Here is a 72,089-nt window from a genome sequence, read left to right on the forward strand (position 1 = left end):
GAGGTCGGGATGTCGCCCAAGGAGCTGGCAGGTCCGTACTTCGCCATCCTGTCTGGTGGTACCGTTGTAGAGTTTGTGTGTGTGGCCGCACACGTGGGTTCGAAACGTGCCCGCTTAGTTGGCACCTCTTCGTGACCTGAGAAGGTCGAGGTTTCCACGGGTAGTCTCGCCTACACTCTACGCGTGCGCGGGTTACGGAGGCAGCGCCTTCGGCCCCGGCACGGATTATTCCCTACAGAGGGGGTGGCAGATCTGACTGCCGTGCGGCACCGTTGTGGTGGGGGACACGACAGTTTTGCCGTCACTCTCGCTGTGTTAAAAGCCGGAGTGAAACAACAACAATTTGCTTTCACCCCTGCTGTGTTAGCAGCAGAAGTGGAACAACGACAAATATGCTTTTTTTATGTCCCGGAATCCAGGACAGATTGGGGATCGGGGTGATGTCGCTGCTCTTTTGGTGAGACGTGGCCGTCCTCTCGCGATGGTCGCCGGTTGGCAACTGCTGCCGCAGAGCTGCTGCGCCGCTCGACGTGAAGGGGGGGGGAAGCTGGACGCCCCTCCCCGCTACGGGCCGTTCGCTGCTGCTGCCCGCCCGTCTCCGCTGCTGCGCTGCCATTTGACCCTTCCGCTACGGCGTCCCATCTCGAGGTTTTTTTCTTTTTTTTCTCCATTCCTGCTCCTGATGGGAGGAGACGGGCACATGGAGAACCTAATGTTCTTTGGTGCCTTAGCTTATCTTATGTACTGCTGTTGGGCCACAATTTATTATTTCAGTTGGGATTTTTCCTGTATGATCTTATATTTTCTTGGCTAGTGAGAGGATGTTAAGACCCTGGCATTCGCCCAAGTGCAGGAGGGAAACCTCTCGAAAACCTCCGCAAGGGTCATTGTGTTGATGTTGTTTGATGTGCTTCTGCCTTTGTTGATTAGTTGTGGCTTTCGTCTTCTGTCAAGTGCTTTAGTATTTCAGTTGCGATGTTTTGAGTGGATCCGCTTTCTATTGCCATGCACTCTTTGATCATTTTCGGTGGGGTTGGGTGTTTATACTGTGGGTAATTGAATTCTGTGGGCGCGTAGTTTAAGAGAGCTGTTGTTAGAGTTTTGTTCGTTGTCCTGTTGTTGCCAATTCTTGCTGTCAGCGTGATCCATCTGCGTTTTATGGGGATAACTTTGGTGGTTTGGTATACAGTTTCGTTTCTTGTTCGTATGTTGAGCCGTCCTGCTATTCTTAGAATTTTCCTCTCTAGCGCTATTAGCCTCTGGGTGTTATTTTTGCTAGCTAACCAGACTGGGGAGCGTATTCTAGAACTGGTCTTACAAAAGCTTTGTACGTGTGAAGTAGGGTCTCGTTGCTTGCCCCGTTTGCCCCGCCTCTTATTAGTTTAATTAGGTTGCATCTGTTGTTCGCTTTGTTTATTGTTTTTTGTATATGGGGTGTCCATGTCAGGGTTTTGTCTATTATTGTTCCTAGGTAGGTGGCTGTATTTTTTGGTTTTATTGTTTCTCCCCATAGTCGTATATTCGTTTGTGGTAGTGCTCGATTTGTTGTATATGAGAAGTGCATATGGTTGCAGATGATCAGCTGGGTTTTCTGCGCATTTGGTTTGATTCTCCATTTTCGCAGCCACAGCTCCAGTTTGTAGATGTAGGTGTTTGTCTTCCTGTTTATTTCATTGATATCGTGCGCGTGACACCAATAGGCCGTGTCGTCGGCGTATAGGGCTAACCCTTCATTCCAGCCTGTAGGGTGCGGGATGTCGGAAGTGTATAGGCTATAGAGGAGGGGCGAGAGAATCGCTCCCTGCGGTACGCCTGCCTCTGGGTGGAAGGGTTCTGAGTGGCTTCCGTTGACATAGACTCTGGATGGTCTGTTATCGAGTATGTTTGACAGAAGTGTTGTCAGTTGGGTCGGTATACCTAGCTCATGTAGTTTATAGTACAGTCCTTTGTGCCACACTCTGTCAAACGCCCCTTCTATATCGAGGAAGAGGCCTGCAGCGTGGTTGGTCAAGTTTACTCCTTCTGTTAGTCCGCTGCAGACCCTTAGAATGGGGTCGATCGTGGCATGGTGTTTGCGGAAACCAGCCTGAGTTTTGGGTATTAATTGTTTCGTTTCGGCGAAGGTTAAGATTCTTTTCTTTATGATCGATTCGAAAGTCTTCCCGACTACGGAGAGTAGTGTTATTGGTCGGTAGGATTTCGGATTGTTTGGGGCTTTCCCCGGCCTTAGGATCATTATGATTTTTGCCTCTTTCCATTTGTTTGGCACGGCTTGTAATCTGAGAGCGGCGTTGTAGAGGGTGCTGAGGCAGTCGATTAGTTGTTTTCTTGGGGCTAGTCGCAGTTACCGTCGTGTTATGCTGTCTAGTCCTGGTGCATTGTTGGGACCTTTTTGTAATGATTCTTCTATTTCTTCTGGCGTGATGATATTTATGAGTTTGGCCTCTTCTTCTGTTGGGACGTTTGGTGTCATGAGTGTTGCGGCTATGTTTTTGTTTACTTGTTCCTCGTGGTCTACGTCGAAGTATGCGTTCGTTGGGTGCTGGTATGTCTCTTCTAGGACTGATTTGAAGATATCTGCCTTTTCCTTGTCATTTGTTGTGATGGTGTCTTTGTAAAGTAGAGGGGGCTCGGCCGTGTGTGTAAGACCGCCAATCCTTTTGAAGGGTTGCCAGAATTTAGTGACTTGTGTGTGGTTGAGGTGTCGGCAGGCTAGTGTCCACCTTTCTGATCTATATTCTTGGAGCTGACGTTTTACTAGGGCGCTCAATTGATTCCATTCTTGTTTGTAATGGATACAGCCTGTTCTCTTGAACAGTTTGTACATCTGCCTCTTGTCTTTAATGGTGTTTAGTATTCTTTGTGGGATTCTTTCGGTGTGTGGCTTGATGATCTTCGTTGGGGCGTTATCTGTGACTGCTTTTCTTATGGCGTGAGTTATGGTGTCGTTATATGTGTGTAGATTTTCAATATTCGTGATGTCTTCTGGTGTGGGTAATGATGTTCTCAGCTGATTTTCATACTCTTTTATCTTTAGTTTGCTGGTGTCAATTATTATCTGCCCCTGGTTTTGTGCTAGTGGGGCAGAGAGGAGCGCTGTTTGAAATATAAGGGGAAGGTGGTAGCTCCCCACACTGTCTCCAACCCAGGGGAGATTTATTTGGCCGATTAATGAGTCGCTGCATAGGACATGATCGGGTGATGAGGAGCCCCTGTGGTTGATGAAGGTTGGTGCTGCGTTGGCGAGTCTTGTAAGTTTTGTGTCCTCATCCTCTAAGTATGATTGTAGTTCTCGTCCGTTTCGGTTCGTGGTCGTGTCGCCGAAGGATTCAGCTCTTGCGTTGAGGTCGCCCATGATTAGGCATTGTCCTAGATTGCACAGATAGTTGAAAAAGTCTGTCGGGATCGGTTCTCTTGGTGGCGTGTAGATTGTGACTACGTAGAAGTGGAGCTTTGGGGGTTTTGATTTGGAGGGCTATGGCTTGTATGTTCTCGTAGTCGTTTGGGATGTCGATTTTAATGGCTGGGATGTTTTTATTATGGAAAACTGCTACCCCTCCTGTTGGTCTGGTTTCGTTTGGGTTGGGTTGTCTTTCCTGTAGCAGATATAGTCTTATTTTTAGTGGAAGGCTGATGGCTTTCGTTTCTAGGACGCCAAAAATGTCTATTTGTTCTTTTTGTACAAGGTGTTCTAGTAGGGGTTGTTTGGGGGCGGAAGCCGTTGGCATTCACAAAACCGATCGTGGCTGGCTTGGCTGTTTCACCCGCCATCTTGAGGTCGGGATGTGTGTAAGACCATTTGGTTCTTAGGAGTCGGACGGTTTTGTTTTGTTGGTGGGTTTGTCCTTTTTTGACGTGGTTTTCGTCTTGCAACTGTTCCTGTGGCTTACGGAAAGCTGGGGAGAGGACCGGTGGTTTGTCCTGGGCAGCGGATGGTGGCTGTTTGTTGATAGTCTGTAGATGGAGGTGTATGTTGTTGTTGATGGGCACAGGGTTAATTTTGACAGAGAAGAATTTCTTTGACACTTCATTGATGGTGTCTGTAATTTTCGTCTTCCTTTCCGGTAGGATGTTGATGAGTGCCGTTGTCATTACTCGTAGAAAATCCTCAACCTTTACGAATTTTTCGTCTGCCGGTTTGTCTGGGCTGGCGGCTGCTGGAGGGTCTACGCACCTGATTGGTGCCGTTTCCTCCGGGGATTTCGCCTCGGATGGTCTTTTAGGGCATCTCATGTCCATTGCGTGGTGTTCTCCATCGCAGTTTGCGCATTTATGCGAGGTGTTTTCGTCTGTGCAGGCGTGTGTTGCGTGTGGTTCGGCGCATCTTCCGCATTTGGGGCCCTGATTACATTGGTCCCTCATGTGGTCGAAGCTGTGACATCTCGTGCATTGGATGGGCTGTGGTGGCGGCATGTGTGGTGGCTCTACTTGGTATGAACGTAGGTAGAGCTTGAAATGCTCTGACAGCAGTCTGTCTACCGTGGCTTGGTCTCTGGTTATGACGCGAATCATGGGGGGCCTCCCTTTGCGTCTTTCGTGATCGTACCCTGACTGCCCTGAGGAATGTGTAATTCTGGTTGCGAAGCTCCTCTTCGACTTCTTGGGGGGTGATATCAAAGTCAATATCTTTGATTACTACGAACATCGTGGGCCCTAGCCGCTTTGGTGGTGTTTCGGTGTTCACGCATACATCTTTGTCGTCAATCCGTCCTTCGGGTCGATGTTGTGTGAGGAACTTCTGTACCCTTGTTCGGATGTCCTCGTGTGTACTCCTGAGTACCGCCGACCTGTCTCTGCGGAGTGTAGCGTCGATTAGGTATGGTTCGACGTTGAAAATTTTTAGGGCAGAATGGAGAGACTTTTGTGTCTCTTTGGAATCTAGGTTCCGGATAACTATTGTTTGAATGCCCTTCTTGGTTTCGCTACTCTCGTTTTTGGCCGGTGAGCGAATCGGGATTGATGACTTTCCCGCTGGTGTATTAGTCGCCATCTGGGATTCCAGGATGTAGTTGTTCCCGCCAGGCGATCTCGACAGCTTGAGTGAGGCCATTGGTGTTTCGGTTGGCTGATCGTCGGTTGGTGCCGAGTTTGTTTTTGGGTTCTCGGCTCTGGAATTGGCCTTGTTTCTCCGCCCTGTGGAGCTCATGATGGCGCGCGATGCGTGTGTCACGGCTTTGTGTCGGGTCTCGTGACGTCACCGCTCGGAGTAAGGTGAGCGGGAACAAAGGCAGATGCGGCCGCGTGGTTTTGCCACGTGCGGCTGCGGATGTGTTGCTGGAGTGTTTCCTGGCCGCGGATGTTCTATTCTTGCCCTTATATGCAGCCTTAGCCTCTGTGAGCGCGGGTTTGTCCGACGTGAACGGGGCCCTGGTTCACAAAAATCCCTATCTATCAGCCCTAAATTCCAGCTGCCTGGAATATCTCACCTAAGAGAATCTATGCGTCCTACGTGGACATGACAATTTGCTTTTTGGAATGGCAAGCCGAGCTTGTCCTTGGTAGATTTAGCAACAACTTGCTAGTAGCAGGAGCGTAACATATACGTGCGTCTCGCTCGTCTGCCTCGCTAGGAGTGGAGACGTCGAAAATAAAAAATAAAAAATTAGAGATGGGGCCTCTCCACGCCCGCACCAACGTGGTGACCAAACCATAAGTTCTACTGTCACCTCCGTAAACATGTTAGTTGTCTAGTAAGTGGATCACAGGATGCTGGGCTGTGATGTTGTCCGTGCGTCTGGGTAAGACTACGCATTAACACGGTCCATCAGGTGATAGATAGTGGACGAAACGCGAGTGAGGGTAGCGATTTGAAGAGCAGAGGGGAAAAAAAGTGCCATGGCTCGTGCCGTGGGAAAAAACCTCTGCGACAGTGGGATGGGTAGTAAGAGCAGTAGTGGCTTACTAGCTGCGAGAGCTCATGCAAAGTTGGATTTGTTAGTATAGGTATCATGCATCATTACCATGGCAAGCGATGGCGATGTGTCCCGGCTGCTGCTGCTGCATTCCTGGAACAATCAAGATCGTTATACAGTAGTGGGAGATCGGCCATAGATCATCTCACTGTGTGGGGGATGTGTGGAGCTTGTTTGCATGTACTGTACGGCTTCCCTGTGGGGTGCCAGTTATTCGGCAGTGTATTCCAGCTGGATATCCAGTAATGGCGTCTGATTAACAGGGGCTCGCCTGTGCCGTTATGTTTGCGTATGCTTGGCCATAGATGTTATGTCCTTACAAGTATGTCTTTTCGTCTTTTATGTTTCCATCTATGGTTGTGGTCGTAGTTCCCCAGATTCAGAATAAACGGGTTCTGCGAATGTCTGGAGTTTCTGTATAGTCTTGTGGTGAGTTTGTGTATTACCTCCGTGAGAGTCTCAAGTCGGTATTGCCGGTGAAGGTCCGCGATGCGTGTGTATCGTGGAGCATTGCTTATGATTTTGAGTACTTTGTTTTGTATGATCTGCAGACGGCGCAGGCGTGTAGGCGCAGCGTATCCGCAGACTGGAGCTGCGTACGTAATCAGGGGTCGGATAAGTGTCATGTGCATGGACCTCGACACCCTTCTGTTCAGTGTGCTACGCCTGTTGAGCATAGGATAGAGCTGTTTGAGCCTCGCGCTAGCTCGGTTGGTCATGTGTTGTATGTGGTCCCCTCAGAGTAATTTCCGGTCCAACCAGACACCGAGGTATTTGACTTTCTCGCGGAAACGTATTGGACGTGCATGTAGAGTTGTTGGTCTGCAGTAGCGGTGTTTGCACAGTTGCTTCGGTCTTTTAGTGAACAGAACGGCTTCGCACTTGTCGACGTTTACTCTAACACGCAATTTCTCCAACCAAGGCTCTGCCACTCTGAGTGCAGTCTGTAGGCGTGACGTAATGTTTGATGGTTTCCAATCTTGCGCAAGGATGGCTGTATCATCCGAACTCGCCGGGCGACTGGCTGCGGAGCGCTGGTAGCGGCCGGCTGGTGGGGGTAGTGGGCGAGCTACGGCTGCTGGCGGTCGGCGGCTGCGCTGCGAGGTCCTGTCCGCTCGGTGTCCACGCGACGACTCGCGGTTGTTTTTTTTTTTTCCCCATTCCTTCCCCGGATGGGAGAAGGCGGGCACATGGAGAGCCTAGTGCTCTTTGGTGCCTTAGCTTATCTTATGTTCTGTTCTGTTGGGGCTCCATTTATTTCTTCAGAAGGGAAATTTCAGTTTGTTTTCTGCGTATTCTTTTGTTTGTGTGGCGAGAGGAAGTGAGGACCCTGGCATTTGCCCAAGTGCTAAGGGAAACCTCTCAAAAACCTTAGCAAGGGTCCTTGTGTTGAAAGTTGTCGTCTTCTGCCTTTGTTCTTCTGCAATTCTTGTGTTATTCTTCTATTAGGTGATTGATGTAGTTGGTGTGGTTTGTCCTGTTCTAGTTGTCATTGCTATCGTCGGTGTAGGCAATGCATTCTTTTATGGTTCTAGGTGGGAACGCGTATTTATATTGTGGGAAGTTGAATTCCGTTGGTTTGTAATTGAGTAGGTCAGTCGTTAGTGTTTTGTTGGTTTGTCGGTTTCTTCCTATTTTTGCTGTAAGTTGGATCCACCTCTCTTTTATTGGGTTGACCTTTGTGCTTCGGTAGACTGTGTTGTTGTCTGTTCTTCTGTCGAGTCGACCTGCAATGGGGAGGATTTTCCTCTCGAGGGCTTGTAGTTTTAGCGTGTTGTTCTTGTTCGTTATCCACACTGGGGCAGCATATTCGAGGATCGGTCTTACGAACGTCTTGTATGTATGAATAAGTGTCTCGTTGTTTGCACCATTTGCTCTGCCTCTTATTAGTTTGATGAGGTTCCATCTGTCGTTTGCTTTTTGTGTCATTTTTTGGGTATGCGGGATCCAGGACATTGTGTAATCTAAGGTAGTTCCTAAGTATACCGCTGTGTCTTGCGGTTGGATGGGCTCACCCCACAAACTTATTTCGAGTTTTCCTAGCTGTTGTTTTCTCTGTTGCGAAAAGTGTTTGTGGTTGAATAGTACCAGTTGCGTCTTTTGGGCGTTTGGTTTTATTCACCATGTTTTTAGCCATGTTTCCAGTTTGATGAAGTTATTGTTTTTCCTGTTGATTTCGTCTATTGAGTTTGCTTGGCACCAGTAGGCTGTGTCATCAGCATAGAGGGCCAGCCCTTCATTCCAGCTTTCTGGGTGCGGTACATCTGACGTGTACATCTGATGTGTACAGGTTGTATAGGAGAGGTGATAGGATTGCTCCTTGTGGCACACCTGCTTCTGGGAAAAATGCCTCTGACTGGGTTTCGTTGACATGTACTCTCGATGGCCTGTTATCTAGGATGTTCGTCAGTTGTGTGGTCAGCTGTGTTGGCACACCCATCTGGTGGAGTTTGTAGTATAGCCCCTTGTGCCACACTTTGTCAAAAGCTCTTTCTATGTCCAGAAAGAGAGCCGAGGCATGGTTCGACAGATTCAGTCCTTCAGTAAGACCGCTGCAGATACGTAATATGGGGTCTATGGTTGTGTGGTGCTTCCTGAAACCTGCCAATTATATTGTTTTTCTCAGCAAATTTTGAAAGCCTGTTGCTGATGATTTTTTCAAAGCCTTTGCCTATTACAGATAGTAGCGTTATGGTCCTGTAGGATTTCGGGTTGTTTGGCGGCTTCCCTGGTTTCGGGATCATTATTGTTTTGGCTTCCTTCCATAGTGTTGGTATGGTTTGTAGTTGTAGAGCTGCATTGTAGATTGCATTGAGGCAGTCTGTCATTTGTTTACGTGGCGGTAGCCGAAGTTGTTGTCGTGTTATTTTGTCAAGTCCTGGTGCGCTGTTTTTCCCTCTTAGCAGAGACTCTTCGATTTCTGCTTCTGTGATTGCTGCTATGAGTTTAGTTTCTTCTTCGTTGGGGACGTTTTGTGAGTGAAGTAGAGACTCAAGACTTTTGTTGATGTGTTCTTCGTGCTCATTGTCGAAGTTCGTGTCAGTCGGGTGTTGGTGAGTCTCTGCCAGCACTGTTTTGAAGATCTCTGCTTTTTCCCAGTCATTAGCGGTTATGCTACCTTCGTAGAGGAGTGGTGGTTCAGTTACGCGGGTTAGGCCGCCGATCTTTTTGAAGGTGCTCCAGAATCTAGTGCCTTGTCTATGGTCTAGGTGTTGGCATGCATTGGCCCATCTTTCCGATCTGAATTCTTTTAGCTGTTGTTTCACTAGAGAGTTTAGCTGATTCCACTCTTGATTGTAGTGTTCGCAGCCTGTGCTTTTGAAAAGTTTGTATAGTCTCCTTTTGTCTTTGATTGTGTTGAGGATTCTTTGGGGAATTCTTTCGGTATGGGGTTTAACAATCTTTGTTGGAGCGTTGTCTTGTGTTGCGGCGTGGATGGCTTCAATTATGGATTTATTGTAGGAGTTTAGTTTGTCTATATTTTTTTATGGTTTGCGGTTGTGGTAGTGTTTCTTTCAGTTGCTTCTCATAGTTTTTGATATTTAGTTTGCTGACGTCTAATATTGTTTTTCGTTGGCTATTTGTATTTGGCGGCGTGAGAAGTGTGGTCTGGAAGATTAGTGGAAGGTGGTCGCTGCCTACACTATCGCCAACCCATGGTGGGTTGATGTCTCTGAGGATTGCACAGCTGCATAGTATGTGGTCTGGTGTTGAGGATCCGGTGTGGCTAATGAAGGTTGGGGCGCTATTCGGGAGCCTTACTATTTTTGTTTCCTCATCTTCAAGGGGTTGCAGGAGGTCGTGTCCGTTTCTGTTAGTGTGGGAGTCGCCAAACGATTCCGCCCTTGCATTGATATCGCCCATGATGATGCAGTGGCCCAGGCTATTTAGATATTGGAAGAAGTCAGTCGGTAGCGGTTCGCGAGGGGGAGTGTAAATTGTTGCTATGTAGAGTGGAGCTTTTGGGGTTTTGACTTTCAGAATTATGGTTTGGAGGTCCTCATAGTTTCTGGGCAGGTCTATTCTGATAGCAGGGGGAGGCGTCGAGAAGCGCCGCCCCCCTATATAGACTCTGGCCCGCCCTTCCCCCACCACGCGCACCGATGGCATATAAGCGCACCACGGGGCGCGCGGTCCCGTTGTCAAGGCAGCACCGGACGCCGTCGCGCACGCACCGCACCTCCACGCCACTCTCCGCTACCGCTATGGCCCGCACAAAGCAAACCTCCCGCAAGTCCACGGGCGGAAAGGCGCCGCGCAAACAGCCCGCCGCCAAGGCGGCGAGGAAGAACGCGCCCGCCACCGGCGGCGTCAAGAAGCCCCACCGCTACAGGCCGGGCACCGTCGCCCTGCGAGAAATCAGGCGCTACCAGAAGAGCACAGAGCTGCTCATCCGCAAGCTGCCATTCCAGCGCCTAATGCGCGAGGTCGCCCAGGACTTCAAGACCGACCTGCGCTTCCAGAGCTCCGCCGTCATGGCCCTGCAGTAGCCGCCTGATCTGGTGGTGCAGTTTAGACAAAATTTGTCATTCCTGCGGTTCCTGTAAATGAGAGAAAGATATATTACCACTCTCAGCACTTGGGCGTTCATGCTGAGAGTGAACAGGGCTGTATCATCGGCGTACACCGCCAGTTCGACTCCTGCCACTTTCGGAGCGTCGGCAGTGTACAGGGACTACAGCAAGGGGGCCGAGAACCCACCCCTGGACGTATCTGCCGGACTGTGGACGTACCGTCGTCAGCCATCACGTGGAAGGTTCGTTCAGACAGGTACGACAACAGCAGCGTCACGTGGGACGTCGGTATCCCTTGTTCAAAAAGTTTGAACTCGAGACCTTCGTGCCCCACAGAGTCAAACGCTCGGGAGACGTCGAGGAACACTGCGCCAAAGAATTTCCTTGTTTCCAGTGCCCTCATCGCCGGTTCTACCACCCACAAGAGCTGGTGGGAAGTGGCATTTTCTTCTCGGAACCCGAACTGCTCGTCTGGGATGATGCCCTCCTGGGTGATGCGTCGCATCAGTCTTCTCGCGTACAGCCTCTCGAAAACTTTCGAGAGGGATGGCAGCAGGCTGATGAGTCGGTAACTCGATGCCTGGCGTGGGTCCTTGCCGGATGCCCCCCCAGGGGGTCCACAACTCTTTTGTGGATACGTGCGTGGCGAGCAAGGGGCCCCGAGCCATTGTAGCCTTCTTTCTCTCCAGGGCTGCATTTCCTTTCCCTTCCCCTCCTTTCCCCTCATTGCTCCTTTCCCCTCGCCCTCTCCTCTCCCTCTCTTGGTGTCCTTGCTTATGTTGGCCCCCGCTATCCTCCTGGTTCTGTTGGTTTTACAATTCGGCTTTGTTGCATAATCATCTCCTTTTGGCATTCCTTGGTCCCCCTCTGGGGAAGAGCACCTTACCTAGTGTCTCCGACGTGTGCCCTCCTAGTACATTCCACCTTCTCTTTCACGTCGTTGTCTGATACTAGGGTGCATAGCCAGCACGGTAGCCAGTCCATGTGGTGGGGTCGCTATGTACCCTTATGGTTGAGCCCCCTGAACACACAGGGGTCACACTTCTGATACCTGAGCTGTGACCACCTCATGCATGCATGCCCTGTCGCGAGGCGCTTCCGCCTCTACGGCGCCGCAGCCCACACCTGCGGCCTCAGCCAGCAGCCGCAGAGCGACTGCGCCGGGGCGAGAAGCCTTTCCCTCGCTTCCCCCACCACGCGCCCCCCCCATCACTAACGTACATGTCGAGAAGTCCCGCCGGAAAGGGCGCAGGGCACAATGCTACTCCTGTCAAGGATTAAACCACGTTGCAAGATACTGTACGATGCCCCCAACGTGTGTGAAATTCGCTGGGGAGAACCAAAGCAGAGACTGCCCCACACCAAATACGAACACACCCAACTGCTCCAACTGCGGGCTTGCCCACGTTGCGAGCTATGGGGGTGCGCGGTTTTTAAGAAGGCCGAAGCCAAACAGTTGAAGAATAACATACCGGCTAGGAATAACAACAAACCTGCTAGGAAAGTCGAGACTGGCGTGAGCTACTCTAGCATCACCAATCCGCGAAATGACGCACACTCAACCACAGGAGGCAAGCTCGCTGACGCGGGAAGCGTAAGTGAGGGGGCCACCGCATCAATGAGCGCAGCAAACATGAGCGAGAACGAAACGGTTACAGCCACGGAACACTCACATGCTGCGAACACCACCTCGGTAAACATCGCTGAAGAACTCCGCGAGATGCGCCTACTGATGACATCACTAGCTGAACTGGTGAAATCACTACCGCAGCTGCTAGTAACTCCACTTACGACGGCTAACAAGGCCCAACAACACCCAGGAACTAACAACAACCAATGAATAGCATCGTCAATGGTTTAACAGTTTGCGCCTGGAACGCAAACGGCATACACACCCAAGTTGGGGAATTCAGGCAGTTTCTTCGAGACAAGGCAATCGATATATGTCTAGCTTCGGAAACAAAACTTAAGCCTAACATATACGTACGCGCGGTAAATTACACATGCCACCGCACAGATAGGCTAATACATGAAGGAGGCACTGCTCTATACATTAAAAACTGCATTAAGCACCATGTCGCGTAGTCGAAGCCACAGCAGTCTGAGTAAAAACATCGTCAGGCGAAACCACATTCGTAGCGGCCTACCGACCACCAGGTAAACTTCTGGACCCAGCGGACTTTGTGGCATTGTTGTCCATCCGCGGTAAAATCTTTATTGCGGGTGACATTAATGCCAAGCATGCCGAGTGGAAATCCAGAGTTACCAACGCAACTGGGCGTCACCTGCTAACGGTAGGCCGTCGACACAACGCGGTCGCCCTGGGGCCGTATGTCCCCACCTCCTATCCTGCGAAAGGCGGCCGTCCCGACGTGCTTGACATCGCCCTGCTGAAGGGTGTGGGCAACCGCACAACGGCGACGAATTGCGCTCTCGTCGGATCACCTCCCGGCGATTTCCGACCTGGAGGTCAAAGGTGAGCTACTGCAGAGCCACCGTAGGCCACTAGGGAAAGCCAACTGGGAGCAGTTCAGAGAGAGCCCGCAAGGCACACTCGATGACATCCCAGACCCCACAGACATAGGTACTGATGCGGCCATCAGAAGATTTAATGCACCAACTATACAGGCTGTAGAAAATACATCTCCCAGAGGCCGACAAAGAATAAAAAAGGCGCGCTCGAGGACCAAGACATCGAAAGACTTTGCCAACGTTCGGCGGTAGCTCCGAGGATATATGGTCTCCCAAAAACGCATGAAGAAGGGATGCGATCCGTAGTCAGCAACATAGCATGCCCGCCAAGTGCTGCCCCAAAAGATACGTCGGTGCCCCTAAGACCTTATGTGGGGAAATGTGCGCACCATATCCGGAACTCGACGGACTTCATTGGTCGCATGAAGAATCCGACATCATGTTCAGCTTCGATGTCGCCTCGTTATTCACACGTGTCCCGCTGGAAGATTCTCTCCACTTAATCGGTGAGAAATTCGGGCCTGAACTGACAACTGTTCAGGCACGTGTAATTTACATACTTTGTCTTCAGACCGACGTAGTAGCCATGGGGAGCCCGCTCTCTCCACTGGTGGCCAGCCTGTTCATGAAGAGGAAGCACTGGAAGCCGCCGAACTGAAACCTGTATGCTTCTTTCGCTACGTGGACGACACGTTCGTCATCTAGCCACATAGACAGGAACAGCTATAGACACAGATTTTTCTACAGCACCTAAATTCGGTCCACAGTAACATTCTGTTCACCATGGAGGCTGACAAAGATGGAAAACTACCCTTTCTTGATGTCCTAGTGGAACGTGGGTCTGATGGCTCACTGGATCACAGTGTGTACCGCAAGCCTACACATACTGATCTGTACCTACATGCCTCCAGCCTCCAGCTGCCACCATCCGGCGCAGCTCAATGGAATGGTCAACACCTTGGTACATAGAGCACACTCAATCTCTGATGAACAGAACTTGCCAACGGAACTCAAACACCTGGACACCGTGTTCCGCAAGAATGGGTATGGCAACCGCCAAATCCGAAGGGCCTTCCGACAACAGAAGTGCAGCAAGAACCGAGATGATGAACAACCCGAAGAAGAGAAGCAAGCTCTGGCCCTTCTGCCGTTTGCTGGCAACGTGTCGTCAAAAACAGGGAGAGACTGCCAATCTTGTGTCGCCTTAATCTTCCGACCACCTAGGAACGGCCTTAAGAAAGCGGGCGTATACAAAATCCCGTGGGGCTGTGCCAAATCCTACATCGGCCAAACAGTTCGCACGGTCGAGGACCGATGCAAGGAAGACGAACGTCACACCCGCTTACGCCAACCCAGACATTCGGCCCTAGCAGAACACTGCATTGAAACCGGACACACAGCGAAATTCGAAGAGACAAAAATCCTGACGGCCACAAGTGCCTACTGGGACAGTATCTACAAGGAGGCCATAGAAATTCGCGTAACAAATAACCTCATCAACAGGGACACCGGGTTTCAACTTAGCAAGGCCTGGAAACCATTATTAAACACCATCAAAGAGCAACGGCGCGAAGGGCCGCGAGATCCTTCCGCCACGGCGGACGGAGATGAACTGTGCCTACCACCGGGCGTGGCTGCAGCTACCCCCACCCCTCCCACCACGCGGCGCTCCGCCGGCCGTCCGCGCCGGGGTACGACTGGGGCCCTCGCGGACATAAATACCACGGACACAGTTCAGACAGATCATTGCATCAGCACCATCTGATGATGGCGGAACGGTTATTCGCCGAAATATCGTGGAACTTCGACGATCGGATCCGGCTGGACACATGAGAACCTTGGATACAGCATATTCGCCGGGAAAGCTTCAGATCACATATAAGAATGAAAGACTTCTCACACAAGCTCTCCCCAGAACCATTAGACGCCATAGATAGAGTATTCCGTGAATGGCAGGTGAGTAGAAGTCCAGCCACCAAGCGCCTCCTCAACAGGCTCAGGAGAGAGCTGAAAGTGGCGGTGGAGGGACACCGAAATAGGGAATGGGAAAGGAAAATAGCTAGCCTGCAAATAAACGACGGGTCAGCATGGCAAATGACGAAGTACTTCTTAAGGAAAGGTCAAAGCATCCCTCCCCTACAATTCGGTGGTGAAGTGATCTGCGAGCCTGATGCCAAGGCCAGTGCCCTGGCTGATGTCTTTGCTGAAAGCTTCACACCTGTAGAGGACCCTATTGACGAGGAGCAAATACGTTTAGTGCAGCAACGGCTCCGAGTCTTTTTCGAGGGGGAAGCAGTAGCAGACATCGAAGAATTCACAGACGAGGCACAACTGAAGCAGCTAAACCCGAGGAAAGCCGGTGGGTGCGACCAGCTGGAAAACGCTATACTACTTCAGCTTCTTCAAACAGCCATTCGCCCCATCACCGCGATCTTCAATCAAACTATTCAGACCGGCAACTTCCCCTCTGCATGGAAACATGGCCTCCACAGAATTACAGGCCGATCAGCCTTTTACCGGCAATCTCTAAGATATTCGAGTGCTTGTACTCTGAAGGGCTAATGCTGCATGTAAACGCGGAGTAGCTGATCCCGCCGGAACAATTCGGCTTCCGACGCGGACACAACACCGAGCAACAGCTGCTACATCTACATCTACATCTACATCCATACTCCGCAAGCCACCTGACGGTGTGTGGCGGAGGGTACCTTCAGTACCTCTATCGGTTCTCCCTTCTATTCCAGTCTCGTATTGTTCGTGGAAAGAAGGATTGTCGGTATGCCTCTGTGTGGGCTCTAATCTCTCTGATTTTATCCTCATGGTCTCTTCGCGAGATATACATAGGAGGGAGCAATATACTGCTTGACTCTTCGGTGAAGGTATGTTCTCGAAACTTTGACAAAAGCCCGTACCGAGCTAATGAGCGTCTCTCCTGCAGAGTCTTCCACTGGAGTTTGTCTATCATCTCCGTAACGCTTTCGCGATTACTAAATGATCCTGTAACGAAGCGCGCTGCTCTCCGTTGGATCTTCTCTATATCTTCTATCAACCCTATCTGGTACGGATCCCACACTGCTGAGCAGTATTCAAGCAGTGGGCGAACAAGCGTACTGTAACCTACTTCCTTTGTTTTCGGATTGCATTTCCTTAGGATTCTTCCAATGAATCTCAGTCTGGCACCTGCTTTACCGACGATCAAATTTATATGATCATTCCATTTTAAATCACTCCTAATGCGTACTCCCAGATAATTTATGGCATTAACTGCTTCCAGTTGCTGACCTGCTATTTTGTAGCTAAATGATAAGGGATCTATCTTCCTTTGTATTCGCAGCACACTACACTTGTCTACATTGAGATTCAATTGCCATTCCCTGCACCATGCGTCAATTCGCTGCAGATCCTCCTGCATTTCAGTACAATTTTCCATTGTTACAACCTCTCGATACACCACAGCATCATCTGCAAAAAGCCTCAGTGAACTTCCGATGTCATCCACAAGGTCATATATGTATATTGTGAATAGCAACGGTCCAAGACACTCCCCTGCGGCACACCTGAAATCACTCTTACTTCGGAAGACTTCTCTCCATTGAGAATGACATGCTGCGCCCTGTTATCTAGGAACTCCTCAATCCAATCACACAATTGGTCTGATAGTCCATATGCTCTTACTTTGTTCATTAAACGACTGTGGGGAACTGTATCGAACGCCTTGCGGAAGTCAAGAAACACGGCATCTACCTGTGAAACCGTGTCTATGGTCCTCTGAGTCTCGTGGACGAATAGCGCGAGCTGGGTTTCACATGACCGAAACCCATGCTGATTCCCACAGAGTAGATTTCTAGTCTCCAGAAAAGTCATTATACTCTAACACAATACGTGTTCCAAAATTCTACAACTGATCGACGTTAGAGATATAGGTCCATAGTTCTGCACATCTGCTCGACGGCCCTTCTTGAAAACGGGGATGACCTGTGCCCTTTTCCAATCCTTTGGAACGCTACGCTCTTCTAGAGACCTACGGTACACCGCTGCAAGAAGGGGGGCAAGTTCCTTCGCGTACTCTGTGTAAAATTGAACTGGTATCCCATCAGGTCCAGAGGCCTTTCCTCTTTTGAGCGATTTTAATTGTTTCTCTATCCCTCTGTCGTCTATTTCGATATCTACCATTTTGTCATCTGTGCGACAATCTAGAGAAGGAACTACAGTGCAGTCTTCCTCTGTGAAACAACTTTGGAAAAAGACATTTAGTATTTCGGCCTTTAGTCTGTCATCCTCTGTTTCAGTACCATTTTGGTCACAGAGTGTCTGGACATTTTGTTTTGATCCACCTACCGCTTTGACATAAGACCAAAATTTCTTAGGATTTTCTGACAAGTCAGTACATAGAACTTTACTTTCGAATTCATTGAACGCTTCTCGCATAGTACACGCGAAGTAGTAGACCAGTACACGCGAAGATGTCTCGACAGCAGGGACAGTGGGTGAAGCATGTAACACCTGGGGTGTACCTTGCGACGCACCAGACTCCCCACTGCCGCTACACTCTGAGGCAGCAGCCTGAAGACGGCTGACCGCGGCCATCAACATGCTCAGCTGTTCGCGAACAGTGGCCAGCTTCTCCTGCGTCCGTACACAGCAGTCACACATCCTATCCATCCTAAGGAATCAATTTACTGAAGAGAGTTAATCAACCTTTAACTAGACTGCTAATTCACTAAAGGCGGCTGTTTATTCACTAAACTGTGGTTGCTAGGCACTTCTTGTAGAAAACAATGAAAATAGCACTACCTGTCTCTGGACTGTATTGCAAACAAACACTAGCACTACTGACTAGCACTTGACTAAAGGGACTCTCTGACTATTCAAAACGTCTGGCAGAGGACGCGATGAGTGCCCTGGAGAATCGGCAGAACGGAGGGGCCGTGCTGCTTAATGTCTCTAGGGCTTTCGACTGTGTTTGGCGTAAGGACCTCCCATACAAACTGTTCACACTGGGGGTACCGACTCCACACGTCCGTCTTATCGAGTTCTATCTTAGTGGACGAACGTTCAATGTCCGTGTGGGAGCGCACATATCCACAACTAGGCCCATACAGGCGGGAGTACCGCAGGGTTCTGTTCTCGGACCACTGCTGTATTCCCTGTACACCTCGGACACTCCAAAGGTCAACAGAGTCTCGCTCGCATTATACGCGGACGACACCGTGCTGTACGCCATAAGTGCGAATGCGAACGTAATGCGCCGCCGCCTGCAGGCGGCATGTGACGCTCTATGCACATGGGTCACAAAGTGGTGCCTTAAATACAGTGCCGGCAAAATTCAGGCAAACATATTCACGAGGAAAAATATCCTCATCGAGCTATAGCAGGTGCGGATCATGGGAGGCCCCAACCCATGGTCCCGCACTGCAAAGTACCTCGGGGTGACACTCGACAGACGCCTCACGTGGGGGCCACACGTAAGGGATATTAGAAGTGAAGCCTATGGAAAATTGAGAACACTTCACCCGATCTTGAACCCTAAGACAACCCTACCCACACGCTGCGGTATTACGCTGTTTCTCGCCCTTATAAAGCAAGTAATGGAGTATGCGGCAGTCGTGTGGGGTAATGTAGCAGACTGCCACATTCGAAGATTGCAGGGCCTCCAGGGTAGAATCCTTAGGATGATCATGAAACTCCCGCGTGACTTCCCAACTAGGGGGCTACATAAATATGACAGGAATACAGGCAATTAAAGATAGGATTAGACAAACAGCACCACTTTTCTACGAAAAGTCACAGCAGTCCGAAAATAGGCTTGTCTCGAATCTGGGGAACAAACCACACAGAAGGGGTGAGAGGTGGCATGAGCCCCCTCTCATATTTCTATCTTACTCTGAGTAATTCGATTTTCCTCCCTAATTGCATGTGGTGAAAAGCTGCTATTCCTTCACACACGGACTTCCCACGCAGCATCACTCGTCACCCGGGTGGTCCGGTGACAGGCGGGTACTGCTGATCTTGAAAGGGTTAAGCCGACGGGTGTGAGGGAATCGAGTGGATGCTTTCCAGACGCCGACATTGTCAGAACAGCGGGGGCAACACGCCCACAGCCGCCTGACGGAGTGCCTGGGACTAGAGATTCCGTTACTTCGCCGAAACTTAATGAAAACACTTTCTGGCAGGCTACCAGTGAGGCGTGGGAATGACTTGTGTTCCCAGGCAGTCTTGGCGGACAAATTCCCGCGTTTTCTGTAAAATCATAACTGTGATTGGCTTGCTCAGGGGATAGCTCCGTGACGTAGCAAAATCGGCGCAGAAATTGGCGCCAAGTATCTCCATTGGTGGAATAGTAGTGCGTCGGCAATAGAGTGGATTTTCTGCCGGTTTTCGAGTTGCTGATTGGAACGTTTAACCACGGCCACTGTCGTGGGCGCGGGAATGTTCTGTGTTCGGCTTGTATGGGTGCTCTTGAGAGAGTCTGCTTCTCGCCTTTCGGTCGGAGTAAGTTACGAGACCGAGCTCTCGCTGCTCTGGACAGCCTGCCTTCCGCTGGCTGTCTAATATACTTTCATTTAATTGTAACTGTTTGACGAAGTTACTGAAGTTTCGACTTCAACGTAACTTTCCGAGTACAGTTGGCAATTGAGTGTTCTGCGTACAAGTGGCCTATGTTGTCCATCTTGAGCAGTGTTGGCTAAAATTGACTGTATCTGAGTTACTGTGTGACTTCGCTTGTTAAAATCACTCAGTTCCGTCAGTGATTGTGTAGCGAGCCTTCTTCGTCTCCCTCAGAGGCGTATTTGTGTTGCTAGGTAGTCTTTAGTCTGGAACAACCAGACCAGGACAATTTGTTTCGGACTATACTCGCGACATTATCATCGCCACGATGGGACATCGAAGTAACCAGCCATTGCCTCCGGTACGCCAGATCGTGTCCTTGCAGTTAAGAAGTCAGCTTGGTAGCGTATGTCCGCACCACCGGCAAATCAGGGAATTTTGCTATGTGATTATCAGAGCTCAGCAGTGCGCGCCTTTTCCCGTCTTTTCTAACGTGGTTCTGACTTGGGTGTTCATTGCCTGAGTTCTCACTACTGTAGCAGCAATTAATATTGGGTTGGCTGGGTGTTTCGCTTAAGATTTGAGTTGCAAGGAATTGGCTCCACATACCACTTAGTCATAAATGTCACAATTTAGTTTATGGACAACATCTTCTGAGCATTTATTTTCGTATGCAATTTTCTGTGGATTGGTAAAGCAACCCTTTCATTTCTCACTACGTTAATGAAAATTTCCTTTATCAAATTAAATTATTGCAGGTGCCAAACTCTTTTCTACTCCACTTGCAGGGTCGATTACAGTCAGTTAGCGTTTCTTCATAATCTACACTCCTGGAAATGGAAAAAAGAACACATTGACACCGGTGTGTCAGACCCACCATACTTGCTGCGGACACTGCGAGAGGGCTGTACAAGCAATGATCACACGCACGGCACAGCGGACACACCAGGAACCGGGGTGTTGGCCGTCGAATGGCGCTAGCTGCGCAGCATTTGTGCACCGCCGCCGTCAGTGTCAGCCAGTTTGCCGTGGCATACGGAGCTCCATCGCAGTCTTTAACACTGGTAGCCTGCCGCGACAGCGCGGACGTGAACCGTATGTGCAGTTGACGGACTTTGAGCGAGGGCGTATAGTGGGCATGCGGGAGGCCGGGTGGACGTACCGCCGAATTGCTCAACACGTGGGGCGTGAGGTCTCCACAGTACATCGATGTTGTCGCCAGTGGTCGGCGGAAGGTGCACGTGCCCGTCGACCTGGGACCGGACTGCAGCGACGCACGGATGCACGCCAAGACCGTAGGATCCTACGCAGTGCCGTAGGCGACCGCACCGCCACTTCCCAGCAAATTAGGGACACTGTTGCTCCTGGGGTATCGGCGAGGACCATTCGCAACCGTCTCCATGAAGCTGGGCTACGGTCCCGCACACCGTTAGGCCGTCTTCCGCTCACGCCCCAACATCGTGCAGCCCGCCTCCAGTGGTGTCGCGACAGGCGTGAATGGAGGGACGAATGGAGACGTGTCGTCTTCAGCGATGAGAGTCGCTTCTGCCTTGGTGCCAATGATGGTCGTATGCGTGTTTGGCGCCGTGCAGGTGAGCGCCACAATCAGGACTGCATACGACCGAGGCACACAGGGCCAACACCCGGCATCATGGTGTGGGGAGCGATCTCCTACACTGGCCGTACACCACTGGTGATCGTCGAGGGGACACTGAATAGTGCACGGTACATCCAAACTGTCATCGAACCCATCGTTCTACCATTCCTAGACCGGCAAGGGAACTTGCTGTTCCAACAGGACAATGCACGTCCGCATGTATCCCGTGCCACCCAACGTGCTCTAGAAGGTGTAAGTCAACTACCCTGGCCAGCAAGATCTCCGGATCTGTCCCCCATTGAGCATGTTTGGGACTGGATGAAGCGTCGTCTCACGCGGTCTGCACGTCCAGCACGAACGCTGGTCCAACTGAGGTGCCAGGTGGAAATGGCATGGCAAGCCGTTCCACAGGACTACATCCAGCATCTCTACGATCGTCTCCATGGGGGAATAGCAGCCTGCATTGCTGCGAAAGGTGGATATACACTGTACTAGTGCCGACATTGTGCATGCTCTGTTGCCTGTGTCTATGTGCCTGTGGTTCTGTCAGTGTGATCATGTGATGTATCTGACCCCAGGAATGTGTCAATAAAGTTTCCCCTTCCTGGGACAATGAATTCACGGTGTTCTTATTTCAATTTCCAGGAGTGTATATGCAACAGCAAAAGCCGGAGTTAGAAAAGGGGGGAGGGGGGCTTAGAGCATCATTTCCATATGAAGATTCTAGGAGAATTTAGTGTTAAATACACTGCTAGCCCCGGCACCTCGCAGGGGCACGTCAAGATGGCCCGACCTGCTAAGGCAGTGAAAAACTGCCACAGAGAAGTATACTAACCACCACAAAATGATCAACACACAATAGGACCAACACAAACAATAGGACCACCTAAAATACACATTAGGAAGTGCAGGAATAGTGCAAAGCACTTAACTTGCGTAACCTAGAGATAGGCACTATCCAATTAGGTAAAGAGCGAGCGGCAGCGGATGACGAAGGCCCACAGACGACTGAGCGGAAAAAAAGCAAGGAAAGCGAAAACCAGTACGAAGACATGTGCCAAAAAGGCTGAAAAAGCTAGCGCTACAGCGGCAGCCGAAACAAAACCAAAACAAAAATCCGCACCACCCCCCGCACTCGAAGACAGGACAACATCCACACCCCAAACCAGCTACAATACCAACAAACTAACCAACCAAAAATGATGACAACCCAGCAAGTAACAGCCCCCTACCAAAACCTAAGTCGATCAACCGGCTACCGAACAAGCAGCAGACAGGACACCGGGACAAACGCCAGAAGAGACACCGGGACAAACGCCAGAAGAGACACCAGAAGCACCTCCCTCCAACGAAAGTAGTGACCTGGAAACTGTGACTTGCTGCCTTTATTCGTCGAACAGACGCTCAAGGAGAAACTCAGCGACAAACAGGGATGTCACACTGACTGACCAAACAAGAACCACGACAGAACCAGAAACACGACCCAAACAGGCGACGCCAGAACACCACCGTTTCTCGCTCTTAATAAAAAATCTCAACAAAAGTGAATCACAAAAGTCGCTATCAATGGCCATAAAAGGAATACAGGAGCCAACTAACATCATAAACATGTCAGTAAGAAACAATGGCACGGCCATCGGACATAGCACAAACCCAGAAAATGCAAAAATCCTTTAACGGCACCTGCGAAGCAGCAGACCAAACACGCAAATAGAACCGCTACCTTCCAGAAATAAACAGCCAGGAACACAAAATGGTTCAAATGGCTCTGAGCACTATGGGACTTAACATCTGTGGTCATCAGTCCCCTAGAACTTAGAACTAACTAACCTAAGGACATCACACACATCCATGCCCGAGGCAGGATTCGAACCTGCGACCATAGCGGTCACGCGGTTCCAGACTGAAGCGCCTAGAAACGCACGGCCACACCGGCCAGTCCAGGAACACACTAAACATATAAACCAACCTTCAGCGTGGTAATACAATATGTCGACTACGACATAAAGCCGGCAAAGATAACAAGAGAGCTCGAAAAGCAAAACTTTGACGTAAAATACGTATGTCGTGTAAGAAGCCGAGACACAAACAAGGAACTAAAAAATATGCTAGTAATATCGCACGACCAGGCCACAATAGACCGCCGCCTAAGCGAAAACATCCGCACGTTCCATCGGACGTACCCAGGAGAACCATCTAGGCTACCAGCTCCACAACCTGCCGTCTGTGGAAAATGCTCCAATTACTCCCATGCAACAGCACACTGCGATGCAAAAACTCCAGTCTGCAGCAAATGCAGTGAACCACACTTCTCCAGCAGATGCACCTCGCAGAACACGCCGCGATGCGCCAACTGTGGCGAACAGCACGCAGCATACGATCCGCGAGGACACAACAGTCCTAGTCAAATGCGTTGATGAGCCAGCTAAACTGACCTAGGTGTCTTCTGGTTTCTCAGTCTAAGTTGACGATCTCCTAAGAGCCATCACTGTAGCACCAATTGCAGAAGGTATCAAAACAATACTTCAACAGGCAATTTGAGGAATCTACCTACTCTTTCTAATAAGAACAAAATCACATGAAACAAACAAACAAGGCGCCAACAGCGCATGGGGCCCACCACAAGAGCAGTCACCTTCGCCAGTATAAACATGAGAAGACAGCTCAAAATAGGGTTCGTCAATGCGAATGGATTTCGAGGATATCAGCAGCTTGAAAACACCGCCACCCGGCTGGAAGCCCGAGAACTCTTCGCCACCTTCAATGATGTCCAAACAATAATAATCAGACCTCAAACGAAACTGTTTAACACCATCAACATAGTCACACTCTACGTTCCGCCATAAAAGAAAATACCATTTATCATTATAGGACACCTAAACACTAGATTACCACATTCGGGGACCATGCCATAAATATAACGGAAGAGACCTCTAAGGCCTACTCGACGACCCAGGGATAATACGACTCGAGAACAAACAGCCAACATTCATCAACCACCCAGGAAGCGCCATACTCTGCAGCGCCAACCTACGCACACACTGCAGCGAAATGTGGATCGGTGACAGTAGCGGCAGTGACCACCTTCCGTTCATCTTCAGCCTGGACCTGATTAAAACCGCTCCGAAACGAAAAGAAATCGAGATAGTACACGACCAAAGCAGGATAAACGAACAGAAATATAGAGGAATCCTCACCAACAATCTCCCAGCTCCCATCAACATCAGTACAGTAGAAGAAGAATACAACGAAAAGCTCACCTCCGCAATAACACAAGCAACAATAGAATCAGAACCTGAAAAAACAATACGCCCAGGTTATCAACAAATCCCTTCCCATAGCCTTCAAACATAAGACTAAAGAGAAAAGTTTACAAACTCTTAAAAAAAACCAATACGACCACCATAAAAAGGAATGGAACAGACTCAACACTCTTGTCAGACAACAACTTGATGAATATAGAAACCAAAGATGGACACAAACCTGTAGAAAACGAGACCACAGGCAGGCGAGACTATTTTGGAAAACATTCGAACAAATTTGTGGCATCACACACACACATCCGAACCACCTATCGTACACAACGGCACCATCGTAACACAAGAAGAAGCCAAAGCAGAGGTTTTCAAAAAAGTGGTGGAGAACATCCACATACTCTCTGAAGACGAAAGATTCCACCTCGAACACCAAAAAATGGTGGATAAAGAGCTACCAATCCAGATGTCCTGCCCCACAGTATACAATGAAGAAGCACCTAGCCTCATGGAGGATATCAGCAGCAAAAAAATTGCAGAAGCAATCAGCAACGGCAAAAACAACGCACCAGGACACGACGGAATCACAAGAGGACAACTTCGACTGGCCCCACAAGATAAATTAACATTAACACTAAAAAGCCTATCCAACGAAGCAATCAAACAACAAACCATTGCAAAGAAGTGGAAAAGAGAGAAAGTAAAAATCCTACCGAAACCCGGAAAACCACGTAACAACCCACTATCGTACAGTCCAATGACATTACTGCCAGTCATAGGAAAAAGCTTTGAGACAATAATCCAAAACCGAATCTAGAATAATGGAGAAAAAAAAAGAAACTGATCACAAAAATCCAAGCAGGCTTCCGGAAAAAGCACACAACCATCGATCCCATTCTACGCCTATGCAGTGTACAGGAGTTAACCTATGCGACATCGCGTCGACACTGATGCTAGACATAGAAAGGGCCTTTGATAAGGTGTGGCACGCTGGCCTACGCTACAAGCTGCTGAAAACGGGACTCCCTCAAAATCTGATCACCCTACTGAGAAACATACTTGACGAAAGGTCGACTAGAGTGTACGTAAACGGCAAACGATCGACCTCCTCCTATCCAGAGGCAGGGGTACCTCAAAGGGCCATACTTTCACTATACACATACGACATCCCACAGCCCACCAGATGGAACTTTTCCAAGAGTCCTGCCGCTGTCGTAGAGTGGCACCAGTATGCCGTCTGATCGGCGTAATGACCACGCAGTACGTTCAAAAACTAGAGCCATGGCTAGCATAGTGGAAAATACGACCGAACGCCTTCAAGAGCCACCTTGTAGTATTCCAGCACAGAAATAGGACAACGGACGCAAGCCAAAACCGTAAGGATGTCACAGTACAACTATGGGGCCAAAGCATCACACCAAAAGAGACAGGGAAATACCTAGGCATCACACTACACTGGACTATCTTGGAACCAACACATCGCAGAAATTCTATCAAAAGCGCGGCGCAGAATTGGAATAATAAAGATCATCAGGGGCAGGGGACATGGAGCTAGCACAGAGACAACGCTGCACACATACAAGCCCTTCATCAGGCCAGTCCTAGAGTATGCAGCCCCAGTCTGGATGGCACACAACTCACAAACCCAGAGAGTGTGTGCAACTGAAAGACGAATCCTTAGAAAAGCGCTGAATGTATCATGCAGCACAGGAGAAACAATAGTGTACAAACAAGCTAGAATAGAGCCAATACCGTAGAGATTAATGAAACTAAGCTCCAGAATAGTATTAAACAGACTCAAAAGCAACACCCTAACAACAGAAGAACTGAAAAAAAGAATACCACACAGCAAATTTTCCAACATACAGAAACCCACTACCAACACGGATCATAATAGCAGCAACAGACGTAGAAGAACCACAAAACGAAGACACAGCGAACCTACACAAAGACCAACAAATACTCCAACACCTACCCCCAACAGAAGAGAACGAATGAAATCAAACTGACAAAGACAATAAAAATAACAGAAGCCAAACACAAGGAAAACACCCCAAGCAGTAAGGCAAATGCCAGGGTTTGTGAATACTCCTCCGAACAAGATAAGATGAACCGAGTCGTATATATATTACCAGCCAACAGAATACAATAGAAAAGAATTTCAAATCAATAGAAAATAACAATAGTATCTAAGAATAGTATATAAGAAATCCACCCCATGTTTAAATAAAGAGTGTCCAAACAGAATCAAACAAGATAAGCTAAGGCGTCAAAATGGCATTAGGCCATCAGTGAGGCCGCCTCTCCCCATAAGGGGTTGGAATGAAATATGAAAACAAAAAAGCACCGCGATACGAAAGTGCTATGGCGGGCGAGCAGCGGCGTGCGGGCGCGGCGGAAGCCGGAGCGAGTACACAGGTTAACACCAACACACACCAGGATACAGACGAGGACGTCCTCCAGCGGCAAAAAGAACTGCTGGCCGCTTCCCGTGCTGAATGCTACTGCTCCTGTAGCAACGAGCAACAGGTTCGCTCCAATAGAAGATTCCCCACACACACTGTCGGCAGTGGCTGGCTGTGTCAGACACAGAGGGGAGACGATACCGGAACCCTCCTCTTGTCATTAAATATAAAATTACCACGTAAGAACTGAAAAAACGGTCGGGACCAAGGCGCTGTTTCAAGTGCCAAAAAGTGGGGCACACGGCAAGGGACTGTGACATGCCACTCAGGCGCTTCAGATGTGGTGAACAGCACAAGTACGAAGAATGTCCGGTACCACAAGAAGAACGCAAGGAGAGGTGCTGCAATTGCGCAGGGGCGCATCCTACCAGCTCCCTGGGGTGCCCAGGACATCGGAAGGCTAGAGACTGCCGAGGGGGGAAACAACAACAAACCACAGACAAAACAAAACATCACAATGCACCACAAAAATCACCACCAGGCCGACAAGCACGCCCACAGCCACAAGGGTCTTCGCATCCAGGACATATTACGCCACCGTCGGTGCCCTTACACATTCCCTCCGCCCCCCCCCCCTTCCCGCCCCCCAAACCCAATCTGGTTTCTGTCAACGGAGGATTGCCTAGGGAAGCCCACCACAGCCTAGTCCGCGTGAAACAAGAGAACACATCTCAGTAGATGAACTTGCGGCGTCCATGAAGGCACTGCAGGAACAGGTGAACCAATTAGCAAATATACCGGCCACCATGACTCAGCTGCCCACCGAACTCACATCGGCAGCAAAGGAGTCGTCCCCATGTGCGAAGACACCAGGGAACCCTATCCCCTGCCATGGATAGACGACCTAACATACAACGTCTGAAAATGTGCGTTTTCAACGAAAATTGTCTATTCCAACAATCCCTCAAATTCAGGGAATTCATAAAAGAGGAAGATATTGACATATGCTTAGTGGCACATGAAGTGGGTGTAAGAGAATCTGTACCAAACTACAACGCGATCGGCCTATCGCAGGAGGAGGGATGGCAGTATATGTCAAACGAGGTATCGGACACCACCAAATGTACCCATCAGCAAGGCGCCAAACTGGAACAGTTGCAACAGAAATAGCCACAGTAACAGGGCCCCTCACGGTCGTTGCAGCGTACCGCCCCCCTTCCCAAACTTTAGAGGAGGAAGACAAAGCTGCAGTAGACCAAATACGAGGCAAGCTCCTAATAGAAGGGGAACTCAACGCCAAACACGCAGACTGGCACTCACGAGTAACCAACAGAACTCGTCGGCAACTGCAAAGATCGCGCGCACCACCAGTTCCAAGTATGGGGCCCTGAGGAGCACACCGACTTCCCAAACAACGGGAACAGGGCGGACGTCCTCGACATCGCACTCACGAAACACCTTACAGGTTTTGTGTCCGCCAGTTCGCTAACCAGGATGTCGTCGGACCAAGACCCAGTTATCCTCGAGGTCGACATGGGGGACTGGCGCTCTCACCCACAGAGCACCGCAACGTACAAACCCACGAACTGGAAACAGTTCAGCAATTGCATAGCTGCTGAACTAGCCCAAGCCCCACTTCCAACAGCAGAGACTGCTGAACAAGTGCTGGAAGACTTCACTAAAGCGATCCTGAAAGCAGCTGGGGAAGCTACACCTGCGCCAGCGGGAGAGGACACAATATTCGCGTGGAGTCGCAGTCACTGCAGAAATATTCAGCACACGGCGGGTGGGGCAGCGAGGGGCGCTCCGCCCCAAGCGGCAGCTCGAGGTTCAGGCACATTAGTGCAGGTATACGGATGACAGTGCAGGCCGCAGCGCCTCAGCGTCCCAAGCGGATCGTGCACCTCCAGCAGTCAAAGGGCTACTGGACGCGTCAAAGCAGCCGCACAGGGTAGCCAGCGGGAAAGAAGATCGCAGACGCCCCATAGAAATCTCTGTGCCAGGGCCGGCGGCGCTGCCCCGATTCCCGCGCCGTGTAGAGACAGGGCTGCACAACCCGTGGAGGCCTTCAGGCGGGGCACCAGCCGAGCAAGGTGCCAACTAAGCTGGAGTGCGGCGAACCCTAGTACGACCACACACACGAACAAGGATAACGCAACAACATGGACCGCACCAGCATCCACAACCTTCCACTCCCCGCAAGGCAAGAAGAAAGAGTTCAGAACACATATACTCCACCTCATCACCAACACCTGACAGCAGAAAGCGGAACAGCTCCATCACCGGCCCAGCTTCGCCATCAGGGAGCTACAATCCAAATGCGCCTGCACGCTCCATGTGCGACATCGTCTGCGACACATACGTGATAACGGGCTTACCCAGCGATATCATGCAACACGATTTCAGCTCCAATATTTGTCGATTCTGCAAAAGCGCAATCGTAAATAACGTCAAAAGCCTCACAGTTACAAGATTCCAAAAGGCTTTCCTGGAGCTCATGGTGAAAGGGATGGAAGGGGAACTACAGAAAGACCTCCGAAATACAGGTACCCCACGGCTAAGGTCCAATGGCAAAAACCAAGGGGACCGAGGCCAAATCACAGCCGCGAAGTTCCACCATCCCTCTCAGTAATACTCAAAAAGATCCCCGGCACCACACCCGAAGAGGAAGTTAAAGCACAAATGCTAAAACAAGGACTGCGTGTGGAGAAAGCATGGCGCATCATCTCTAGAGGAGGAGAAAAAAAAAAACAGCCGACCGAAAAGTTCCGGGTCGTAACCCACGACCAACAAACCGTCGACCAACTGCTAACAGAAGGCGTCGACACACACTTCAAAAGAAGAATGGCGGAACCACCACATGACCCCTCTCCCCAACCAGCACAGTGTGGCTGATGCTTATCTTTTGAGCACCCACCAGAAAGTGCACACAGCAACAATCCAAATGCGCCAGGTGTGGAGGGCAGCACGACCTCTCACAGTGCAACCTGGAGGAGGAAAAATGAGCGAACTGCTCAGGATCGCACTCCGTCCTGTCTTACAAATGCCCCCGCAGACCCGTGGAACCATCCAACCCTGAAGTTCGCGCCCCGATCGAAACAATGGACGGGCCAGATCACACACCCACAAAAAAGGACGAAAACGGTGAGTCGGTCTCAGCAAACCACATCGCCTTCAAGAACGACATGATACGTCTGATGACCACCATCCTGATCGATCTCTTCCAGGACCGACGTGAGGGTGTAAAGAAATCCATCGACCGTGCATCCAATAAAATCTTTGAGAGGGGCATGATAGCAACACAAATCAGAAACACACTACATGTCACGATTACAGAGGCATGGGACCCAGAAAACTGCATAGACACAGAACACTTAAGTACAAACATACCGCACCACTCCACCCCGCACCACCCACAGCAAGAAATCAGCGCCGAAAGACGAGCACAACAGTACACACACACACACACACACACACACACACACACACACACACACACACACACCGTGAGAAAATACATATTGCTGCGATTGCAGAGACCTGGCTCCACGAAATACACCAATTTCCGCAAAGACAGACAAGACGGAAGAGGAGGCGTTGCAATCTACGTAAACAACTCCATAGCAGCCCAGGAAATTGCACTACCACAGGCATTCAATAACATTGAGGCCATAATAATCAAAATCAAAGACAGGGACAGAAGCAGTCTCCAAATAGTCTGTATGTATAACCCACCAGGCACGGCTCTACCAACACAATTCATACAACACATCATGACGCAAAACCGGACCATCCTCCTTGCAGACCTAAACGCCAGACATCACACGTTAGGAGACAGACTAGACAATGGAAGCGGCCGACTACTATTCGACCTCTTAACTACCGGACCCATACTCTGACTACCAGTTCATGAACCTACTTTCATAGGCTTCCAAGGCACATCAGACCCAGACCACATCCTCTACAGCCCAGACCTCCACGACACCTTAACTGAACCCAAAGTAGGCGACTCCATCACAAGTGACCATCTCCCCATCACACTCACAACAACAGCCACACAACCACCTCCCCTTCACCTGACGAGCAGAACCATGAAACTATACAGAAACGCTGACTGGGACAAATATCGAGACATACTAACAGAAGAATTAACTGCCCCCATCAGTATCACAGACCCAGACGACCTACAACTTGTTGCTTACAGACTTGAATCAGCCTTCCAAACAGCCACAACAGAAGCGATACCAACAAAAAAAGAGAGAACTGGAAACCCTCCATCCCCCCAGAAGCATTAAACCTCATTAGACAGAAAAAACGACTACAAAGACAAATGAGACGTGGAGACAATCCAGACCTTAAACGACAGTGAAATAGACTAAATGCTAGGGTCAAGAGAATCATCTCAACACACAAACAGCAGCAATGGGACGAGACCTGTGCTCAGCTAAATTACAGGGAGGGCAGACAATTTTGGAATAGATTCAAGGCCCTAACAGGACAACGAAAGACCACTCACTCCACCCTACTGGTAAACAACGAGCCAACGAGCGACTACAAAGAACAGGCAGAAGCATTTATACAAGTGCTGCAAGAAGTTTATTCGTAACCAGCCGAAAACAAATTTGACGAGCAATTCAAACAACATGTAGAATCTCAACTACCACAAATACTAGAATCCCCCACAACCGAAACAGAAGAACAACTAACCCTCACTAGAGACATAACATAGACTGAAATAGCAGACGCAATCTACATAGGACGGAACTCTGCCCCTGGCGAAAACGGTATCCAACGACTCCACCTCCAAAAAGCCCCATTACATATCCTCACCCTTCTACTATCTCTCATCTACAACTTTTGCATGACTCACGAAATAATACGGACAAATTGGAAAACCAGCAGAACAATAATGATCCCCGAACCCGAAACACCCAGGTCTGACCCCCGTTCATACAGACCAATATCACTACTAGACATAATAGGAAAGACATACGGACGGATACTGACTGACAGGATACGGAAATACACAGATGACAAAGGACTAATCCACCAACGACCCCCTACTGAAACTGACTGACAGCACAGCGAAAGGATTCAACAAAGGACACTGCACACTCGCTGTCCTCCTGGACATCGAGCGTGCCTTTGACAAACTGTGGCACAATGGCCTGCTATATAAATTAACTGCAATAGGAATCCCAACAAAAATTACAAGAATAATAAAAGCCTACTTAACTGACAGGACCTGCATCATACATGTAGGAAAAGAAAAATTCACCCCACAAGCAGGTGTACCTCAAGGCGGTATACTATCGGCTTTACTCTACACATTATATACCGCCGACATCCCCACTGTCAGGACACAAACTGAAGCCGTACGTCTGTATGCAGACGATACAGCATACTGGTGCACTGAACTGAGAACAAACACTGTACAATGGAAGACGAACGACTAACGCATACGACTAGAACAATTGATGACCAAATAGAGTTTCGTCCTAACCCTAACAAAACACTAACAGTTCTCTTCAATCTGACAAAAAAAACGACAACAAGATGACAACGACATCCGACTAACACTATGGGACACGCCACTCTCACTGAACAACTCAGCCAGATACCTTGGAGTGTATCTAGACCGACACCTGAGCTGGAAAATATACCCAAATCACCTTCTGAACAAAACACGACTACGACAAAACTTAATAAGACAGGTTCAAGGACGCTTCCACGGCTGCAGCGACGAAACAGCCCTACACACATATAAAACATTTATAAGACCGATACTCGAATACGCAGTCGCCCCCCTCGGGGGAATACAGGCCCACGTAGCGGAAAAACTATACAAAACGGAAAGAAGACTAATACGCAGCATCACCACGCTACCCCCTACAACCCCCAGCAATGGAGTATACACAAGCTCAGGCATAGAACCGCTACAAACCAGAATGGCACAAACCTAGGGCAAGATATGGTAAACACATACTCCACACCTGACCGGACATGGAGGATATACTCACCATAAATGGAAGAGAAAATAGAAAACGTAAGTACAAATGCATTCCACAACCACGCACAATAGCCCAAAACACAGCCAAAACATTCCCTGACCTCATCCACACGCACGCGCTCACACACACACACACACACACACACACACACACACACACACACACACACACACACACAACCACCACCACCACCACCACCACCACAAGATACAGAAACACAAACAATCCAAAGAACATCAAACACCGCACACAACCTCTCACGATAAATCAACAATCTAAAACGTACCAAAACGGTAAATACTTAAAAAAACTGCCAGCGTCAAGCCGCCGACCGCCAGCAGCCGCAGGTCGCCCGCTACCCCCACCAGCCGGCTGCTACCAGCGACCCCCCGGCAGCGCCCGGGGAGTGCGCATCTGCCGGTCCCGGCGCAGCCGCCCAGCGGCAAACCAGACGAGTGCCGGAGGGTTGAGCCTGCTCACCTTCGACCTAAAACCCGCGCAACCAGTCGCGGACTGCCGTAAAAGACCTTCGGCTCGCAGCTCCCGGTAACCTCCGGTTACCCAACGCCCCCAACGTGATTCTCACGTTCTTTTAGGGACTCAGAGGCATCACCAGGGCTCCTTCACAGGATCACGCCCGCGTACTGCGGCCCTTTTCTTCTTCCGCACCTCTTTCAGGTGCTGCGTTTGCAGCAAAAGCGCATGTTAGTAGAACACAGTGTATGCTGTTCCCTATGGAATTGGGAGTTCCCTTTCTCGCATTTCGAGAAAAGCAGCATTGTCGTCTCCCCCTCTCCACGCCGCTAGTACTACTCCTGCTGACACCCGCAGCAAGGCTGCAACACAAGAGGCGCCAGGATCGACTGCAACTCTCGCCCCGACCGCTACCGTAAACAATGGAGCAGCTGGCGACGATCGGCAGCTTGGCGCAAAAGCAGCTCGAGTCGCGCCGGCTAATTACCGAATTTCTCGGAGAGGACGTCTCGCCAACAAAAACAGCGACACTGAACATCACACTACATTCCCCTGTAACTGGACAGTCATGCACCATTGTCCCACCGACGTCGCAGCCTCAACAGATCGAGGCAGCGACGGCGGAAGCGGACCCAGAAAACCACTACACAGAGCCCTGGCAGGTGGAGGGCCCTAGACGCAAACCAAGAAAATCAGCACAGACAAGCGAGCAACCGAACTCGCTAGGCAACCGAAAGGCGCTGTTGCCTACACCAACTAGCAAATCTCAGGCTAGCAACGATAATAACACGAAACAAAACACAAACACGGCTGTGGCGAATAACAACAAAACACACAAAGCCGCAGCTGTGCCCACACAACATAAGACTACTTTCCCCCCAGTTGTTATACAAAACTATGGGACCCTTAATGTGCCTTTCCGCGAATGCTGTGTTAAGGGCACTAACAGCACATTGCATGCAAAGTACTCTCGGGATAGGGCCTTACTGTACCTATCAACAAACAATGAATACAAAGATCTCCTAATCTTCCTCAAAGAAAAGGAGATCGAGCACTACAAGTACAGAACAGCTGAAGAACGAAAACAGCAGTACGTGGTCAAGGGAGTGGACCCCAGTATCCCAAACACAGCAGTACAAGCGGCGCTCAGCGTCCTGCGATTCGACTGTAAAAGTGCTTCCGGGATGACGGGCTTCCGCTCCCACTATCGTCTACCACACTACCTGGTCGAGATGGCCGACACGGCCGCCTCCCGCGGCCTTCTGCAGATAAAGAGGCTTCTGCGAATGGACGTAAGGATAGAGCTATACGAACCACCACAAGTCCCCCAACAATGTAACAACTACCAGAGATTCGGTCATTCGGCACTTTGCCAGCGCATCCGTGGCAAGGGGTGCCAGGCCGCAGCAAATACGCATCTAACGCCTGCACACTAATCCACCAAAACATACGCCGTTGCGCCAACTGTGGCCAAGGCCATACGGCCAACTACAGGGGCTGCGACGCGTATAAAGAGGCGCAGAGGCGCACATATAAAAAACTGAGGCCACCCAACACCATGCCACGTCCAAGGCCCGCACGCTGTTACGAACGGAGTATCGTTCGCCATGGCTACACGCCCTGGAGGAGCGGAGCGGGCCGCGGAACCTCTGCGCCCACGCACTTGACCCAACTGCTGCGACAACGACACAACCGTCTCAGCCAACATGCAACACCACAGCCACACCGGTACCAACACCAGTTCCCCAAAACAACACGATCCCATCCCCTTAGACCACAGCCTGCGAATCCACACACAGCACACAGGAAAACCCACCTACACAAGGAGCCCCAGCACCAAGAACCCAGAGAAAGCGTAGGCGACCACGAGGTAACAGGAGTGTGAACACACGTACACCACAACAAACTACCCAGCAACAACAGAACACTGACACGCAGGCACAGCGTCAGCAAGCCAGTGATACCAGCACACACACACACCACTCCACCGCACACCACAACTGAAACACAGACACCTCAAAATGCTCCACACAACAACACAACAAGCGTCAGCCCACACATAACGCCAACACCCGCACCAGCGGCCGCCAACACTACAACCGAGCCACAGGCCGACACACACAATACCAACACAACATTTAAGGTATATTGGCAGCAATATTCCCCCAGCACACGACCGCTCAGATCTTTAGCAAGATCGCGGCGGTCGTCACTACACTATTTACACGGTTCATAGCTGCTGAACCTGGGCAGTACTGGGCTGCCGTACAAAGAGCGCTCACCACACTGTCCACACCCCTACATGGATAACACGCCACACCCGGCCCCCATCGCAAACAACCACACACTGACACATATCCTGTTACGGAATGCAGACGGGATCGACAACAAAAGGGCGGTATTTGCCGCGCTCATGGAGCGTAAGGGTATCCTTATCGCAGTACTAAGCGAAACTAAGCTCAAACCACGCAAACAACTAAACTTCACCGGCTACTGCGTCTACCGTACCGACCAACCGGACGGCTCCGGTCACGGTGGAACGGCCATCATCATACACAAAGACATTGAACACACAAACATTGTGATCCCTGAACTTGAAAAAGCAGAGGCAACCGCCGTCAGGGTCATGTTCAACGGAGCCTACATTACACTGCTGTCAGTATACAACAGCCCTAAAAACATCAAAACACGCGACATCAGCACAATACTCAACATATCACCGCGCGTAATCGCCGCTGGAGATCTTAACGCAAAACACCCGGACTGGAACTCACGAATACGAAACTCCAACGGCAAGAAACTATACAAACACGCACTATGGCGAAACTGCATCATACAGCGCCGACCGAACCGACGCACATTCCCTACCGGAGGGAACAGGGAACACAGGCCACACGTGTTAGACATGGCCCTCATCAAGGGCATAACAACGACACTCAACGTTGCCGTTGAAAACAATCTGCCCTCAAACCACCAACCCGTTATACTGTAGATTGAAGAAACACTGCAGAACATGGAACAACGCAGGATGTTAGACTACAGGCGCGCGAATTGGACGTTGTTCAAGGAAACGCTTGACAGTCGCATCCCACCCACCCACACGATTAACGAGAGCTCAAATTGGTGAGGCAGTTGAAACCTTCACCAGCTCCATCCAAGACGCAATAGCTGACACCATACGAATCCGCACACCACAACAACGCAGTGCTGCCCTGCCCCAGGAGATCCTGGGCCTTGTCTCAATGAGGAACCGCCTCAGGAGATATGTCGAGTGATGATTCCTAAAGCCGAATTGCTCCGGTCTTAGGGTGTCGTTGGCGATGCAATGCCTAGTGATACGTTTTAGTATTACCTTCTCAACAATCTTGCTGAGCGAGCACAGCAGACTGATAGGTCGGTAATTTTGTGGGAGGGAGTGGTCTTTCCCTGGCTTCCTGAACATCAGGACCTTGGCCGCCTTCCAAAAGTCAGGGAAGTGTTTGTGTGTCAGGATGGCATTCGTTAAGTGTGTGAGGTATTCTACGGCTTTATCCGTGAACTCCTGGAGGACACGGTTTTGAATGCCATCAGGCCCAGGGGCTTTTCTAGCGTTGGTGTGCTTGATAGCCCATATGACTTCATTTGTGCTAGTACGTCTTATTTCGTTGCGCGAGGGCTGGGCTACAAGTTGTGTAACCTCCTGGTCCGTTTCAAGTGTGAATGCTGGGTCTGAAGGAACCAGATTCGGCTTGAAAGACGCTGCAAGTGTTGTGGCCATAAGCTCTGCCTTCTCCGTCGCGGAGTAGGCTGGGCCGTCTGGTCCTTGTAACGTGGGAATGTAATGTTTCTCCCTGGTGAAGTGTCTGGCCAGCTGCCACACGCCAGGACGTGTGGTATCCAGCCCAGCGAGTTTCTGTCCCCATTGTTCGTTTCTGAATGTTTGAATTTTATTCCGTATTATGCCCTGGAGTCTGTTGACGTGCAGTTTATAGAACGGGCGCCTGGTACGCTGCCAGTATCTCCTGAGGCGGTTCCTCATTGAGATAAGGCCCAGGATTTCCTGGGGCAGGGCCGTCGAGTGTTGTCTTGGTGTTGTAAATGGAATGGCGTCAGTCATTGCGTCTTGGACGGCAGTTGTGAGAGCCTCCACAGCCTCATCGATTTGCTGTGTGTTGTTAATTTCGTGTGTGTCAGGAATGCGACTATCAAGCGTTTCCTTGAACAGTGTCCAATTCGCACGCTTGTAGTTGAGCATCCTGCGTGGTTCGATGTCCTGCAGTGTCTCTTCCATGTGCAGTATTACAGGCATGTGGTCTGAGTCCAGATCGTTTTCAACCGTTAGGTTGAGTGTACATGTGATGCCCTTTATGAGGGCTATGTCTAACACGTCTGGCCTATGTCGGGCCTGTGTAGGCACGAACGTGGGAACGTCCGGTCCAAGTATAATGTAGTTTCGGCCTAGCGCGTGTTCGTACAGTTTCTTGCCGTTGGAGGTTCGTATTCTTGAGTTCCAATCAGGGTGTTTTGCGTTGAGGTCTCCAGCGGCTATTACCCGGGGTGCTATGTTGAGTACTGTGCTGATATCGCGTGTTACTATGTTTTTAGGAGGATTGTATAGCGATACCAGTGTGGTGTTGGCTCCGTTGAACTTGACCCTGACGGCCGTAGCCTCTAGTCTTTCAAGTGCTGGGAGCTCGATGTTCGTGTGGTCTATGTCTCTGTGTATGATGATTGCCGTGCCGCCTCCCCTCCTGCCATCCGCTCGGTCGGTACGATAGACGCAATAACCTGGGAAGTTTAGTTGTTTGCGAGGCGTAAGCAGTGTTTCGTTCACATAAGCGAGTCGGATACCCTTTCGCTCCATGAACGCGGCCATCTCGGCTTTTTTGCTTGCGATCCCGTTGGCATTCCAAAACAGGATCTGTGTGATTGTGTTTAAGTCTGCGTTTCGGGGCTGGTGTGGTGTATTATCCATGTAGTAGTGTGAAAAGCGGTGTGATAGTGGCTTGGAAGCTAGTCCAGTTGAGCGTACCCGACATAAACTGCATGAAGAGTTGTGACACACACCCCATAATCTTCGTGACTATTTCGGTGGTCGTGCGTCCGGGGAATAATGTTTCCATTATTCTCTGGAATGTTGTCGTAATGTTGGTCATGTCGGCCTGCGAGTTATTGGTCGTGTTAGCGGCCGCTTGTTCCAGTGTTGGCGTTTGGTGAGGGCTGGCTTGCGAGTGGGTTGTTCGCGTGGCAGTTGTGGGCGCCTGTGTATTCTCTGTGGTGAGTGGGTGTGTAATGTGGGTTGTTGAGTTGGTGCCCGGGATGTATTCGTGGGTGTTGGTGTTCTGTTGCCTGTGTACTTGTTGTGGTGTCAATAAAACCCCAAAGTACCTAGGTGTGACCCTCGATAGAACACTCTCTTTCAAAGGTCACCTAATGAAAACAGCAGAGAAACTAAAAACAAGGAATAACATTATACAGAAGCTCTGTGGAACGACATGGGGAGCGGCAGCTACTACGTTACGGACATCAGCCTTAAGTCTCGTCTTCTCAGCTGCCGAATATTGTGCGCCGGTATGGCTAAACAGCCCCCACACCCATAGAATCGATGCACAGCTCAACAACACAATGAGAATGATCGCTGGTGTAATAAAGACTACACCCGTGGAATGGCTCCCAGTACTAAGCCACATACCACCCCCTAACCTACGCCGCACAAACGCTCTTATAAGAGAGTACAAAAAGATAATGAGCAATCGGAATCTACCCATCCATGAGAATTTTGAAGATGCCACCCAAAGCCGCCTCCGCTCCAGAAGGTCACCCATCAGAACCGCAATAGCCACATCTGCAACAGAGGAAGAATTCAACATAACCAGCGCCTGGCACCAAGAATGGTCCTTAAAGAACATCAGCAAACTTCCATGTATCTCCCAGAAGCCTCCAGGTTTTGACTTATCATGCAAAACCTGGGCAACTTTAAACAGAATTAGAACTAAACATGGCAGATGCGCCTATTCCCTCTACCAGTGGGGCATGACAGAATCGCCGCTATGTCAATGTGGAGAAAATCAAACTATCCAGCACATAATAGAAGACTGCCCCAGGACAGCCTATGATGGGACTCCAGAAGATTTCCTGATGGCGACTCCAGAATCAATTGCATATATTAACTCATTAGATGTTCGTTTGTAATTACTTCCAAACTACTATAACTTTGTATAACTACTGTAACATGTGTATTATGTGTAATTTTGTATAATTCTGTATAACTATTGTAATAACTGTAAGAATATCTAATGCCAAATTATTACAATTTTGCATATTGATTGTAATAACAATTGTGTCTAAATGCCATACGCTAAATAAATAAATAAATTGTTGTGGTGTGGTCGTGTTCCTCGTGCTGCGGCTGTTTCTCCTCCTCCTCTGGCGCTGTGGTTGTCCCTGTGTAGGTACGTTTTCTGTAGCCTGTGGTGGGCTGCAGTTCGCGATCTCAGGGGGTAGGGTGGTGGTGTTGCTTGTTTCGTGTGGTGTGCCCGGTGTGGGTGTGGTGTCAGGTGTTGTGCTTGTCTGTTGTGTGTCTGTTGCTGGGGGTGTTTGCTGAGCTTGTTCTGAGCTCTGGGGCTCCTCTGACCGTCCCGCGCTGCTGGGGCTGCCAGCGACCACTCCAGCGAACGATATTCCACCTCTTACTGGGCGCGGGGGCGGTTTTGGAACTGTGATTGCGGTAGGTTTCGCATGTTTCGCGATTTTGCGCCTCAGAGCTGCTTTGTAAGCAATGCACCCTCTGTAGTTTGCCGGATGGGCAGCACCACAGTTGGCGCACTTGCGAGGTGCTGTATGGGGGAGTTTGCAGCGTTGGGTTGTGTGACCGCCAGCGCAAATGCGGCAGCGGGGTGCGAGACCGCTTCTGCTACCCGCGTGCGCATAGCGCTGGCAGTTGTGGCATTGTTGGGGGGTGCGCGGCGTGTTGTAAATTTCTACATTTACGACCAGGTGAAGAAATAGCTTTAACTTCAGCAGGTCGCGGGATTTGGCCGTGTCGGCCAACTCCGCCATGTAGTTATGAGACGGTCTCGCTGTGCCGAACTCTGACATTCGGTTTACCCGAATGCACTCCCACCCGAGAGCAGAGAGTTCATTGTGTACTGTGTCGGTCGGGGTTCGTGAGTCTATCCCCTTTATCACGTACTACTGTGTTTTTTCCAGGACTGTCCTGTACGTGAAGTGTTCTACCTTCCTTTCTTTGAGAAAGTCCAGTAGATTTGTGTAGTCTGCCTTGTTCGCCAGGTACAGTGCGGCGTGTTCCCCGGTTAGCTTAGAGTAGTATGTTGTGGGGCTGTGCTGATTGTTAAATTCCTTGTTTAGGAGACTTAGGTCTCCGTAGTTGTGGATGATAACCGGTGGGAAGCCAGTCGCGGTGTTGTTTGTGTTCTGCGTAGCTGCTTGTATATTTGTGGTTGCTGCAGTCGCAGGGTTGTTTGTGTTGGTCCCTGTGTTGTTATTGTTTGTTCGCGATGTAGATGGTGTTGGCAGCAGCGCTCGGCCGTTCCCTCGTGAGTTTGTGGGCTCACTTGTTTGCGTATTTGGCTGCTGTTTGTGCCTTGGGCCGACCTGCTGCCACGGCCCGTCTTCATCTGTGTTTGTTGTGTCCTCTGTCGGCTCTGGATCCGGTTCCGTCGGTGCCTGGGCCACCAGAGGTGAAATAGGGGGCATGTCCTGTTGTTCAGCAGGTGCCTGTGTGTGTGGTGTGGGTGTTTCTGGCTGTGTGTTTTCACTGCCCATCAGCTCTGCGATCAGCTCCAGCTGTTCCGCGATCTGTTTGTCCTTCAAGGCAACCTGCTCTTGGAAGGTGGACAGTGGGACGGAAATGATGGCGGGAGTAGCCGGCATTACCGCCTCTTGTGCTGCAGCTTTGCTGCGGGTGAGTGGTGGGGCCACCATTACCGACGACCAACAGATATGACGCCATTCTAGACGATGGAGCGGCGCACACCGCAGACGCGGCGCAGCAGCAGCCACAGCCGCAACAACCATAACAGCAGCAGCAGCAATCACAGGCGCCCTTACTGCGGCACAAAATACCACCAATTGTGCTGCAGTGTAAGGGCTCATAAATGGAACTTCGTGAGTGGTTAAATAACCACTGTAAGCAGCCCTTCACTGTCGAGCAAGCGGGGGACGACAAGCTGAAGTTGACAGTCTCTTCAGACGTGCAATACCAGACAGTAGTACAAATGGTCGGTGAAAAGGCTATTCCGATGTACACATTCCCGACTGTGCGATCTGCAACATTGAAGACAGTCTTTCGTGGAATTCCCTTCTCCGTTCCACATGACAACATCAAGGAAGTCTTGGAAGATATGGGCTTCACCGCCATGGCCGTCGATCACCACAGGATGCCGGGAACGCAGCAGTACACGGGCCTACGTGTCGCTGTGCTGACCGACACACCGCAGCACCGCGAAGTTTACAAGATAACTACGATGCTCGATCTCACGATTTCCGTCGAAAATCTCCGGAAGTCAAGAGGACCCGTACAGTGCTTCAGGTGCCGAGGGTTTAACCATGTAGCCCGGCACTGCAAAATGCCGTATGTTTGAAGTGTGGTGGCCCACACGACATCAGGCAGCGAACACGTCCTCGTGAAGAACCTGCCAAATGCGGGCTGTGATGTGGTGATCACTCAGCGAGTCTTCGGTCCTGTACAAAACATAAAGACGCCAGCAGAAGAATGAGAGGCCTGCCGCCTATGAAGAACAGGACACGCAACGCGCCTCCGTCCGCCGCCAGCAGGAAACCACCAGCACCACCCAGCAGTGCCACAGCGGCATGGCCGAGCCTGATGACGTATTCGTGCAGTTCTTCTCTCCAACAGACGGCCGCTTCAGCAGCTACACAGCGCAACGCAAGGTGTTTACCCCCACCGGATGCAGCAACAGCGCCCACAACAGCGGATCAGCGTCCATCCAACCAGACGCCCCCACCACAAGAGGGACTTCAATCATCACATCACCCCCAATTGGGAAAGCAAGACGTCGCAGCACTCCTGCAGTCCATTTCCGGCACAATCGCCCAGGTGAATCCAGCCATGGCAGAAATGAACCGAACGCTGCAAGCCATGCCCACCACAGTTGCCACCGCAGTTGAGGCGGCACTCAGAAGCTTCATGAAATTCACCCATGCATCACCAGCTGTTCATCATCATGCCTAGAGTTCGATGCTTCGAAGATTTATGCATTGCCACGTACAATGCCAACAGCATCCATCCGGCCCTGCTGGAATTTCATCAATTCCTAATAGACTACAACACTGACATCTGTTTGGTGACAGAAACGCATCTGAAGGCCGGTCTCCGAGCAAACGTCACCAATTACAAGTGCTACAGGAAAGACAGATTGACAGCCAAGGGAGCCACAGCCATCTACATTAAAGCATCTATAGCTCATTACGAAATGCCATCAACAATTCGGACGATTGAAACGACAGCTGTTGCAGTAGAAACCTCAGCAGGCATTATCACCTTTATTGCTGCATATCAACAATCTAAAGGACTTCTGGTTAATGACGACGCTAAATTGCTTCTACAACAACCTGGCAAGCTGTTTATCACGGGCGACTTAAAACGCTAAACACGTGGCGTGGAACAGTCTCGTCACCACATACAGCGGCAGAAGACTACTCCAAGCACTGGAAGAAACCAACGCATACGTCTGCGGACCTGAAGAACCAACGCATTACCCAGCTAGAGGACATGGAACTCCAGATGTTCAGGACATTGCCATCGCGAAAGGACTTAATCAGTTCATGTCAGCTGATGTTTACCATCTTCTCAACTCCGATCACCTGCCAGCTATTTTTAACTTGCATGTTGAATCAAGTCAGAGGCAGCAATTACTCAACACCAAGAAGACTCGCTGGGACGATTACCGCGAACATATCCTGTTTCACCTAGACAACACGCCGATCGACGAGACCACTGCGTCGACGCTGACGTAGAAACCTTCGCGGCCGCCATCACCGACGCCATCATTTACTTGATGCCACCGCCAAGAAGAGGAACACCACCACCAGCTCCCGGACTGCCACAGCACATACTCGACTCGATTCGCGAAAGGAATAGCCTCTGGAAAGAATGGCAGCTGACGAGGAATCCGGACGTCAAACGACGTGTGAATGCACTGAGACGAGACATCAAAGTGGCGTTAGCCCACTACAAGAAACAGCAATGGGCTTCCAAGCTGGCGTCCTTTACTCCAGATGCTAATTCTTGGGACGCCGTAAGCTTCTTTACTAAACGTCGGACGAGGATTTCACCGCTGGAAACTCCAACAGGCATATTCTACACACCAGAAGATAAGGCCAACGCCTTGGCAGATGTTTTTGAAGCAAATTTCCAACCGATGAACGGCAATGTGGACAAGCAGCACATCGCCAACATCGAAACGGACGTCGATACTATCCCTCGCAAGCCGACCCGGAAGAAGACGCCACACCACCAGTCACACCAGAAGAAGTCGAACTTTACGCACGAGACATGAACAACAACAAAGCCCCTGGACACGACGGTATGCCAAGCAGAGCGCTCAAACCGCTACCGCAAGAAGCCTTTTCAAAAATAGCAGCCATCTTCAACAAAATTCTCCGTAGCAAACGATACTCACGTCAGTGGAAACATACAACAACAGTCGCCCTGCCCAAACCAGGGAAACAGCAAGCAACCGTCCAACTACCGGCCCATCAGACAGATCAGTAAGCTCTTCGAGCGTCTTCGTCTAAAACGACTGATGCTCATCGTGAACGACCGTCAGCTGTTACAGCCTGAGCTTCAGAAGCATCAACTACTTCGTGTTGTGGAGTACATCACGCAGGCATTTAACAACCAGGAATTCTGCGCTGCTGGATGTCACAAAAGCGTTTGATAGTATATGGCACATGGAACTCCTATGGAAGCAACAGAACTTCGGAGTACCCCTGCCATTCATCAAGTTTTTCTCGTCCTACCTCGAAGACAGAAGCTTTGCGGTCAAAGTCGACGATTCGCAATCAACCATCCGCCCCATACGTGCCGGAGTTCCCCACGGATCCGTACTTGGACCGACGTTGTATTCCCTGTACTCCTCGGATCTCCCGCAGTCTCCCAGAGTTGAGAGAGCAATATATGCTGATGACACCGTCCTGTACACCAAAAATAGATGGACAGAAGCGGTACATCGACGCCTGCCATTACCTAGAAGACTGGTCCCGCAAATGGCGTATTCGATTTAATCCTCAAAGGAGCCAAGCCGTAGTTTTTACGAAAAAGAAGAGTTTTTCCACGTTCAAGAAATTTCACTTTTTGGCACTGACTTGGCATGGCAATACACGGTTTACGTACCTTGCAGTAGTTTAGGCTGCTCAACTCAACTGGAATCATCAAGTTGACTATTTGGAATAAGGTCAACCAGAGGATTGGGGCCCTCTATCCTATGATTAACGAGAACTCCGCGCTATCAGTTGAAAATGGCCTGCTGATATTCAGGATGTTTATTCGACCAGTAATGGATTATGCGTGCCTCGTCTGGGGGTAACGAAGCACTTACCCATCTGCACCGACTTCAGACAATGCAGAACCGAATTCTAAGAAGAATCTTTCACGTTCACCACATGTTTCCATATCGTCCACTTCTCAAAGCGGCCGGAGAACCCGAAGTCCTTGCCAGGATTCAAGACACAGCCCGGAAATTTTGCGAGAAGGAGGCCTCCAGCAGTGAACTGATCAAGAATTTAGGTGCACCGAGTGAAGACAGACCGCTGTAAGCGTCCCGTGGCTCTGCTGTATCGCTAAAAGCCTACAGCACCCACAAGAAGATGTAACAAACCCTAAGTTAGTACCCAAACTACCCATTCCGTAATAAAGACAACATAAACACCCCCAGAAGCTCCAAATACAGTCCTCTACGCTCACAATGATAGTAAATGCTCTCGACTAAATACTGCACGAACACAGACACATAGTCTAAGAAGATTGACGGAACGGCAGACCTCGCAGTCTCAAAACCAGTCGCGACTGATATGTCGCCCGTGGCGGAAGCAGGGGCTTCGCGCGCGAGCGGAACGAGTGATTCGGCGACTGCGCCCGTGCCCGCCGGCCGCCCCACCATCAGCCGACATACCTATGACGACCCGACCCGCAGCGGGGGGAAGTAATAGTACCCACGCTGCGGAGGAGCTTCAGGGCACCGAGATGGAATACAATTACTACGTGGACGCCGACAATGCTGCAGGCGAACGTATTGCGCGTCGTCGCGAAGACGAGAGGGAGAGAAGATCTCGCGCATGTACATCTGAAAGGCTATTTATGAGGGACGAGCCGCCCACTGATGGATTTGAACAGCCACCAGCAAAGAAGCAAGCGCGGCCTAGACCGCTCATTGTAGCCCGGGAACTCGAAGTTTCTACCCGCTACCAACCACTGCAAGGAACGGGAGCAACCTTAAATGAAGCTACTGCATCCCTGGCAGCCCACCAGCGCGGCCGCGCCGAGCAGCAGCACCCTGAAGAAGCAGAACAGCACCACGAAGAAGACGCTGGCGAAAGCACCGCGCCCGACCAAGCGCCGCCAACCGCAGCTTCTAGAAAAGTGCCGCCCATCGTCCTGCAATTTAAGCAGGACTATAATCAACTTCGTAACTGGCTCAAAGAAAATTGTAAACAGTCATTTACGGTGAAGCAGATTGGGGAGGACCTATTAAAGCTCATTGTCGTCCACAGAAGATTATGTACTGGTAATGGACACCCTCGGGAAACAGGGAATCCCGAACTACACCTTCCAGGCGGATAGACCGCCTACCATCAAAGCCCTGATTAAAGGCATTCCCAAGAGACTACCGCACGAAGATGTAAAAGAAGAGCTAGAAGAGATGGGATATGTCGCTTCCAAAGTGGACTACCACCACATGCCAGGCACTAACCAGCTATCAGGACACCGAGTCGTCATACTACAGGACACTCCACAGCATCGCGGCATCTTCAATGTTACGCGATTCTTCAATCTGACGGTCACAGTTGAAAAGCTGCGAAAGACGCAGGGCGCAATAGAATGCATCTGCTGCCAGGGCTTTGGACACGTTGCCCGACTATCTACGATGCCGATCATGTGCGTCATATGCGGCGGTGTACATGACACCCGAACGTGCACACTTCAGGGGGGAAAAACACCGACATGTGGACTCTGCGGCGGTCCTCATACTGCCAACTTTCGGTCTTGTCCGAAACACAAGGAGGGCAACCGGAGGAGAAGAGGACTACCACCACATAAGAACGCTTCTACAACGCAACCGCGACGGCAACCACCACCTCCTGCTGCTGCTGCTGGACGCTCCTGGACTACATTACGCACCCGCAATCCGACCCAGGCACGGCTTGCAGTGGCCTACGCTGCTGCAGCCTCTGCTCATTAAACAGAAGCTGCTCCTACTGCTCCACCACGAATACCTGCCTCCAAAAGGCAGCGCCAACAGCCTCAAACAGCTCCACAGAACGACGCAGATATCATCAAATTACTAACAAGCATCGTCACCACCTTGGCTGATGTTACAAAGCAGCTGGCACAGCTGCCCAACACCATCGCCGCCGCAGTCGACACGGCGGACTCAAGAGCCGTCACGGCAGCCATCGAAGCTGCAAGAACACCCCAGCATGCCTAGAGCGCCAAGGCTGGATGAACTAAGGATTGTTGCTTATAATGCAAACAACCTTACTCAAGACATCGCCGAACTGCAACAGTTCCTGTACAATTACAACATTGATGTTTGCCTCGTCAACGAGACGTTCCTAAAGCCAGGCATACGCAGCAATATTGCAAATTATCGTTGTTACAGACTCACGCAGGGGGCACCGCCATCTTCATCCGCAACTCCATCCAACATCACGAAGTTCATCTGCCCATCACATCAGCAGTTCTTCTCGAGACACAAATAGGACCCATCACATTCATCGCCGTCTACCGCAGTCCACGAAGAATCATCACTCTTGAAGACGCAAGATCGCTCCTACGTGTGCCAGGCAAACTCATCATAGCAGGAGGTTTGAACTGCAAACACGCCGCATGGAACTCGACAGTAACAAGCTGGAGTGGTCGAATTCACCTCCAGGCACTTGAAGAAGCCCACGCCCACGCGTGTGGCCTTGAAGAGCCTACATGTTATCCCTCACGGGGCGTGCCAGATGTTATTGACATCGCAATCACCAAAGGGATTCCACAATTCCTGGACGCCGACGTAATCCACGGACTAAATTCCGACCACCTTCCGGTCCTCTTCAGCCTGAGAGTGTATGCCGGCAGAACACATTCCTGGACGCCTCAACTTGCGACGAGGTGGGATCGTTTCCGAGAACATGTTGACTTTGCGATCACCGACATCGACGACGAAGAAGACATCACTGAAGATTCATTCAACCGACTCACCGACATTGTCACCGACGCCCTACATGAAGCCACACCGCCGCCGCAGTCCCCTCGCCCTGTGGTGCCCAGCCTGCCACCGGACACCCTCGCCTCCATTCGGACAAGAAACCGGCTATGCAGAGAATGGCGCCTCACGCGCAATGCAGCTCTTAAACGTCGCATCAATCAGCTCCGACGAGAAATCAGAGCTGGTACTGCCACATATCGTAACCTGCGGTGGGCAGACAAACTCCGCAGCTTCACATCTGATCCACTCAGATGGCAAACGGTCAGCCACTTTACAAATCGGAAGACGCGAACACCCCCCACTGACGACCGACGACCTGACAGCTTATCGTCCAGAAGAGAAAGCTGAGATGTTGGCGGATGTTTTGGAAGCCAACTTCCAGCCGCTACAAGACCGCGTTGACCTACGACGTACTGCTGTCATAGAACGAGACGTCACTGCCATCCTACAGAGAGGGCAGCCACTCAGAAGGAGCTCGTCGCCGTTCACCGGCAGCTCCAACAACTGCGGGAGGAACTCAGGCTGGCGACGAAGAAGAAGACACTCGCCCCCGACGCCACCCCCACGGTGGTTCGACAAGCAGGGGTGGACGCGGCGACCCAGACGGGTGTCCCGCCGCGGACGGACGCAGCAACACAAACAGACGTCGCCCCGGAACCTGTAGCAATACAGGAGACCGGGGAGACGCCCATGGACGTGGCACCGTCCTCCCCTTCCCCAACTCCCGACGGGGAGTTGAAACAAAAGGGGAAACACGACGAAGAGGGTGGGAAGCTGCGCACCGATGTCATCCCCTTCCCCGACAGCGGCAACATGCCGGTGGTGCAGAGAAAGATCGCCACCATGCTGCGGGATGGGCGCTTCAACGCGCAGCAAAACCCATACCTCTTCGACCAGGTAGAAGGGGCACAGACGCCCTCGCTACCGCACAGGCTGGTAGAGTTCCGTGGCGGACACCGAGCAATATAATTGAGTTCGCCACGAGAAAGGACCTCGATGTCATCAACGCGAACCCCGTATTCCCGCCGTGCGACTGGGACTATATCCTGGAAGACGCAGTCGTACGGCTGAGGTAGGAGGTCGGCGACGGCGAGAGGCAGCTGACAGCAGAGCTCGAGGCAGCAATTCAGCAAGTCACGCGCGAGGCAAAGAAAACGCAAAAGAACAAAGTCCACCGCTAGCATGTTCTCATGCCAGCAGCCAGGAGCCAGGACACACCGACAAACGGCGCCAGGACAAACCATCAAGAGAGGAAACACCATCACACACCCAGCAAGGAACAGGAGGCAAGGCCGTAACAGGCTAGAACTCCACCATCCTCGGGCCAAGGATAAGGCCCGTCAGTTTAGCGTTAGCGGTCCGAAGGGGCTTGCCGCGCCGGCCGCCCCGCCATCAGCCGACACACGTATTCCCCGGCGTTGGGGGAAGTAATAGTACCCCCGCGACGGAGCTGCCTACGGACTCAGATGGACTACACTCCGGCTTTATCTGATGATGACGACACCGCTGATCGAACTGTCAACCCGCGAGAGGCAATACAACATAGAAGAGGAGACCGCGAACTCTCTACAGATGGAAGACACGACCTCGGGGCGCGACAGGAGGAGACTTCCAACTGCCACCAAGGAAGAAACAAGCCAGGATACAACCACTCATCGCCGCAAGAGAGCTAGACGTTTCCAACCGATTTCAACCCCTGCAAGGGACGGGAGTAGTAGGTCAACCTATGTACCAGCCCACTTTCCTTTGTTCCTAAATTTATTCAAGATACAGGCGCTGACGTCACCCAAGATGGTGGCTTTTGGCGGGAAAATAGGCCAATTGCGCTATGTCCACTAACCTAACCTCCAGAAAAAAATGGCTGGAATTTTGGCAGGAAAATAGACCAATTGGGCTACGTCCACTAACCTAACCCTTCAAAAGAAATTGGCGCCAAATTCAAATTTCAACACGATAATGTCTCGAAAACTGTACGTCTATTTATTATCATCATTTATTATGCGACTGCGCTCGAGCCGGCCGGCCGCGGCCCGATGGGGTTTGCTCCACCGGCCGCCCCTTTTTTTTTTTTTTTTTGTGGTTTTAGGGCGCACAACTTCAATGGTCATTAGCGCCCTGACTACTCTAAGAATGCACCGCGAGGCACAAGTTGACCACAACAACTAAAAGGGAAAACACGATAAAAGACAGACTGACAGGCATAGGATTAAAAAACAGCATCATCAAATGTCCTTAGCGAGGTTTGTCAAATTGATAAAACGAAGAACACGAGCAGCTGCTCGTGGGTCATCCGCTAAAATGGCATCGAAAGTATTTGGCAGGTTAAGATCGAGGCGCAGTGTGTTAAGATCTGGACAGGACATTAAAATGTGTCTAACCGTTAGCAAGTGCCCACATGGGCAGAACGGCGCCGGCGCAGCCGTCAGCAGATGGCGATGGCTGAACCGGCAGTGTCCAATTCTTAACCGGGCTAAAACGACCTCCTCCCGCCGAGAAGGGCGTGAGGAGGACGTCCAAGCCACGGGAAGAGGTTTTAAGGCCCGAAGCTTGTTGTCGGTAAGTGCAGCCCAATCGGCATGCCACAGAGATAAGATGCGCCGACAAATCACCCTGCTAAAATCGGACGAAGGGACGCAACAAGAAGCTGTCCGAGGCTGGAGGACCGCAGCCTTGGCCGCGGCATCTGCAGCTTCGTTCCCAGGGATACCGACATGGCCCGGAACCCACATAAAGCTAACTGGAGAACCGACGTCCACCAGCTGCTGAAGAGAGCGTTGGATCTGGTGTACGAAAGGGTGAACCGGGTACGGATCACTGAGGCTCTGGATGGCGCTCAGGGAATCTGAGCAGATGACATAAGCAGAATGTCGGTGGCGGCAGATGTAAAGAACAGCCTGGTAGAGGGCAAAGAGCTCAGCTGTGAAGACCGAACAATGGCCATGGAGCCGGTATTTGAAACTTTGTGCCTCGACAATAAAGGAACACCCGACCCCGTCATTGGTCTTAGAGCCATCTGTATAAATGAAAGTCATGTCGATGAACTTCGAACGAAGTTCCAAAAAACGGGAGTGGTAGACCGAACCGGGGGTGACCTCTTTTGGGAGCGAGCTGAGGTCAAGGTGAACGCGGACCTGAGCCTGGAGCCAAGGTGGCGTGCGGCTCTCGCCCACTCGAAAGGTTGCAGGGAGGGAAAAAGTAAGGTGTTGAAGGAGGCGACGAAAGCGAACTCCAGGGGGTAGCAGGGCAGAGACATACAACCCGTATTGACGGTCAAGAGAGTCGTCAAAAAAGGAACGATAAGACGGATGGTCGGGCATTGACAGTAGCCGACAGGCATACCGACAAAGCAGTATATCGCGCCGGTAGGTGAGTGGCAATTCGCCAGCGTCAGCATGAAGACTCTCTACGGGACTGGTATAAAATGCTCCGATCGCAAGTCGTAAACCCCGATGTTGCATGGAGTTGAGGCGGCGTAAGATGGATGGCCGTGCAGAGGAGTATACGAAGCTCCCATAATCCAGCTTGGAGCGGACGATCGACCGATATAGACGAAGTAGGACGGTACGATCCGCTCCCCACGACAGACCACTGAGAACACGAAGGACATTTAAAGAACGGGTACAACGGGCGGCCAAATATGACACCTGTGGAGACCAGCTAAGTTTCCTGTCAAATGTAAGGCCTAAAAATTTGGTTGTCTCCACGATTGGGAGAGCAACGGGACCGAGTCGCAAGGACGGTGGGAGAAACTCTTTGTATCGCCAGAAGTTAATACAGACCGTCTTCTCGGCAGAAAAACGGAAGCCATTGGCGACACTCCAGGAGTAAAGACGGTCAGGAGAACGCTGAAGACAGCGCTCCAGGACACGTGTACACTGCGCGCTGCAATAGATGGTAAAATCGTCCACGAAAAGGGAGCCTGATACATCAGCTGGGAGGCAATCCATTATTGGATTGATCGCGATGGCGAAGAGAGCGACGCTCAAAACTGAGCCCTGTGGCACCCCATTCTCCTGGCGAAAGGTGTCGGACAGGACAGAACCCACACGTACCCTGAACTGTCGATCCATTAAAAAGGAACGAATAAAAAGAGGGAGGCGACCGCGAAGGCCCCATGTATGCATGGTGCGGAGAATGCCCGCCTTCCAACAGGTGTCGTAAGCTTTCTCCAAATCAAAGAACACAGCCGCGGTCGGGCGCTTCCGCAAGAAGTTATTCATAATGAAGGTCGACAAGGTAACCAGATGGTCAACAGCAGAGCGGCGCCTACGAAATCCACATTGTACATTGGTAAGTAGGCGTCGAGACTCGAGCAGCCAAACCAATCGAGAGTTAACCATTCGCTCCATCACTTTACAGACACAGCTGGTAAGCGAGATAGGTCGATAACTGGAAGGCAAGTGCTTGTCCTTCCCCGGCTTAGGAATCGGGACAACAATAGACTCGCGCCAGCATGCGGGAACATGTCCCTCAATCCAGATGCGATTGTATGTACGAAGAAGAAAACCTTTACCCGCAGGAGAAAGGTTCTTCAGCATCTGAATATGAATAGAATCTGGCCCTGGAGCGGAGGACCGTGATCGGCCAAGTGCGTTTTCGAGTTCCCGCATGGTGAATGGGGCATTATAACTTTCACAATTCGAGGAGCGGAAGTTAGGTGGCCTAGCCTCCTCTGCCTGTTTGCGGGGGAGGAAGGCAGGGTGGTAATGAGCGGAGCTCGAAACCTCTGCGAAAAAGCGGCCGAAGGCATTGGAGACAGCCTCAGGGGCCACAAGGACGTCATTCGCGACCTTCAAGCCAGAAACTGGTGAGTGGACCTTAGTGCCAGATAGCCGGCGCAGGCTACCCCAGACAACAGAAGGAGGAGTAAAACTGTTGAAGGTGCTTGTGAAAGCAGCCCAGCTGGCTTTCTTGCTTTCTTTGATAATACGACGACACTGAGCACGTAATCGTTTATAACTGATACAATTCGCCACTGTAGGGTGGCGTTTAAAAGTGCGTAAAGCACGTCGACGAGCACGTAAAGCGTCTCTACATGCTGCGGTCCACCAGGGGACCGGTACGCGACGTGGAGAAGAAGGAGGGTGAGGGATGGAATATTCAGCAGCAGCGAGAATGACTTCCGTGAGGTGTGCGACCTGACGATCGCAGCTTGTAAAGGTTTGATCCTGAAAGGTCGCCCTGGAAGAGAAGAGCCCCCAGTCTGCCTTGGAGATGGTCCAATTAGAGAAGCACGGAGAGGGGGTATGCTGCAGGAGATGGATAACACATGGGAAGTGGTCGCTCGAATATGTATCAGAAAGTGCATACCACTCAAACCGGCGTGCAAGTTGGGGAGTACATATAGAGAGGTCTAAATGGGAATAGGTGTGAGATGTGTCCGAAAGAAAAGTAGGGGCGCCAGTATTGAGGCAGACAAGATCGAGCTGGTTGAAAAGGTCTGCTAACAAGGAGCCCCTCGGGCAGGATGCTGGAGAGCCCCAAAGGGGATGGTGGGCATTAAAGTCTCCAGTTAACAAAAATGGTGCAGGTAGCTGAGCAATAAGTTGCATCACGTCTGCCCTGGTAACGGCAGATGACGATGGAGTGTAAACGGTACAAAAGGAAAACGTAAAAGTGGGGAGAGTAATGCGGATGGCAACTGCCTGCAGGCCGGTGGGCAACGTGATGGGATCGTAGTAAATATCATCCCGGACCAGCAACATAACCCCTCCATGAGCTGGGATACCTACCACAGGGGGTAGGTCAAAACGCACAGAGGTGTAGTGTGCCAAGGCAATTTGATCGCATGGGCGTAGCTTCGTTTCCTGGAGGGCTACGACAAGCGGACGGTGCAAGCGGAGCAGCAACTTCAAGTCCTCTCGGTTGGAGCGAATGCTGCGAATATTCCAGTGAATAAGTGCCATCGTAAGAAAAGGAAGATGACAGAAGTGGTCACCTCGACGGCCGCTTAGGGCCTGGCTTCGAGCGAGCACTGCCGCCGCTATCAGTAGGCGGACAGTCATCGTCCATTGGGTCTATAGGGTCATCGGCCATCTCGGGAGGATGGCCGGGAGGGGGAGCTTCCTCCGCCAGTGAACGGCCAGATGTACGGCGACCAGCGGTGCGGCCAGGCGAAACGGATGACGGCCTGGGGCGGCAGCCGCTGGGTGGCGCAAGAGAAGAAATGCGCCGTGGCGGGGAAGGAGAACTGTGCTTCCTATGCGCCTTTTTGGAAGGACGTGTAGTGGAAGTACCGGTCGAAGGCTGGGAGGTCGAGGTACGGAGGAAGTCTGCACGGGATGGTTCCTTCTTGAAGGCCCGTGCATCTGACTTCGGTGTCTTCGTCTTAGCAGAAGCTGAGGAAGGTGCTCGTGTCTGTGGGGTGATGGGAGGAAGAGGAGACGTCGACCGCGCGATCTTCGCACTGGCCGAACGTACGACCGTGGTGCTGAAGGTCAGATCGCATGTCTGGGTTGCTACCTCCCGGGTAGTCCGAGGAGAGGCGAGGACAGTACTGTATTTCCCCGCTGGGAGCAGCGTGGGCTTCCGACTAGCCAATAGCTTGCGAGCAGCCGAGGTGGACACTTTCTCTTTGACCCGAATTTCCTGGATACAGCGTTCTTCCTTATAGACAGGACAGTCGCGGGAGGATGCGGCATGGTCACCCTGACAGTTCACACAACGAGGAGACGGAGGTGGACAGTCACCCTCATGGGCATCCCTGCCACAAGTGACACATTTAGCCGCATTGGAACAAGACTGTCGAGTGTGATTGAAACGCTGACACTGGTAGCAGCGCGTAGGTGTCGGGACATAGGGGCGAACAGAAATAACCTCGTAGCCTGCCTTGATGCGCGATGGCAGCTTAACACTATCGAAGGTCAAGAAAATTGTCCGGGTCGGTACAAGGTCATTGTTGACCTTTTTCATGACCCTATGGACAGCCGTCACGCCCTGCTCAGCGAGGAATGATTGAAGCTCCTCGTCAGTCAATCCGTCGAGGGAGCTAGTATAGACTACACCACGAGACGAATTCAAAGTTCGGTGGGCCTCCACCCGGACAGGGAACGTGTACAGGAGGGTGGCCCGAAGCAGTTTTTGTGCCTGAAAGGCACTCTCAGTTTCTAGTAATAAGGTGCCGTTACGCAACCTGGTGCAAGATTTGACAGATCCGGCGATGGCATCTACGCCCTTCTGAATAACGAAAGGGTTGACAGAGGAAAAATCCTTTCCGTCCTCAGATCGAGAAACTACGAGGAACTGTGGGGCAGGCGGTAGTACTTTTGTCACTGTTGGCTGGTCACGTTTCCGTTTTTGGGTCGAAGTCGAAAGAGATGGAGTAGAATCCATTGCGGAGGAATCCCCCATGATTGCCAGCGTCTCCGATGGCGCGCTCCTTCCTTGTGGGGACCCTCTCAGAGGGCACTCCCGCCTTAGGTGAATGTTTACACCTCAGGTCACACCTCCCGAGAAACAGACGGAGGGACCAATCGGCATGGTCAGAAGGTATCAGCTCAGGCAGTCACCCCTCCCCGGGCCTGGCCTTTACCAGGGGGTACGCGCGTGCCTTACATGTCTACCCAGGGCGGGGACTTACGCGTTACCCCGTCACCGGCTACGCGTGCGAACGTGTGGGTCGGCCTTCAGGCACGCACAAGGAGGAAGGAAGAAGAGGAAAAAGAAGAAGAGGAAAAAGAAGAGAGAGAGGGAGAAAGAGGACAGACTGTCTCAAACGCCGAGGCGGAGACCAGAGAAGGCAAGGAGAAGAAGGCAATGAGAAACCAAGGAGAAGAAGGCAATGAGAAGGCAAGGAGAAAAAGGCAATGAGAAGGCAAGGAGAAAAAGGCAATGAGAAGGCAAGGAGAAAAGGCAATGAGAAGGCAAGGAGAAGGCAAGGGAAAGAGTAAGGAAGACAGTGAGGTGGAGAAGAGCAAAGAAAGGAACCAACAAAAGGAGGGAAGAAACGAGAAGTGAAAAACCAAAAGGACCACGATGATAGGTCGTGGAACGGTCCGTCTCCGGACGCAGGCGCTAACTACGCCCGTGAGGGGGATGGACTCCTTTTAGTCGCCTCTTACGACAGGCAGGAATACCGCGGGCCTATTCTAATCCCCGGACCCGCAGGGGGGACCGGCCGCCCCGCCATCGGCCGGCACACATACGACGACCCGACCTGAGTCGTGGGGAAGCATTAGTACCCGCGACTCAGAGCGGAACACGGCTAACGACACGGACTACAATTCGGATTTCGATGCAGACGATGCCAATGAAGCGCCCATAGCGAGCAGAAGAAGGGAGAGACGTGACAGAAGATCATCGCGCGACCGTTCTCCGGCAAGACGCTTCTACCGCGAAGACGCGCGAGAAGAGGGATTTCAGTTACCCCCCAAAAAGAAGCAAGCGAGGCACCAAAAACTCTTAGTAGCACGAGAACTTGATATCAACAACCGCTACCAACCACTCCAAGGGGTGGGAGCTGTGGTGTCACCGCCAGACACCACACTTGCTAGGTGGTAGCCTTTAAATCGGCCGCGGTCCGTTAGTATACGTCGGACCCGCGTGTCGCCACTATCAGTGATTGCAGACCGAGCGCCGTCACACGGCACGTCTAGAGAGACTTCCTAGCACTCGCCCCAGCTGTACAGCCGACTTTGCTAGCGATGGTTCACTGACAAAATACGCTCTCATTTGCCGAGACGATAGTTAGTATAGCCTTCAGCTACGTCATTTGCTACGACCTAGCAAGGCGCCATTATCAGTTACTATTGATATTGATTCATGTACCGTCAAGACCGACGTTCATCATTAGCGGATTAAAGTTAAGTATTCCACCAGCTACGTCCGTTTTTCTAAATTCTAATTTCCTTGTCCTGTTCCAGACCTCACGCCAGGCAGCGTGAGCTAAAACGCGTGCCTTTCGGCCTCCTCTGGTAACACGGTGTTGGCTCTCCTGCCAACCAAAACAGGAGCCAACCTGGAAGAGGCAGCAGCTTCACTCGCCCAACAGCAGCAGGAACGCGGGGCGCAGCAGCGTACGCAATAAGACGTGCAACGAGGGGAAATGGAAGCCGACCCACCGCCAGAAGAACAACCGTCACAGCCAGTAGTACAGAAAAGTACCTCCCATCGTACTTCAATTTAAGGAAGACTACAAGCAGTTCAGAAATTCGTTGAAGGAGAACTGCAAAGAGCCCTTCACAGTGAAAGACTGGAGAAGAGACCTTGAAGCTCGCACTTTCCTGTAGCGAAGATTACACCATGGTTATGGACAAACTCGGCCGCATGGGCATTCCGAATTACACCTTTCCGGTGGTACGTCCGCCTACACTGAAGACGCTCTTCAAGGGCGTACCGAAGAGCTTAAATCGTGCAGATTTAAGAGAACTCTAAGACACGGGTTTCGTCGCCGCAAGAGTCGACTGCCATCGGATGCCGGACACGAACCAGCTGACAGGGCATCGCGTCGTGATTTTACCCGATACACCAGCTCACAGAGAAACCTTTCACTTCACAAGGTTCTACGATCTCTCCATCACAGTCGAGAAGCTGCGTAAATCACGCGGCCCTGTGCAATGCTACAGATGCCAGGGCGTTCGGCACATTGCACGCCATTGCACGATGCCGCCAGTATGTGCGAAATGCGGCGGCGAGCACGACAGCCGCGAGTGCACGAAGAACAGAGACGACCCAGCTAAGTGCGGACTGAGTGGGGGGCGCACTCCCCGCCAACTTCCCTTCCTGCAGCAAACACAAGCAGGAAAGCCGGCGCCAGTGAATACTACCAGCACTTCTGAAGCCGTCCAACACCGACGCTCGACGTCGAAGCCGTCCACCGCCGATCACCGAAAAACGAACTTGGCCGACGCTTATGGAACGCTGTGCCGCCCGCATCCGGGAGGACCTGGCTATGGCAGAAGCACTGAGAACTCACCCATGCCGACGGCACAACCCAGACTTCACCAGCAACAAGCCAAACACGCACCGCCACAACACGATTATGCAGCCGTTATGGCGCTCCTCGCGCAAATGGCAAATTCGCTTCCCGAAGTCAGCAAGCAGATTGCACAGATTGCAGCCACCATCGCCGCCTCAGTGGAACACGCGGTCAGCAGAGCCATTGCGGCATCCAGAGACGTTTCTGCCATACATCATGGCCAGAGCGCCTAGATTAGAAGACTTACGCATATTGGCATATAATGTCGATAACCTGACGCACGACATACCAGAGCTTCGACAATTTCTTACTGACCACAACACAGACATCTGCATGGTGAATGGAACATTTTTAAAACCAGGAATTCGGAGCAACGTAGCAAATTACCGATGTTATAGGACTGACACGCTGACTCATGGAGGGGGCACCGCAATTTATATCCGAAACTCCATCCGACATCATGAAGTGCAACCACCAGCGACGCAATACATTGGGTTTCTACCAGAACCGCTGTCGTCTCAGACTGGACCAGTGACATTTGTCGCTGTTTACCGAAGCCCAAGAAGACAACTGGAGCTCGGAGATGCAAGAAGACTTCTCAGTTTACCCGGGAAGTTCCTTATCGCCGGAGACCTCAACGGTAAGTATGCTGCGTGGAACTCGCTCCACACTAATGACAGAGGCCGCCGCGTACTAAAAGCGCTTGAAGTAGTCAACGCGCACGTATGTGGACCTGACGAACCGACTTGTTATCCATCGAAAGGCACTCCCGACATTATAGACATCGCTATAACTAAAGGGATACCACAGTTCATGGACGCAGAAGCCATCCACGCTCTCGATTCGAATCATCTACCTGTATTATTCACCTTGCACATCACCCCAGAGCACAACGCAACAGGACGACTTAACCTCCGACGTACGAATTGGGACTTATTTCGAAGCCACGTCGATTTCTCCGTGACAGTTATCGACACAGACGAAGAAATTACCAAGGATTCGATCGACAAGTTCACCGACGCCATCACAGACGCGTTGCACGTTGCCACACCATCACCAAAACCATCTCATCTCACCTGGCCTCCCTGAAGACATCCTTGCGGCGATCACACAGGGAAACCGACTGAACAGAGAATGGCGCATCACCCGCAATCCAGAACTCAAGAGAAGAATAAAAGATCTACGACGTGAAATAAAGGCGGGCACCATTGCACATAAGAACAGAATGTGGGCGAACAAATTACGTTCATTCACACCAGATCCACTCGGATGGCAGACGGTGCAATTGTTCACCAACCGACGCGCAAGAATACCACCGCTAACCACTGAAGACAGGACGGCCTACAGCCCTGAAGATAAAGCTAATCTCATGACAGAAAACTTCGAAGTGAACTTCCGACCACTGCAAGATCGTGTCGACCTCCAGCGGGTGGATACCTGCAGCCCTTCTCCAAAAGAAGACGACGACGACGACGAAGATCCTATCTCCGCTATCACCGCAGAAGAAGTGCAGTTAGGTCTCAGACTGCTGCCAAACAACAAGGCCCCAGGGGAGGAGGACACCGCTGGACGAGTCCTGAAGCAACTATCCTGAAGAGCAATAGTGCACCTCGCGGCCATCTTTAACTGGATGTTGACCTCGGCAACATATCCACCTGCCTAGAAACACTCCCTGGTGCTGGCGGTGCTGAAACCAGGAAAGAACAGCAAGCTACCTACGAGCTACCGCCCGTCAGTTTGCTTCCTCATATAAGCAAACTTTTCGAGCGTCTACTCCTCAGCCGACTGCACCGGATTGTCGCACTGAAGGAAATCCTGCCTCCAGAACAATTTGGATTTAGAAGCGGCCACTCCACCACGCAGCAAATACTGAGAGCAGTGGAATACATCAAATGGCTCTGAGCACTATGGGACTCAACTGCTGAGGTCATTAGTCCCCTAGAACTTAGAACTAGTTAAACCTAACTAACCTAAGGACATCACAAACATTCGAACCTGCGACCGTTGCGGTCTTGCGGTTCCAGACTGCAGCGCCTTTAACCGCACGGCCACTTCGGCCGGCGTGGAATACATCAAAGCTGCCTTCAACCATCGGGAAATACTGCGGCGCTGTCCTCTTGGACGTCACCAAAGCATTCGATAGTGTGTGGCGTATGGGACTAGTATGGAAGCTACACACCTTAGGCTTCTCCAAGAAGTACGTCAAACTTGTTGCGTCATACCTTCAGCAGTGCATCTTCGTTGTCAAAGTAAACGAAGCAACGTCAACAGTACGGCAAATAGAAGCAGGAGTACAGCAGGCATCGGTCTTAGGACCGGTCCCGTATACCATCTACACGTCGGACCTGCCCACAGGACCTCGAGTTGAACGAGTAATCTACGCAGACGATACAATCCTGTACACAAGAAGTCGATGGCGCGAAGTTCTGATCCCGCGACTTCAAAGTGCATGCAATGCCTTAGAAGAATGGGCGGCAAGATGGAGAATCAGTTTTAATACTGCAAAGACACAAGCTATCGTCTTTACTCGGCCCCACCGGAAACTCCGGCTCTACGGAATCGAACTCGAGTGGCAGGACTCAGTTCGCTACTTAGGTGTCCTCATGGACCGAAAACTCACATGGCGTATCCACATCGAAGATGTACGCAAGAAGATCAATCAAAGGTTGGGAGCATTGTTTCCATTCATCAATGAAGGATCGGACCTTTCGATTGCCAATGGGCTTTTAATCTACAGATGTACCTCCCACCCCCCATCGATTACGCCGGCGAAGTGTGGGGAGGAGCAGCGAGGACATATATACAACGGTTGCAGTCTCCCAGAACAAGATCTTACGGAGAGTCTTCCATGTTCACCCGCAATTTCCACAGGGATATTTACAGGAAGCCGGAGAAGAACTCCAAAGACATCAGAAGACCGCAAGACGCTTCTACCAGACGACGACACAATCGACGAACCCCCTGATAAGAAGTTTAGGTGCCCCTCACGACCCAAGAGAACGACATCGACGACCAATTACACTGCTAGACAGATAATGCAGTGAAAAGAAAGAAGAAACGTATAATCCCAACAACTGAAGAATTAATACACAGTCTGCAAACACACAAGACAAACACGAAAAATAAAGAAGTACAAAACCACACATACCCATCAGCAGATGAAGGCAATGCTGAAAAGTAAAACCTTCCCATCCCAGCTCCTTAGCCCCAAGAAAGCCGACGTAGCAGACGCAGGCGCTGTTCCGAGTACTCGCGCGACCGGCGCACTTGCGCCCGCGCCGGCCGGCCGGCCGCGGTTCGGTGGGGCTCGCTCCACCGACCGCCACGTCATCAGCCGGCGCAACTAAGACGACCCGACCCGCAGAAGGGAAGGGGGGGGGGAAGGGGGGGGGGGAAGGGGGAGTAACGGTACCTTCGCTGCGGAACAGCCTTTGGACAACGCGATGGACATTAATTTGGACTTCGATGCAGACAACGCTGCAGCTGAGCGCATTACGCGTCGTCGCAAAGAATAAAGGGACAGACGACTTCGCGCTCGAACGCCAGAAAAGCTCTTCAGTCGGGACGAGCAGCCCACGGACGGCTTTCAGCGGCCTCCTGCTAAGAAGCTAAGCACGACCTAAGCAGTTAGTCGCCTGTAAACGCGAAGTGTCCAACCGCTACCAGCCTCTACAGGGCGTGGGGGGAGGGGGGGCACATTAAACGAAGCCATTACATCACTGGCATCTCACAAGCGCGATCGCGCAGACCGGCGCCGCACTCAAGATATGGACCAACGCTGTGAAGATGAAACTGACGATGCTACTACGTCGGCACCGGTACAGACGCCTGGAGCTTCCAGAAAAGTGCCACCGATCGTCCTGCAGTTTAAACAAGATTATAAGAAATTACGAAATTGGCTTAAGGGCAATTGCAAACAAGACTTACTAAAGCTCACTCTGACGACCACAGAAGATTACATCCTAGTCATGGACACGCTTGGGAAACAAGGCATCCCAAACTACACCTTCCAAGCGGATAGACCGCCAACAACCAAAGGCTTAATAAAAGGGATTCCGAAGAGGCTTCCACACGACGACGCAAAAGAAGAATCAGAAGAAATGGGGTACGTCGCGACTAAGGTTGACAACCACCACATGCCGGGACGAACCAGCTCACTGGACATCGTGTCGTCATCCTCCAAGGTACACCGCAGCACCGCGACAGGTTGTAGAAACGGTGACATTATAGATGACGGTCACAACTGAGAAACTGCGCAAGACGCGGGGCGCCATTCATTGTTTCCGCTGTCAGGGCTTCAGCCACGTCGCCCGCCTATGCACCGTGCCGCTGATGTGCGTCAAATGTGGCGCCGCACACGACAGTCGCACACGCACTCTAGAACAAGAAAAGACACCGACTTGCGGGCTCTGTGGAGGCCCTCACACGGCCAACTTTCGATCCTGCCCGAAACGTAAAGAAGACCGCAGGAAACGGCGAGGACTTCCGCCGCTTGGGAACGCTTCCTCACCACCGCCTCCTACTGGCGGCCGCTCCTGGCCTTCGGTAGGCGCTCGTAATACGGGTCAAGTGCGACCTATGATGCCACACGCCACCGCAGCTCCACCACCGCAGCCTACGACTGCAAGTACTGCATCGACAGGACGGCCGTCTGCTTGGACTCGACAACCTGCATCACAGAGACCACGACAACAACCTCCCACGGCTCCGCAGAATGATGGCGCCATTATTAAGGGGGGGGGGGGGGGGGGGGGGGGACGTACACGAAAATGACCAAAATTTTGAAGTTTTTTTATTGGCTCTTCATTTACTACATAGTATTGAAATGTCAATTACCAACTATTACGTTCCAATTCCGCTTCTAAATGCGAAAAAAATATTAATTTCTGATAGCTTGCACAGGGCCACGCCACCATCTTCTTCATTCCCTCGTATTATCTATTTATGCTGTTTTTTTTCAATTTTTGTGCAGTCACAATGCAGGGAGCGTTTGTATACTACTTCAAGAAGGCTGTGGAATAACATCTCTGCCGCCGATGTTATATTCTTTGGTTTATAGCGTTCGTTTACGAGTGTTGTTTCGTACAAACTTTTACGTAACTGGTGAATAGACCTCCTGCTATATTTTGCAGCATGCTTCGTTCTAGTAAGGTGTTTAGAAGGGTTAGTAACTGTCGTGCTTCTCGATACAAAGATAAAACCAGCCCCATACTAACAAATGAATACTTGACTTCAGCCAAAAATGCGAGTGCTTCGAAAAGGAAAATTGACAGCGGTCCATCACGTGATGAGTGTGGCTCAGACACTCAAGCTACTAGTGGTTTTAGGCTTATTGATTTGAAAATTCTGTCTGACATATCATCTGCTTGTGTATGTGCTAACTATAGCGCAAAAAGTTTGAGATTATATGACGAAGGAAACAGAATCGGAATAGTGTGTAACTTGCATCTCACTTGTGAAAGTTGCCATTCAGACATTGCTTTCAGAACTTCAGCATCAAGTAACCGCATATATGAAGCAAATATGCGTTTAATATATGGCATGAGATGTTTGGGAATGGGCAGAGAAGGTACCAGACTGTTTTGTGGGACCATGAACATGCCACAACCAAGTGCTAGGTACACCACTGGAAATAAAGCACTTCTAAGTGCTCTTGAAGAGGAAGTGGAAGAAAACTTGAAATCCTCTGCAAAGGAAGCTGTGAAGATGAATAGTGAACTAAAGACAGAAGCAGATAAAACGCCAGACACAGAGTCGTGTGTGTCATGTGATGGAACATATATGAAGCGTGGACATACATCACTGTATGGAGTATCTTCTGTAATTAGTGTTGATACTGGAAAAAATCTTGATATTCAGGTAACGCGCAAATATTGTTACTGCTGTGGACTCAGAAACACAGCTGGTGAAGTGGAAGAAACTGAGTGGCAGGTTGAACTCAAGAAAGTGTGCTGTACAAATTATTCTGGTTCTAGTGGTGGAATGGAACCTGCAGCTATAAAACTCATGTTCCATCGAACTGTGGAAAAGTATGATGTTAGATACACAAAATACCTTGGTGATGGTGACTCTAGCTCCTTCAAAACTGTTTTGGAAAGTAAACCTTATGGTCCTAGTTCTGGTATAGAAAAGTTGGAATGTGTTGACCATGTGCAAAAACGAATGGGAGGCAGACTTTTAAAATTGAAACGTGAATTGAAAGGCAGAAAACTCGAGGATGGAAAACCTTTAGGTGATCCAAACAGACTCACAGACAAAGAAATTCATTCTTTACAAGTATATTATGGCAAGGCTATAAGGAACAACAGTGAAAATTTGAAGAACATGCAAAAGGCTCTCTGGTCTATATATTTTCATAAACTATCTACAGATGACAAACCCGTACATAATTTGTGTTACATATCATGGTGCAAATTCAAGCAGGCTTAGCGTGATGGCATCAAATATTCACACAAGCACAGTTTACCTGTGGCTGTGTTAAATGCAGTAAAACCGACATTTACGTGTTTAGCAGTGCCAGACCTCTTACGAAAGTGTGTGCATGGAAAAATTCAAAATCCTTATGAAAGTTACAACTCACTGATTTGAAAACGCTGCCCTAAAACAACATTTGTTTCCGTAACTGTTGTTTAAATTGCAGCGTATAATGCTTGTTTAGTTTTTAACAGTGGCAATCTTGGAAGAGTAACAACTCTACAGAGGCTAGGATGTCAACCAGGAGCTTTCACATATTCAGTACTGAAGGATATCGATGACAAAAGAGCTGCTGCGGCTGAAATTAATGCCAATAAAATTGAACAACAGATTAACCAAAGAAGACAAGCAAAGAAGAGACTGCTTGCAGATGAAGGGGAGTATGCACTAGTTCACACAGAGAAGGTAAGGCCTAATACAAACACTGTCGAATTCTTGATTCAGTTTTCCCGTAACTTACATTTTTGAAACTTCGTGTACCTTTTTCTCACAAACCACAGAGGGTAGAGAAACTACATTTAGTACTGACTAGTCATATGCCATAGTGAAAAATTCTGTGGAAGTAATTTTCATTTAGTAAAATAGTAAGGCATTTATGGTAGAATATATTCCGTAAATTTGATATTTTATTTTTCAGGGAAATTTGGAGACCTGTAAAATTTTAACAGAAAAAATCTCGAAAATCGGTTCCACAAATATCTGTAATAATTCTGTATGAAAGTGTGTACAAAAAATTCATAAATTTTCCTTTTTATAGTTTTTCCAAAAAAGGAACATTTGTAATTACATTCTTGAAAAAAATCAATTGTTAGTAAGTAAAGATATAGAAGTTTAATAAACATGAAAATTTATGTACATATGCTCATAACATTTCTTAATAACTGTACCAAATTTGGATTGATTATCTCAAAAAAGCGTATTTTACAAAATGCTTTTCAAAGTAGGGCCTACTGTACTTTCGTGTACGACACCACTGGCAGGGTCTTGAAGCAGCTGTCCACCTCGCTGCTCGATTCTAACAACGACCACCTTCCCAGCCTCATGGAAGCACTCAATGATCGTCGCCGTGCCGAAACCCGGGAAAAACAAGAAGCATCCTATCAGCTACCGCCCGATCGGCTTCCTACCACATGTTAGCAAGCTCTTCGAACGTCTTCTTCAACGTCTGTAACGTTTGGTTGCGCAGCTTGCCATACTGCCTCCGGAGCAATTCGGATTTCGCAGCGGACATTCCACCACGCAACAGATTCTACGTGCAGTGGAATACATCAAGGACACTTTCAACCGACGTGAATTCTGCGGCGCCGTTCTACTTGATGTTACGAAAGCATTTGACAGCGTCTGGCTCTCCGGATTGTTATGGAAGCTGCACACTGTTGGACTTCCAAGATCATATGTGAAGCTGGTCTCCTCAAACCTTAAGGATCGGACGTTCGCTGTTCGGCTCGACAACGCCATCTCTCGATCACGGAGCATCAATGCCGGCGTCTCCCGGTGATCGTTCCTTGGACCGGTTCTTTACATCATATACACCTCGGACATGCCCACGGTGCCCCGAGAGGAAAAGGCGATCTACGCAGATGACACCATGCTGTACTCCAGCAGCAGATGGCGTGAAGTGCTTATGCCGCGACTACAGAGTGCTCTCAATCGACTGGAAGACTGGGCAGCCCGCTGGAGAATTGGCTTCAACCCTACAAAGACGCAGGCCATTATATTCACCTGGAAGCGTCTTTATGGAATACAGCTCCCATGGCTAACATCCGTCCGCTACCTCGGAGTTCTTATGGGTAAGAAGCTCACTTTGCACCAACACATCGCCGACGTCCGTAAGAAGATCCATCAACGACTAGGAGTACTGTATCCTATCCTCAAAGAACAATCAGAACTGTCCACCGCAAATGGCCTACTCATCTATCGAATGTACCTTCGCCGCCGCTTTGATTATGCCTGTGAAGTGCGGGGCGAAGCTGCGAAGGCACACATCCAGCGCCTGCAGTCGCTTCAAAATAAAACTGTACGGCGGGTATACCATGTTCACGCTCAACACGAATACCTCCATGCAGCGGCAGAAGAACCGAAAGTTATTAAACTACACAGGACGGTCGCACGACGCTTTTAAGAGAAGACGCATACGTCGACGAAGCACCTCATCCGGAATGTAGAGAGCCACCTCGCGCTCGAGAACGACATCGACGACCCGTTGCGCTGCTTGATCGTTAAGGCACCCAACATTAAGAACAAAATGCAATGAAGAACCAAGAAATCAAAATACATTAAGTAAATAAAAACGTCCCACACACTGCCCCGTAATACACACAAAAATAAAGATTAACAAATTCCCCCTCTTCCCCAATCTTAAGAGGAAGGAAATGCCTCACAATAAACCCTTCAACAGCTGTCCCTCAGCCTGAAGAAGTGTACGGAGCAGGCTCAAAATTCTCCTGTTCCTGTCCCAAGAGTCGTCCAAGAAAGTACACCTGCCATCCCAAAGAGAACGTAGGCCATCAACGCCTGAGTGAAGAGGGGGTTTTGCACATGGCAGAGCAGGAGGTAGGCCCGCTCGCATTGCGCCTGAGGTTGAGGATATGATGTCGGAAGCAATACAGCGATCTCCAGGAACCTCGACGAGAAGAACTGCCACACAAGTGCCTGTACTAAGCCACAGCAGTGTATGGAGAAATCTTACATCGCAATTTACTGTACACTTAGCACCTCCAACGAGTTCTATGTCTCAATGACGCGGACTTTGTTCCTAGAGTGATGTTTTGTTAGTGGCTGCAACAGCAGGGTGTAGTCTACCCTCGTTTCTCATGTAACATTTTATTTACAGACGAAGTAGGATTCACACGCGATGGTGTGTTCAACTATAATAACACACATTTGTGATGTGAAATAAACCAACATGATGTTCATGAGTCACCAAATCAGCAACGTTTCTCAGTGAATGTGTGGTTAGGGGTACTACGCGATCAACTTCCACCACAACTTAATGGACGGAGGTAACTTAGCTTTCTGCGGCGTCATCTTCCAGAATTGCTTGAGGATGTTCCCCTTCAGCAACGTCAGAGTACGTGGTACATGGTTCAAATGGCTCGGAGCACTATGGGACTCAACTGCTGAGGTCATTAGTCCCCTAGAACTTAGAACTAGTTAAACCTAACTAACGTAAGGACATCACAAACATCCATGCCCGAGGCAGGATTCGAACCTGCGACCGTAGCGGTCTTGCGGTTCCAGACTGCAGCGCCTTTAACCGCACGGCCACTTCGGCCGGCGGGCAGATACGGACAAAGATGGATAGGTCGACGCGGACCTATACCTTGGCCTCCAAGATCACCTGATCTAAATCTTCTGAATTTGTGTGTCTGTGGTCGCATCAAAAGCAAAATGTACAGCACACCTGTTAACACGCTTGAAGAACTGGAGCATAAAGTTGTACATGTTTGTCAAGAATTCCGGAATGATCCAGGGATTTTCGAGAGGATTCGAAATTCATTACAGAGACGAGCACAGTATTGCAACCAGATGCAAGGAAAATACATCGAACACCACCTTTAACAGGTGCACCATACGTAAAATGTAAACTAATTGCGATGTATAACCCAATAGTAAAGTCTGAATTTCAAATTGATGTGCACTATCTAGGATGATGTTTACAATGACGGCAGTGGCGGCTTGGAACCATACAGTCGTGATTATCTCGCAAGCAGCTCGTTTGCGGACCCGTGATTACTGGGACATTTGTGCTTCTATTTATCGTACACTTTCAGCTGTGTACGTTTGCGCAATCCTTTGTGATGCACGCTGTATACTGGGTCGCGAAAATGTTTCCAGAAAAATAGTGGGTCGCGTTTCAAAAAAATTTAGGACCCAAAGCCCTAGTGGCTACGTAAGTGTGGGTGAACACTTCCGCTGGGCAACTCGTATTTATCGCCGCCTACCAGCCGCCTAGAGGCACTCTACATGAGGCGAACTTCAACACACTGCAGACAGTGGGCGGGAAGCTATTCATTGGGGGTGACTTAAATGCAAAGCACGCCCACTGCAACTCCCGCATCATGAACGCCAGCGGTCGTCGTCTGCTTCAAGCTGCACACAGGAACGGCGCAGTGGTAATAGGGCCTTATGGAAACACGATCTACCCCAGCAGAGGACAACCCGACGTCCCATACTGACGGCCGCAACAACACGCTGCACCCTGTCGTCTGACCGTCTACAAGTGGTGTTCGCTACGGACGTCACAGGTGCGCCGGTGCCAGTACCACACCAAAACTATAGGAATGTCAAGAAAGAAATGTTCTGCACGGAGCTAGTGCGCTACACGGATCCACTCAACCTAGCAGGGCTGGGACAGTCGAAGCTCTCGCCTTCTCCAATAGCCAGCAGACAAGGCTACGCCTAGAAGAGCGGAACCGACGCGCAATTTCCACAGGCAACTCCCACGACCCATCCTGGAAGCCATCACTGAAAAAACAGGGTTTTTCGAGAGTGGCAGCTGACCCGATAACCGGAGACGAAGCGCCGTCTAAATAGGATGCGGCGCGGAGTAAAGGGCGCCGCCGAGGACTTTCGTATCAGCACTGGGCACGCCTGCTTGAGACTCTCCCCACCGACGACGGCGGCGGCGGCGCCTGGTACACAATGAAAGCCTTCCTGCGCCGGCGACAGCGGCCCTCTTCTGTGTCGTTCATACCGATCGGTGTAGTAGGATAGTCTCGGTACTGACGTCATTTTCGGTTCTTTATCGAAATATCCTATTCAGTAAGCTTCTGAGACTTGTTACAGAACGGTCCTCCCAGCGATTTTACGACAATTGTACCGAGAGGTTTTGGATTTCGGTCTGGCCCTGTCGATCGATGAGCTGTGGTTTATGTGCACTTATAATTTGTTATTTTAATCATATTTAGCGGTTTTAGCTTTGGTGATTCTTTAGTAACACATTCACTAAATACAGAGGACGCATACGGTTGTAAAGTTAATTCATAATAGACTATTTTCCTTTGTTAGAAATATGGTTAGGTTAGGTTGTTACTGTGAATGATTACATTAAAAAAAAAACGTTTTCGGCCAATATTCTCTCGAAATATGTTATTTTTATGCAAATAAGAGATTAAAGATCATTAAAAAATCATTATAGTACTTTTTCCCACAAATGGGTTAGTTAGTAATCATCGAACCGTGTTTACAACTTTCAAGTAACAATGGAAAGCAATTATGTGAAGCCTGATATTGGAAACCTTCCAAACTATCACGCATTTATGACTTACGCAGTACCGTTTGGCAACGAAGTCAGCCTACGTTCCTCTACACAATACTACCAGAATGGAGCACTGCATCTCTGTTGTTTGGTGTGGCCAATCCCGGACGAGCCCAGATTTTAAAACCCTATGGTAGTTACATAATGTAGGCAATTAACTACAGTTACATTCTTAGATGATTTTCTGTCGTTGATATTTCAGTTAAATTTGTGTTCAGTTTCATAAACGTCAGCGTTGCTCACTCCGTATACCCAATGTATTTAACTATAATGCAAGACATTATGTAGTTACGATTCCAATAAACTGTTAAGTGGCTTCATTCGTTACAGTAGCCCTATTTCGGCAGACAGCCATCGTCAGATTATCTGTAATTAAATGCCACATAATTTTGGAACAAATTTGTAACATTATAAGTGGATACTAATTAGAAAACATTATTACGAGGAAAAAAAAAGGTCGTTAGTGCGCGGGCATGCGATACGAAAGGATACGGGTTCGCGCATGGGTGGATGCAAAACATTTTTTGCTCTTCATATATGCAACACGAAAATACGAAATATGTAATTGTTGGAGATGAAATTGCTGTGAGTGAAACAATCGACAGTGACCTTCATATTTTTTCTTGTCAGAAACAATTCATTTTTTCCAAATATGTAGAGATTTCCGAGTATGCGGTTGGACAGGAATCTAGGAGCACAACTTAAATTACTGGGAATGTAACTAGCAGCAGCCATCTTCATAATCTCGCTTGTCACAAGTATTTGTCTGCCATTGAATTCTCAACCACTGTAGACACAGATGAAAGACCTCTGCCTTAATATTTTTAGACTGTAGCACCATATACGAAACATTTTCATTCGTGAGATACATGTTATAAACTTCGACAAACTGCAAGAGCTCTCTAAATTGCTTTTTCTTTCAATTTTGTTTTTAAGACCCAAATCGTTGACGTATCATATAGGGAAGTGGGCTACTTATTCATTTGGATCTCTACGAGCGACTTATAACCACATTCTGTTTATCTTATTCTTTGTAACTCTCAGAATCAATTTTTCGGGTGTTTTTATAGAGGTATTAGTACAATGTGGTACTACACACTATTCCTAACTCGTTTTCCGAAACGTAAAATCCAAAACACGATGTCAGTGTGAATGAGAATGACATAATGCGGCATTTACGACAATCTGCAGAATACAGTCAAATACGCTATCGTTATTATGCATGCATGGAAACATGCGGTCAGAGAAACTGTAAAAAATTTTATGCATTTCAGCTGAGAATCATGGAAATGGATATACTGCGCCTGATACTGTTAAGTAGAAGGCAAGGGCGCTGAAGGCGGGCACGTCAGGTCGATGGAATGCGGCGTCATGCGCTATGGCAACGTAAACGCAATTTTCGGTACTTGGAAGAACAGCGCGCCCGTGTCGTCTGCTGGCCGCTTTTGTGTTCGTGGCGCTGTGCGCGCTGCAGTGCGCATGTTCGCATCTGCCAACACAAGCCTAGAAACAGACGAGGGCGGTTTCCAGAGGCCACAAAGAACCGCCGGCCGCTCCCCTGTGCTACACACAACTGCCCCTGTAGCGACGAGCAACAGGTTCTCCCCCATAGAAGACCCCCCCCCCCCTCCCCCTCACACACAGGGAAACACAACACAACACAACACAGACGGAGACACAGGAGAGACGATATCGGACCCCTCCTCTTGTCATCCACTACGAGAAATCGTACACCGAGTTGTACGATAACATAAATACAATCCTTGGAGAAAATAAATTCACAGCTAAGAGAATCGGGGAGGACCAAGTCAAGGTCACCTTAAAAACCGTTGATGACTACCAAGCGGTGAAGGCGATGCTGAAGGAAAACAAAACTCACTTCTACACCTTCCCCATAGCGGCAAAGAAACCTATAAAAATAGTAGTCCGTGGCATGCCGCACAAAACCGACACAGGGGACATAAAACAATACTTGGAGAGGGAGGGATTTGAAGTCAGCTCGGTCGTCAAAACAAATCCGAGAAGACCGTGGCCGCTACACACCGTCACCTTGCCAGACTTCGCCCAGAACAGGAAAATATGGGAAGTCACAAGGATAATGACGGTGACAGTCACGCCGGAGAAGCTACAGAAAAGATCGGGCCCAAGGCGATGCTTCAATTGCCAAAAGGTAGGGCACATGGCTCGAGATTGCGACGTGCCAATTAGGTGTGTCAGGTGCGGTGAGAAACATAAATATGAAGAATGTCCGGTACCACAAGGAGAACGCAAGGAGAGGAGCCCTCGAATTCAGGGAATTCATAAAAGAGGAAGGCATTGACATATGCTTAGTGGCCGAAACACACCTGAAGCCAGGTGTAAGAGCATCTGCAGCTAACTACAACTGCTGCAGACTCGGGCGGGATTGCAGTATATGTCAAACGAGGTATTAGACACCACCAAGTGTACCCACCAGCAACTCGACAAATGGAAACAGTTGCAATAGAAATTGCCACTGTAACAGGGCCCCTTACAGTCGTTGCAGCCTACCGCCCCCCTTCCCAAACGTTAGAAGAAGAGGACATAGCTGCACTAGGTCGAATAAGAGGCAAGCTCCTAATAGGAGGAGACCTCAACGCCAAGCACGCAGACTGGCACTCACGAGTAAGCAACAGAGCTGGTCGACAACCGCAACGACTCGCGCGCACCCACCAGTTTCAGGTATGGGGCCCCGAGGAGCCCACCCACTTCCCAAACAACGGAAACAGGGCGGACGTCCTCGACGTCACACTCACGAAACACGTTACGGGTTTTGTGTCTGCCAGTTCGATAAACAG

Source organism: Schistocerca americana, chromosome 8 (genome assembly GCF_021461395.2).
Source record: "Schistocerca americana isolate TAMUIC-IGC-003095 chromosome 8, iqSchAmer2.1, whole genome shotgun sequence".
Classification (NCBI taxonomy): domain Eukaryota; kingdom Metazoa; phylum Arthropoda; class Insecta; order Orthoptera; family Acrididae; genus Schistocerca; species Schistocerca americana.